This window comes from Capsella rubella, unplaced genomic scaffold (assembly GCF_000375325.1).
Source record: "Capsella rubella cultivar Monte Gargano unplaced genomic scaffold, Caprub1_0 scaffold_6, whole genome shotgun sequence".
NCBI lineage: Eukaryota > Viridiplantae > Streptophyta > Magnoliopsida > Brassicales > Brassicaceae > Capsella > Capsella rubella.
Window position 1 is genome coordinate 8,510,291 of NW_006238918.1, and position 67,587 is coordinate 8,577,877.

General features: G+C 35.9%; 10 protein-coding genes, 1 non-coding gene and 1 pseudogene across 12 annotated transcripts in view; 5 read left to right on the plus strand and 7 right to left on the minus strand.

The window, feature by feature from the left end:
* Window positions 1-1,751: 1,751 nt before the first annotated feature.
* Window positions 1,752-4,260, minus strand: LOC17884095 (annotated as a pseudogene).
* A 4,183-nt stretch (window positions 4,261-8,443) lies between these two features.
* Window positions 8,444-28,460, minus strand: LOC17882120. The gene is made up of 47 exons (XM_006286814.2): window positions 28,225-28,460; window positions 28,058-28,135; window positions 27,856-27,968; window positions 27,674-27,767; window positions 27,532-27,575; window positions 27,267-27,335; window positions 26,908-26,969; window positions 26,273-26,480; window positions 25,755-25,823; window positions 25,587-25,666; window positions 25,275-25,424; window positions 25,012-25,075; window positions 24,066-24,167; window positions 23,714-23,926; window positions 23,503-23,636; window positions 23,263-23,413; window positions 22,968-23,060; window positions 22,731-22,832; window positions 22,345-22,400; window positions 22,157-22,259; window positions 21,883-22,056; window positions 21,678-21,794; window positions 21,276-21,520; window positions 19,438-20,972; window positions 18,113-19,332; window positions 17,681-17,809; window positions 17,441-17,596; window positions 16,442-17,008; window positions 16,292-16,363; window positions 15,697-16,128; window positions 15,407-15,590; window positions 14,608-15,334; window positions 14,410-14,526; window positions 13,902-14,175; window positions 13,413-13,526; window positions 13,205-13,288; window positions 12,405-12,455; window positions 12,120-12,299; window positions 11,723-12,042; window positions 11,284-11,622; window positions 11,124-11,187; window positions 10,519-10,665; window positions 10,255-10,359; window positions 10,044-10,154; window positions 9,855-9,959; window positions 9,534-9,603; window positions 8,444-9,409 (listed from the first exon to the last, which is right to left on the minus strand). Exons 1-47 carry the CDS (start codon window positions 28,319-28,321, stop codon window positions 8,718-8,720), a joined length of 10,413 nt encoding a protein of 3,470 aa, XP_006286876.1. The 5' UTR covers window positions 28,322-28,460; the 3' UTR covers window positions 8,444-8,717.
* Window positions 28,461-28,653: 193 nt separating this feature from the next.
* On the minus strand, window positions 28,654-32,903 carry LOC17884240 (sterol 3-beta-glucosyltransferase UGT80A2). Of its 2 annotated transcripts, none has more exons than XM_006289076.2 (15): window positions 32,524-32,903; window positions 32,366-32,437; window positions 32,181-32,280; window positions 31,952-32,094; window positions 31,749-31,819; window positions 31,587-31,668; window positions 31,408-31,509; window positions 31,259-31,314; window positions 30,953-30,987; window positions 30,341-30,551; window positions 29,976-30,185; window positions 29,784-29,843; window positions 29,633-29,672; window positions 29,073-29,294; window positions 28,654-28,903 (listed from the first exon to the last, which is right to left on the minus strand). In XM_006289076.2, the coding sequence occupies exons 1-15, from the start codon at window positions 32,617-32,619 to the stop codon at window positions 28,838-28,840; spliced, it is 1,566 nt and encodes a 521-aa protein (XP_006289138.2). In that variant the 5' UTR covers window positions 32,620-32,903; the 3' UTR covers window positions 28,654-28,837. The 2 variants fall into 2 exon arrangements, with proteins under 2 accessions (XP_006289138.2, XP_023637380.1); XM_023781612.1 differs by having other exon boundaries at window positions 32,553-32,902.
* Window positions 32,904-33,643: 740 nt separating this feature from the next.
* LOC17883670 (alcohol dehydrogenase-like 6) lies at window positions 33,644-36,426 on the minus strand. The gene is made up of 10 exons (XM_023780743.1): window positions 36,007-36,426; window positions 35,795-35,931; window positions 35,660-35,697; window positions 34,976-35,298; window positions 34,812-34,894; window positions 34,658-34,733; window positions 34,522-34,583; window positions 34,311-34,406; window positions 34,052-34,213; window positions 33,644-33,969 (listed from the first exon to the last, which is right to left on the minus strand). Exons 1-10 carry the CDS (start codon window positions 36,059-36,061, stop codon window positions 33,853-33,855), a joined length of 1,149 nt encoding a protein of 382 aa, XP_023636511.1. The 5' UTR covers window positions 36,062-36,426; the 3' UTR covers window positions 33,644-33,852.
* A 1,326-nt stretch (window positions 36,427-37,752) lies between these two features.
* Window positions 37,753-38,984, minus strand: LOC17882865 (vegetative storage protein 1). Its single transcript, XM_006288397.2, has 3 exons — window positions 38,518-38,984; window positions 38,134-38,343; window positions 37,753-38,049 (listed from the first exon to the last, which is right to left on the minus strand). Exons 1-3 carry the CDS (start codon window positions 38,934-38,936, stop codon window positions 37,872-37,874), a joined length of 807 nt encoding a protein of 268 aa, XP_006288459.1. The 5' UTR covers window positions 38,937-38,984; the 3' UTR covers window positions 37,753-37,871.
* Window positions 38,985-41,448: 2,464 nt separating this feature from the next.
* LOC17884497 (vegetative storage protein 2) lies at window positions 41,449-42,759 on the minus strand. Its single transcript, XM_006288385.2, has 3 exons — window positions 42,310-42,759; window positions 41,863-42,075; window positions 41,449-41,769 (listed from the first exon to the last, which is right to left on the minus strand). Exons 1-3 carry the CDS (start codon window positions 42,732-42,734, stop codon window positions 41,595-41,597), a joined length of 813 nt encoding a protein of 270 aa, XP_006288447.1. The 5' UTR covers window positions 42,735-42,759; the 3' UTR covers window positions 41,449-41,594.
* Window positions 42,760-45,553: 2,794 nt separating this feature from the next.
* Window positions 45,554-45,695, plus strand: LOC111830255. The gene has a single exon (XR_002833639.1). It is a non-coding gene; the product is annotated as a small nucleolar RNA snoR77 (small nucleolar RNA).
* Window positions 45,696-48,103: 2,408 nt separating this feature from the next.
* On the plus strand, window positions 48,104-49,369 carry LOC17882779. The gene is made up of 2 exons (XM_006290053.2): window positions 48,104-48,339; window positions 48,564-49,369. The coding sequence occupies exons 1-2, from the start codon at window positions 48,172-48,174 to the stop codon at window positions 49,128-49,130; spliced, it is 735 nt and encodes a 244-aa protein (XP_006290115.1). The 5' UTR covers window positions 48,104-48,171; the 3' UTR covers window positions 49,131-49,369.
* Window positions 49,370-51,464: 2,095 nt separating this feature from the next.
* Window positions 51,465-53,176, plus strand: LOC17884118 (basic leucine zipper 9). The gene is made up of 6 exons (XM_006288169.2): window positions 51,465-51,867; window positions 51,986-52,076; window positions 52,185-52,356; window positions 52,470-52,545; window positions 52,621-52,746; window positions 52,821-53,176. Exons 1-6 carry the CDS (start codon window positions 51,625-51,627, stop codon window positions 53,073-53,075), a joined length of 963 nt encoding a protein of 320 aa, XP_006288231.1. The 5' UTR covers window positions 51,465-51,624; the 3' UTR covers window positions 53,076-53,176.
* Window positions 53,177-53,274: 98 nt separating this feature from the next.
* LOC17883795 lies at window positions 53,275-59,492 on the minus strand. Its single transcript, XM_006286707.2, has 19 exons — window positions 59,258-59,492; window positions 58,921-59,091; window positions 58,598-58,825; window positions 58,320-58,406; window positions 58,096-58,185; window positions 57,858-57,984; window positions 57,374-57,474; window positions 56,784-56,952; window positions 56,547-56,668; window positions 56,140-56,268; window positions 55,950-56,048; window positions 55,822-55,879; window positions 55,641-55,716; window positions 55,431-55,560; window positions 55,190-55,347; window positions 54,944-55,016; window positions 54,665-54,856; window positions 54,456-54,549; window positions 53,275-54,385 (listed from the first exon to the last, which is right to left on the minus strand). Exons 1-19 carry the CDS (start codon window positions 59,300-59,302, stop codon window positions 53,499-53,501), a joined length of 3,036 nt encoding a protein of 1,011 aa, XP_006286769.1. The 5' UTR covers window positions 59,303-59,492; the 3' UTR covers window positions 53,275-53,498.
* Window positions 59,493-60,029: 537 nt separating this feature from the next.
* On the plus strand, window positions 60,030-61,585 carry LOC17883526 (probable aspartic protease At2g35615). The gene is made up of 2 exons (XM_006289179.2): window positions 60,030-60,826; window positions 61,062-61,585. The coding sequence occupies exons 1-2, from the start codon at window positions 60,030-60,032 to the stop codon at window positions 61,486-61,488; spliced, it is 1,224 nt and encodes a 407-aa protein (XP_006289241.1). The 3' UTR covers window positions 61,489-61,585.
* A 4,852-nt stretch (window positions 61,586-66,437) lies between these two features.
* LOC17882237 (pentatricopeptide repeat-containing protein At5g24830) overlaps window positions 66,438-67,587 on the plus strand; it is a 2,822-nt gene continuing 1,672 nt past the window's right edge. The window contains exons 1-5 of the mRNA XM_006287299.2: window positions 66,438-66,527; window positions 66,623-66,781; window positions 66,883-67,007; window positions 67,094-67,279; window positions 67,370-67,587. The exon at window positions 67,370-67,587 is cut by the window's right edge and continues 1,406 nt beyond it. Coding sequence (XP_006287361.1) covers window positions 66,776-66,781; window positions 66,883-67,007; window positions 67,094-67,279; window positions 67,370-67,587 — 535 coding nt within the window. The 5' untranslated portion in view covers window positions 66,438-66,527; window positions 66,623-66,775. The remainder of the gene's footprint in view (window positions 66,528-66,622; window positions 66,782-66,882; window positions 67,008-67,093; window positions 67,280-67,369) is intronic.

The window sequence follows — 67,587 nt, forward strand, 5'->3', positions numbered from 1 at the left end:
AAAAAAAAATTTAAAAATCTATAAGTCTTGTATTAATATTTTCGTATGATTTCTATAAAATTCTAACAGGATGTAGAAACAAAGAAATCCAAAACGAAAACAAAATTGATTGGGCCACCGTCCATATTTTCTTATGTAATAAGTTTGCTGTCTTTACTTGATTAGTTGAATTGTTCTCACCGTCCTTATTTGGTTCCTTTTGTTCGTACACAAACATGGCATGGGGAAACACAGAAAACCAAAAACAAAAAAAACTAAATTGGTTGGATCATATGTACGACCATATAGGTCAGTTTGGTGTCTTATTCTCAGTTTCTCACCGTCCATATTTGTCTTAATTTGGATGTTGGTTTGTCGAGTAGGTTCACGGGTAACAGGTTGAGCTGAGATTTGGTTTGCCTTTTCTCATCGCTAGAGTCAGACACCAGAGAAGGCTGCTTTGGCAAGTCTTGCCAACGTTTCCCCTAGTCTGCCGCCAAGTCCGTGCCCGATCGATCTACTTTCTTTTCACATTTCTGAAGACTTTAACCCGGAAAAAAAAGAAGACATTTCTGCATGTAATTAAATGAGTTTTCCTGCCATGCAATGTTATTTCCACATAGATATGTTTTAACATGAGTCTTAATCCATGAAAGGACTGTTGGCAAATCTCAAAAAATATAAAATCTCTTAATAATTTATTCTTTTGAAAAATATTGGGCCCAATTAAAACCTTTAAAAAGTTTTAAAAATTATAAATGCGCCCATGGCATTTGTTTACCTTGCCTATAAGCTAAGACGGAGCTGTGTGCATGACTTATTTCAAGATTCCAAAAAATTATACAAGAATCCTTCCCTATCATTTAAAGAGATCCAAAAAATAGAATATTACTACCTACCAAAATTCACTTTAGCAACAAAGCTAGCCTCATGCGACTCCAACAAGAGTTTTGAGAATCTCAACAAGTTTTTATTTTTATTCTTAATTGCTGAAAACGTTTGTCGCCAGCTTTACTTAATTATATATTCCACTCGTGAAATTCCTTGTTACATCCTCGAGACAGTACTATTAATTCCCACAGTCCATATATGTCTTCTGGATTATCATATCAGATAATCATCATAATAATTTAAACATAATTGATCAAAAAATTCTTTTTCAGAAACAAATTAACAAATATAGAAGCGTAAACTTACAATTAAAGTATGGCTGATCTAAGATCGCCACACCGCCAAGCTTCGTTTACTTGCAAACTAGGGATGTGTGGGTGTACTACTTGTACCATAATGGGTTTACACTATTTTGTTGTGTTTGTTTATGCTGTTGGGTTTTAGGAGCATTTTTAATATGGGGATATCTTAATGATATCTTAGCTTAATTTGCATTTAAATTAAATGAATAAACTGTTAAAAATTGTCTTTCATAGGGTATATGTTTTAAAATTTTTTGAATTTACAGTAATTATTAAAGTTTCTAAAATTAAAATCATTCATTTGTAGTAACTTTTAGGGTGGACAAGAAAGGAACAGTATTGTTTGTATTGGGTAACAAGAAACATGAACACCATAGTGATATCTTCTTCATCACAAAAGAAAGAACTTAAAATACAAACTATGGAAATAATCATCATTTATTAAAAACTAGAAAACATCACATGATCCCAAAGCATGGACCTTATTTTACACATTAAGACAACAAAAGCTGAATAGCTTACACTCAAGACTTGGAGCGACACATGATCCAAAAGGATGGACCTTATTTAAGAGAAAAATAAAACTAAAGCGATAAGTCTTTTATTGGTGATAATAGAAAGACACGACATGGACTTATTAGATCTGATGAACCCAATCTTGTAACCTTCTTCCTCCGTTACCGCATCCCTCACCCGGAACCAGTTCCAAAGTAAACTCCAATGGCATCGATAGCTTGACCAGACCGTCCATGGAACCCAAGAAGCTTTCCTCCATTTTTACCCTCGAACATGAATTCTTCTCCAACTGGATTTCCAGGTGAACCAAATATTGGCGAGGTTCTTCCAGTAGAGGTTTTGAAGACTAGTGATTTGATCAGCACATCGTTATAGAGGTTAACCAGACCATAGCTTCCACCAAGCGATGTGATACTTTCAGTCGGATAATCCACAGCAAACTGGTATTCATTTGCCATTAGTAACACTCAATTTATAACCTTTTAAAGGCTTGATAACAATCGAATAAAGAAAAAAAAAATCACGATATTTTTATTATTACCTCATTCAGTTCCCCCCGAATCGTCCCATGCTCACGGGATTCAACTTTTCTCTCCTTTTCATATTCGATCTTGATATACGAAATACAGCCAAGATCTTTTCCAACAATTATTTTCCTCACACCCTCGAAAACACCATCGTCGAATGCAACTCCCATTTTCCCACCCACTGCCTCAATCTTTTGAGGTGCGGGAACTGACCAAAAATATGCACCAATGGAATCAATAGCCTGACCAGAGCGCCCGTGGAACCCAACAAGCTTTCCTCCATTTTTACCCTCGAGCAAAAATTCTTTTCCAGGTGAGTTCGGCTCGCCGAAAGTTGGAGAAGTTCTTCCATAAGAAGTTTTGAAGAATAGCGTTTTGATTAGAACTGCTTTGTAGAGATCAACATCACCATAGCTTCCACCAACAGATATGATAGATTCACTCGGATAGTTCACAACAAACTGGATTTCATTTGCCATGAGAAAAAACAAAAAAAATATTACAACTTTAAATTTTTAAAGAGTGTTGGTAAGAACCGAACAAGGAATAACAAACTCATGTTATATATATATATATATATATTACCTCTTTCACTTCTCCACGAATCGTCCCATGTTCACGGGTTTCAACTTTTCCATCCTTTTCGTATTCGATCTTGATATAAGACACACAATTAAGGTCTTTTCCAACAGTTAATTTCTTGACACCGTCAAAAACACCATCGTCAAACAGAACTCCCATGTCACCACCTACTGCATCAATCTTTTCTGGGGTGGGTGCGGGAGATGGCGAAAAATATGCACCAAGGGCATCAATAGCCTGGCCGGAACGCCCGTGGAACCCAAGAAGCTGTCCTCCATTTTTCCCCTCAAGCATGAATTCTTTCCCAGCCGGACTTGTCGCATCACCGAAAGTTGGAGAAATTCTTCCATAAGAAGTTTGGAAGAATATCGTTTTGATCAGAACTGCCTTATAGATATCAACATGGCCGTAACTTCCACCAACAGATGTGATACATTCATTCGGATAGTCCAGAGCGAACTAGATTTCAGTTTTCCATAAAAGAAAAAGCATTATATAAGAATAATAAAGGGTGTACAAGAACCGAATGAAAAAAAACTAAGATGATGTTAAAATTATTACCTCTTTGAGTTCCCCGCGAATCGTACCGTGTTCACGAGTTAAAAAGTTTCCATTCTTTTCGTATTCGATCTTGATATATGACACACATCCAAGATCTTTACCCACAGTTATTTTCTTCACACCATCAAAAACACCATCATCGAATGCAACTCCCATGTCCCCACCAACAGCAGGTATCTTTTCAGGTTGAGGAAGTAGAGAAAAGTAAGCACCAATGGCATCAAGAGCCTGACCAGAGCGTCCATGGAATCCGAGAAGGTTTCCTCCATTTTTACCCTCGAGCATGAATTGATCCCCAACTGGATTTCCAGATGGGTCGCCGAAAACTGGAGAAGTTCTTCCGTAAGAAGTTTTGAAGAATATCGATTTGATAAGAACATCATTGTAGAAATTAACATGGCCGTAGCTTCCACCAATGGATGTGATACATTCACTTGGATAATCCAGCAGAAACTATGAAAAGAAAAGAAAAAAAAAAAAAGTTATAATGAAGCTATTATAACCCCTAAGCCTTTGTAGATTTGATCGAAAGTCACCGTACGTACCTCATTGAGTTCCCCGCGAATCGTCCCGTGTTCACGGGTTTCAAACTTTACGTCCTTCTCGTACTCGATCTTGATGTAAGACACACACCCAAGGTCCTTTCCGATAGTTACTTCTTCACGCCGTCGAAAACATCATCAGTGAATGCAACTCCCCTGCTACCACCAACTGGTCCCATCTTCTCAGACGACATTGCTTCGATCTCTTAACTTGAACGATTAAAAACCTAAAAAATGAATATATCTTTTATATCATTAGTGAGAAAATAAGTTGACATATCTTATACATCCTCCATCTCCACTTCTATTACTGCATTATAGATATATCTCCATGCACCACTGACCACTGTATGTATACATGCATGGCAAAACTATATAAGGACGAAATTACATGAACATATTTGTATAACCAAAACTTAATATATGGGTACGTGCATAGCAAAACTAAGGACGAAATCACAATGTGTGAAAAGAAAATGATGACAAATAATGTGAATAGTGAATCGAGTAAACGAAAACTGAAGGCAAATTCTAAGAGAGAGAGAGAGAGAGAGAGAAGCCTCTTACGTTTGTGTTGTTTTAGTTTCCTTTAGAATAAGATTGGTGAAGAGCTGTGGGATGTTGAGTAATGCTACTTCCTATTTATTGACACTCTTTTTTACTTTTTACGTTTTTCACTTCTTACACTTTTCACATTTTTAACCCCTCTTGCTAAGTTACCCACCAAGACCAAAACCTAGAAGATTCCTAAGTCGGTGTGTGTCACAGTCGAAGGAACTTAGTTTTCATGATTTACTTCACGTGTCATAACAAAACAAATAAAAATATAACACAAAACCTATTTCAGATCTGATTTTTTTTAATTTGTTCATAAAGTCTCCTACTGGATTTTTCTCTTTTAATTTTTAACATATTCGAGTTGTATATAAAACGTGCTAAACTCTCTAGCTACTATTTTAAAATAGTGGACCATTAATGATCATCTTCTAATCAATTTAACATAGTTGATCAAGTTTGTATATAATACGACGACACATGCAGCTCACCATGTTTGTTAATCGTGCATTAATTTTGACTTGTATATATTTTAATATATACTTATCCATACTTTATGTGTCTTAACGATTAATTCAGGATTGATACATAGGTTTGAAAGCAGTTTATGTCTAATCTGTATCTCTTTGGTTAAGATCGTCGAGCAGTTTCATTAAAAACCTAGTTCTCAATTAAAATCACCAAACTCTCGAAATCCTAGAGATGTAGTGATGGTGATATACAGAGATGCATGTAATTGGTTGGACCATATGTACGATATGATTTAATAGTTGGGACCGTATAGGTCAGTTTGGTGTCTTTACTTGACGAAATATTCCACACGTGAAAATCATTATAACATCCTACGAGACTCTATTCTCGTCACCGGCCATCCATATTTGTCATATTCTGGATGTTGGATTGTGCGAGCATGGTTCATGGTCCACGGGAAAAAAGATCTCTTAACTTATTTAAAAATTCCAAAATCTATTTCAGGAATCCTTTCATAATAATCACTAAAAGAGATCCCAAAAATAGACAGGTTAATTAGATTAGATTAGTATGTATGTTCACAATCAATATATGTAATAGAAAATGACTACCTAGCAAAACTCACTTAATTATACAACAAAGTTAACCTCATGCATGCGATTCCCAACAGAGTTTTTAGAATCTCAATTAGTTTTTTTTTTCTTTACTTTCGATATGTTTTTATTTTTTTTAGTTTGTTTTCCTTATAAAGTTTGTCGTCTTTACTTGATTAAATATTCCACTCGTGAAATTCATTGTTACATCCCTCGAGACACTAACAGTCCATAGTTGTCTTGTTCTGGATTATTATATTAGCTGATCATCCTAATAATTTAAACATAATTGATCAAACTTATAAATACGACCCAACTCGATCTTATCACCATGTATGTTAATTGTACATTTTGATATATTGTGTTAACGATTAATATACAAAGAAACCATATGTACGTAGGCATGTCAATCGGGCTAGCCCGGCCCGAAACCCGTAAAACCCTCATATATGTGAGTCCAGTCCGGCCCGGTCCGAAAAATTTCCGAGCCTATATTTCAAAGTCCGGCCCGGCCCTAATAGGGTTATAGGGCTTTTCGGGCTTTTTTGGGCTTTATTTACCGATAAAAAATCAATTTCTAAGTTCATAATAGTTTTTTAAAAACTATATTTAAAGGTCTACTATAAAAATAATGCATCAAATTTTAAATAACTTATCAATATTCAATAAAACTAACTTAATTTAAGAGAAAAAAATAAAAGCCAAATAAACTATTTACACTTTAACCCAATAAAACATGGAACTAAAATACTTTAAAGTATAAGATAGAGTCAAAATTTAATAGATATTTTGATGATTTCAAAATCATGATACTTATATATATTTAGTTTTAGCTTTGTATAAAGATTTTAAAAGTAATAAGTAAGACTAGTAAATAAATATGAAAACTATAAGATTAATCAAATCTTTTAATCAAACTAAAATATTCAAAAAATTCAAAATATATTTGTATAACGGCTTTTCGGGCCGGCCCGAGCCCGACCGGGATAAGCCCAAAAAACCCTTTAGCCCAAATGGGCTTAGTTTAAAAGGCCCAGTTTTTTCTGGACATATATATTTAAGCCCGAGTCCTATGTTTTTCAGGGCCGGGCCAAACTAGCCCGCGGGCTTTAGCCCTAATTGACATGCCTATATGTACGATGCATGACTCAACAGTTGGACCATATATTTAGGCCAGTTCGGTGTCTTTGCTTGATTAAATATTCCACACGTGAAAATCATTATAACATCCTACGAGACACTATTCACACCGTCCATATTTGTCTTATTCTGGATGTTGGTTTGTGCGATCGAGCAGGTTCACGGGTTGAGCTGAGATTTGGTTTGCCATAGAATAACAAAAAGTTCAAACATGTAAAAATGGCTTGCCATGTCCACAAAGATCTCTTAACTTATTTCAAGATCCCAAAAGACAAAAAAAAACTCAGGTTAATTAGATTATATGTATTAAAGTATATTCACAATCCATGTACATGTAAAAGAAAATGACTACCTATAGCAAAACTCACTTAATTTAACAACAAAGTTAAACTTCATGCGATTCCGAAAAGGGATTTGAGAATTTCAATGAATTTTTTACTTTCAATTTATTTTATCTTTTTTTTTGCTGAAAGAGTTTGTCGTCTTTACTTGATTAAATACTCCACTCGTGGGATTCATTGTTACATCCCTCGAGACACTACCAATTCCCACAGTCCCATATTTGTCTTGTTCTGGATTATTATATTAGCTGCTCAACTTAATAATTTAAACATTATTGATCAAACTTATAATAAGACACAGCTCTCACCATGTATGTTAATTGTGTATTTTGATTTTGGGCATAATTGATTGTGTCTATATACAACTCTCACCAGTTGCCTGTAGACGTAATTTTAGATTTTTTTGTTTATAAATTTTGAGCTGTGAAAGTTTTGGTTGTAACTGTAAATTTTAGAGCTATAGTATTTTTGTTGTAAATATTAAAATTTTTCAAAAGCTTGAACTTATTGCCTTTAGAAATAAATGCATTTTACAGCCAAAAATACTGAATAAGAAAATATTTTAGCTTTAAGAAAAAGAAAAAATCCAAAGCATTTAAAGTTTGATTAGATCCGTTTTATCTGAATTAACGCACTGATATGATTGAGTTTCTTGGTGGTGTTATATATACGCTATTGTAATTGCAAGTTTTAATATTAAACCTCATATTTAGTTATACTAATCTTGTAATACGAGAAAATCAATTCAAGAGTCTCCTCAATCATGTTTGTGTATTGTTGCTGTGAGTGAAGTATTTTCACTTTAAATTGTCCAAGCTGTTTTGTAAGGGCGGATGTCCTTACGTAGGCAAATGAAGCAGCTAGACATTAGAATATGTTTTGCAGGTTTGTTGGTGATTTAGAGAAATGTGATGGAGTCTAGTGCTTATAAGTTGCGTGAAAAGCACTTATTTAAGGAAAATAGCCAAAATCAACTTTGACTGTTCTCTAGCAACATTTTCATACTCAAAGTTTAATACCATGCGAAAACCAACCTTAATCTAGAAAATTTTCAAAATTTATTAACATAGACCAAAACGACCTCGTTTTATGATTGGAGAAAATTTGAAATTAGGGTTTTTCTTTCCTTTGTGTCGAGACGTGATATATATAGAGATAGAGTGTGTAGTACTAACTAAGAATCGAGAGAATGAGTGCTCGAGATTGATGGGCGTTTGCTTTGACGAGTCTTACCTGAAGAAGAACCCTAATTTCTTACCCTAAAGCAAACGCCCATCGATCTCAATCACTCATTCTCTAGTTTCTCAGTCCACACCACGAAACAACGTTGTTTTAAGCTTTTGTAATGCCGTTGTCGGCTAAGTCATCATCAACAGGAACTAACATATAAAGTGTCCACAGGTCTTGAAGAACTGCCTAAGTGGGAGTAGATGGAATCCCAAGTCAACCACAAGATAAAATTATAGAGGCTGCTGTAAACAGCTCAATCTGAAACGATATAAAAAGACTTACATTGTACGAGACAACAGTTTGTTTCTCGTTTCTTTTCTTACACCAAGAGATGGAACCCAACTTTTATAGTATAAATAATTATCGTCAAAACAGTATCTCACCACATACAATCTAAAACTAGTTTCACAAAAGCCCTCATTAGTACACTGCCTAAGAAAAGTAAAGAATTTTGAATCCTGTAATCTCTATACACATCTCTCTGGGTTCAACTAATGTTACTTCGACTTAAAACAAATCGACTGTGCCAGCTTCGGCTTTTCCCAGTTTCAATAGTCGATAGCAACACAGTTAATAAGTCCTCTGCTTCTTCCTCCGATGGAAGCTCTATATTGGTCTGTAGAAGCGGCTGAGCTGAAGGATTGTTCCATCGCTTTCTTGGCGGACTGCTCTTTTTTTGCAGGTCCTGTCTCCACTTTGATACACCATCTGAATTGCTTCCAATGATGCGAACAACTCCGCCGCTGCAATCTGTATGTATTACACTCTCCAATCCGATTTCTCTTTCGATAATCCATACTAAATCAATTGGAACTCCGAGAAATCCCGGTTTTCTAAAATCTATCAAGCTGGGGCTGCTTAGAACCAATACCAGTCTCCCTGTGATTACAACGAACGCTCCTTCCTGCTTCAGAGCTTTGCACTTCACCAGCTTCTCTCCCTTGAACTTCAGGGAATCTCCAACCTCCATAAGTACTGCTGTCCCAACTGCTTCTTCCCATGAGTAAGGCCTGAGAGGTTGTTCTCTGCTCAGTGGCCTGGGAAGGCGAAGCCTATGTCTTTGGGATCTTATGTTATGAATCCTGCTTCGGTTTCTGATACTTTGTGCGGTTTTTCCGGTTACCTCAAGAATACTAGCCGTTGGTCTGGCCACAAGTCCAGTAATCCCCATGGCCATTCCTGCACCATATACAGGCACACATGCATAAAATTACAAAGCCAGAACCAAATGACAGCGTGTACGCTAACATGAAATGTCTTGAATATCAATAAATTACTTGACTGATGGTTCTCGCCTAATTACCTGAGATAACGCCTGGAAGACCATGTTTCTCAGCTCCTCGTATTGGTGATTGAAGAAGACCAGTAAGACCCTGTAAGCAAAGTAGAAACCGACAATGATGACGAGAAATTTTCATCTTATCTATAACCATTCAAAGATAATTACAAGAAACAGTGCAATATTCACTTTTTAGCTGTTTTTTTTTCTCAGACTAGCACAAGCAAACTTAATTCTTCTTGCAAGTTTAAACTTCAAAGACATGGCGAGATATCTGACATAAGTAACTTTCAAGACTAAGTGAACAACAAATCAATATATAAGACATACTTCCAATTAATATACCTCAAACACTTCACCTATAACTCCTTTGCTATGTGATCCTTCACCCAATTGCTGCTTCTCCATCCTTGCAACATCATTGTCATTGAATGTAAATGCAACAATACCCTGCAACAAATTGGGAATTCTGTGAATATTTTCTTGAAGGTGGCGTCTGCACCATATATTTTTAAGCAAACAAAGGCATCGTACCTTGTGTGCAGCTTTACTAAATTGGGTGGCAGCATCACTTAAAGCATAAACAGTGCTACTCAAGAGACTAGTGGTTCCATGAGCCATTCCTTGAATAATTCCTGCAGGGCTCTGTTAAAAGTAATCCGGTTTAGCATATACGCATAAAGTAAGTAAACCAGACACATTAGAAGAAAGAAAATTAGCAACAAGAAAAGGTTTTAATCATAACCTTTGAGATACTCCTGCCGGGAGCTGACAGAAAATCTTTAATTCCAAATGCAACATTCCTCGCAAATCCCATGGGATTTCCAATAACACCAGCAGAGCCGAACACCTGTGTGTTATAATCAAGGGAAACTGGTATAGTAGTTTGCAGAAATACGTCCAGCAGGTAAATAGGAATCTTTTAGAGTAGGATGATACTCTAGTGAATAGTATGACTGCTATCGGAAATGAAAACAGTAAGTGAAAATGACTTTTTCTCAGTTCTTACCTTGTAAATCTCATGAAGAATTTGACGGGTATAGTGCCCAACTAGGATTTCCTGAAATGATTCCCAACTAGTAATCTGATGAGCAATTGTCAATTGCTTGAGATGTATTCGAGCACCCTCCACATCGGCAAGAGCCATAAGACCTCTCTGAGATCAAATCATAATTATTCAGTTAACCATGATATATACAACATCCGTCAATATAGAATTAAGGCGCTGTAAGATGCAATAATGAATCAAAATTCTGTCGTAATCCTTACAACCAGGTTCAAGTAGAGAAGAAATTACGATAAGATTTAAGATAAAAACTCTCTTCATTTTTCAAGAAATGAAGAACGCGAAAAATAGCACTTGAGTATAATAACCAAAGCAAAACCAAAAACGGTTTGCTTTGATTCCCAAATCACTCCGAAAGTTATAGTAAAATATGGCAATTTTAAACAAAGAAAATATGGCACAAAACTGCCAAAATGGGTATTTGGCCAAGGAAAGGAAGGAAGACAAATCTAAACCTTGCGTCACAAATCACTTATGCCTTGAATTAAACTAATAAAAAATTATGCAATATACCTAAGGAATGTTGCAAGGAAAGCGAAGGTACATACATGGATAAGGGACTCTCCTGAAGTAAGAGTGCCATTCCTAAGCATCCAGGGAGCACTGCAGAAGCTGTCAATATTGTGACACAAGAAGGACCCATGTAAATCTACATGTATATAGGTTACCAAAAATATATTTATCCTGAGAGGACAAGTTCTAGGTCACCTTAACGTAAACTGAATAGGGGCCAAGTCGAATGTTTCAACATAAATTTTCCTGTGTCTTCGAGCCAACAAGTGAATATGCTGCCAAGGAGCTCCTATTGGAACCACTACAGGTAGAGCTACAATTCTTCTCTGGATTTTGTTAAATACAGGAATGTTTCTTGCATGTGGAGTATCGTCCAAACTTATATCCTTCAAACCAGTGTCATAAATCAGAGGACGTAGTGTAGGATCTGAGAGCGGCAAGAGTCTAGCCTGAGAATTAGGAAGCACTGCTTTTACGAACTCCAACAAGGATAATAATGTTTGTAGCTCGAGTTCAAGTACAAATTCACAAATCCTGCATTTGATTAAAGAATACTGAGAAGTTGGGGAAAATGTATATAATTATAACACAATGCTGTGTGGATAATAAGGAGAATGTTGACCATTAACTATACCTGATATTTATGTATTCAAAAGAAACTAATGAAACATCTTTCTTCCGCCACTTTGATAGGCCAACGTAGACTACAGCATCACGGATGTTACCCTTATCCTGCTGGACAGTTTCACTTAAAAGTATTGTTTTATTATTCTTAATGGCCCAATCAGGAGGAATGCCTCTGTGGTCATGATTGAATGACAATATGACAGGATATGAAGAATTGTGAAGTGGATTGTCTATCTGTACTGAAGAGATCTGAAAGGAAAGCTTCTGCTGATCGACACTCTGACTTAAATCTAACACAACATTTGACGCACAAGCATAAACCAATTCCTGTGAGGAAGATTAAAGTGTTATAAAATTATTGGGATGTAATATAGACATACTTTATATTTTCAGGGGATGGTTACCTGTGGATGAGAATTAACCAAAGATATACCAACGCTTGGTAGGACAAGCAAGAGTTTTTCCGTGTAACGGATGATATTATCATTTTGAAGCTTTTGCTTTCCCTTCTCATGGAATCTGGAGTCAAACGTTTCCTTTATATCTTTCATGGTGTGATAACCTGAATCTACAACACTGAAAACCTGGAAAGGGGAAAGATAAAAATGAACAAGTCGCATTAGCAACATAGAGAAAAGTAGCTGTCCTCAGATAGTTAGCTAAGTTAAGTGGTATCGGAGAAATTATACCTTTGTAGCTCCTTCAGCACAGATAGATAGCAACAGTGTCCTTTCAGGTTTCTGAGGCAGGTGAATTAAAACAATTAAGCAGACAGGAATACCTGAGACTCACTTATACAGTGGCTACAGACAACTGATAGGGATAAATCTCTTCCTCTAAGCGCATCTTAGCATTTATTATGTGGAACTCAAAAGAGAGTATAAAAAGAAGGGAAAATTGGATGAAATTGGTTGGTCTTGTCATGCTTTATTTTCATGCAATTAGCTAACATCTGTTTTTTCTTTTTTTGAGTCATTAGTTCAGTATATGTGCAACTTTCAGTCTCACCACTCGTTCATTTGCCTGATCCAATTTTACAAGGTCTAGCAACAAATAATATTTACTAAGCCAGGACAATGAGACTGACTTGAATTTCTCATACATAAAAAGAGACAAAGCATGCATTCGTATCATCTAGAGCTGCATGTAAATGGATATTATATAGATCAATCTACTCCACCTTATCAATCCCACAAAGCCTATGCTGATCGATTCCAGACTTAAATTGCAAAGGAAATTTTGGAGATACTCAACCTTAGGCTACAAACGTCATCGATCTGACTATCTCAAATAAATAAAAAATATCTTTCGCAATTTAAACTAACGAGACATTGGCTGGTATATATTTCGCTCATAACTAATGCTCAAGAAAGCAAGCTGAAAAAAAATTCCAAAATAATGTATAGATGCGTCTAGCATGCAGGAACCACTCAACAAAAGCCGTAATAACCAAAAATATATACATAACACAGTTGTTTTTGATAAATACCTCAGAGGTGGAGCGTAAGTGCACTGCAATAGGTTGTTTTGTTATCTCAAATGCATAAGAGCCTATAACACGATCTCCAGGCACCTACATTCCTCAATTAGAGCTAAAACCGTAAGAAAGGAAAAAGAAGAGAACAGCAGCAAAGAGATACATCAACAGAGATATAATGGGCTGATTTGTTATTAAGCAGAAAATATAATCACCATACCTCGATGGTCAAACGATGTGGATAACAGGGTTCATCCCAAGCATACGGGCAAGATGTGTAAGGATGAACAATGGTATCAAAAGTTTCACATTTTTGTTGGTAAACCCTCAGTCTCTATCACCCACAGAAAAGAAAAAATTTAAAAAACCATATTCAGTTCCTTGTAGGAGTGAGTCAGTTCAAAAACAAGATTTTCAGTAAGAGAACTGTTTTCGTCAAGGGATAATTCTGCCATTTAGCCATGGTACCCCTACCCTGGAAATCTTTTCTTTTTCATTGGGTCCCAAATTTATACGCTACAGTAAAGACACAGCTAGTATAGGTCACACAATGGATGCCAAGGAAAATTAAGTACAATTTAGTCTGATATTGATTACTCAATTTAATGTTCTAAAAGCTATCAAGTGTTCAGACAATGCTACTAAAATTGTAGAGTTAACTAAAAGTCTTTACTGGATTTACAGAATCATCAATGATAACATAACTGACCTCATTCGAGAAATTATCAATCCTGTAAGGCATATAGCCCATGTCGTCATCTGATAATAGAATAAAGTTTGTCCCAACATTTCCATGAACACTCCCTACAATCTTTTCATCTCCGCTTGACATATTGGCATTCTGAACTTCCACCCGCACCATGTTAAAAGCTTTATTAACATAGTTCCAAATCTTCAGTTGAGTATCACCTAACTCATCTGGCAAGAAGCTGCCTGACCATTGCCATCCAGGCTCATTTAAACGGATAGAAACTAGCAACTCCCTGTTTATATGGAATAGTAAGTGGCATACTAGTATAAATTTTTTAATTGTAACTTTCTCAGTAAGAAGGAAAGATAAATGTAATAACAGTGGTGGTTCGAAATAAGAAGTGAATTTTTTAAACGGGACTAATCAAAGGAACAAGGGAAATAAGTTTCATTTTCAGACAAGTTAACAGCGAAGAAGGGCCAAAACAAAGTAGAAAACTGTAGGAAATCAACAGTAATGAACGAACCTCGTAGTATCTGTCCATTGAAGCTGAGAATGCTGTCCAACAGCAAGATGAGAAACTAAAGTAGTTCCCTTCTGCTTGTAACACAGGTTATGGCTGCATGAATTACAGATGATATATCTGCAGCATCGGAATTTGTTAAGCGGATACATAGGGATAATGGTTAGCGAATATAGAGCATTTGGTGAAACTATCTATCACCTAGGTTGGAATGTAATTGCTTGCGTTCTCCCTGCTAATGCACCACCAAGAATAGAATATGTAACAGATATTAAAGATGATTCACCAGGAGATGGTTGTGGGACAACTACATTTGTTGAACCACTTGGTGGAACAAGAGGAAATGGAGCAGACCACAGAGGGTATGGGCTACTTGAATTATCTAACCCTGGCAGGTCCCTTTTGACTCGGATCATGGTGTCATTGGCCCTGGAAATAGGGCAAGGTGAATAAATGCATGCCTTTACTTTGCCAGACTCATTACCTTGGAAGCACACCTCTCTTAAACTTTTTGAAGAAAGACTCCTCTTGCGAGTAATTGCTGAGTCTTTTGGATGTGACACAAACGGGACTTGCCCAGTTGATTGAGTAGCATGCTTATCCAAAAATCTCTCAGTGCTAGAAGCAGTAATGCTGCACTCCGATGAGGAAGGACTAGAAGGATTATCCGCCATTGGAATTTTATCTAGCAAATCTTTCTCAGAGGTCAAAATGCTAAGACCAACTTTTCGAGTTTGAACAAAATGCTGCTCAATCAGGTTGTAGCAGGATGGAATTATGCTGTAAGTCCCTTTAGGTTCGTTGGTGCAGTCAGAAACAATCAGAGGAGTTCCAGTGCAGTTATACAACAGAAATGGGACAAAGATGAATACTTCCCGAGCCCCACAAGTAACATCCATTGTTTTCTCACATGATACATGAACAGAACCTATAAGATAATCAATATTAAAATTTTCTCAACATGAATAGCCAATTTTATACAGAAAAGGATAAACCTTACCACCACTGAGGTGTGAATCAAAGGAAATGGTTTCAATCTGAGAGAACTTCCCTCCGCTAAACTTAGCCACTGTACTAAAACTTTCTGAGCGTGGAAACTTTAATGATGATGATCTATAGCCATCTAGTTTGAACTCAAGGACCAGGTCATGTGAAGGATCAATATGATGGAACGGCGTCTCCCCCTAAAATGATAAAAAAAAATCACATAGATAACGCCATATCAACCATACTATTACATGATTCAACTCTATCTTCCAGAAAGAAATTGTATGGAAATATCTCTCAGACCTCATAAAGGGATGCAGTCTGAGAGATGCCACCACTTTCGATAGAAAGTGTTATTGGTTCTGGAAGACAATTGCTCACAACAAATGGAGTGCTTAAAGTCACTTGATGAATAAACCGCTCTCTTGATTGGTCAAGATCGTGCAACTGCTGACCAAAATTTCCATCTGGCGAATCATTCAGATAAAATGATGCCGGCAAGCTAGTGCTCTGAACAGATATGCAACACCGAAATGGTTCATGGCTTGGGTGACATGGATAACAAGCAAAAGATCGGCGAAATCCTATTCTGCTATCTTGAGAAAGAACTTTGGCGATGCTATGGGCTTCACTCCACAAATAAGAATCTCCGAGGGGACGCCACCGTAGCCGGCCAGACTTAGCCAAGTGTAGAGGCAGTGGAAATTCTTGACCAGGAAAAATAGGATCTAGGATCTGATTTAGAATGACATAAGAATAATTAAGATGATGTTTAGATCGACCAGGTAAGGAAACTAGAAAAGCAAAGAAACAAAGCTTATTTTTCTTAAGAAGCACAGAAACAGTGTCTGGTATGGACAGAATCATAGAACAAACTAGCATATCAGAATTCAATAACCTTTGGGGAGATACCAAACGGAATATCAAAGCGAAGTTCCAATGGCATGGATGTTGAGTTCAAAATTAGAACCTGAAAAGGAAAAGGTTAAACGTAGACTCAACATTTATAAGAATTAACACATATACATTGTAAGGGAATCATACATACAGTTGAGTATACTCGTATTAACTTGCTCTGCTGCTGCAGTGAAACCTCGTACACAACAGGAACAATAAAACTGCTTCCAGAACCAGATTTACTTGCTTTCTCAACATTATCACTGGAGTTTGACGTTTTGGAAAAGTCAACCTCAAAATAGGAAAGGCCAATTCGATCCATTGAATGAGGAGGAGAAGCAAAAGATGTTCCATCAAGTTGAATCTTCATATAATGATGTGTGGCATCACTAGGTTCGCTGTTGAAACAACCAAATTGACTTCGGCGTCTATCAGGAATAAATAGTGTGTCATTATTATCGACATAGATGGGAACAGAGGAACCAGGTTGCACAAAGTCCTGAGCCACTGGAGCTGACATATTTAGTACGCTTGAATCATGTCCTTGGAAAACTTGGTACCCCAAAGGAAGAGATGTTAAATTTTGAAGTAAATATGGGGAATATCGTTCTGTCGTGGTACTTTTGGCGCAGTAAACTGACAATCCCTTATCATCAGGAATGGCATCTGTGTCCATCAATTCCAAAGTGTTCAACATCTCAATTATCCTGAAAATACACTTCAACAGGGAAAGGACAAAAATGAACATACATGGGACTGAGGGTTTACAGACAGTGAGTTAGAAAGCATTTTTGGATGATGATTGATAAGGAGTGAGCCAAACCAAGCCCAAAAAGACCATTGGGTAGAACTTACCACAAAAGTTAGTTTTAGGGTTTGGTGCCCTGAGGATTCTTAAAGTTTTGACAAAGTTCCCTCCCATCAAATGTGGGCTTATTTGAATACCCAGAGTCTTATCAATCATACAACTAGACAGAAAGTTGGAAGCTACTCATCTTATCTAAGGACTAGCGATAAATTTGATTATAGGATTTCGCACCACATCCACAACTGAGGGTCGGGGGTAATAAACAAGCTGAGTGAAACTAACCAGTCCTCCCAGTATAAATACAGAAGATTTTAAGAGGGAAGAAATTATATATCATCTTACCTCAAAAAGAGATTCAGTTAAATTCACATTGAGCTGATTTGATGATGCAACAATTACTTCAGTGAGCCCAGCATTGTTCAGCAAAGAATTTGCCTCAAATTTTCGGGATAATTTGAGATCAAAATTCCAGGGCTCAATAAAAGGCTCCCACAAGACCTTCAACACATATCCACTGGTGGTTATCAGCATACTACCAAAACAAAGAAAAAATGACAGCAGGATTATGTTTCTGTGTCGTACCTTGTGCATATTATTATAATTCACTTCAAGATCACATGAGGTCAAACTCTCCATATTCTTTCCGGTTAGATTAGCTTGCAAGAGAAAGTTTCTCATACAAATCTCAAGAAGCAGACCACTACATCCCCACTGCATGAGAATCAAGAGACAAGAGAAGTCATTAGCAACGTAGCTCCAAAATCTCAAGCTGACACGTGGCATATACAGTGCAAAAGCTAAGGATAGGTAACGAGCTCACAGACAATCATGGACCAAAACATGTACTAGACAACAGAATGTAGACCAATTGGTAACGGTATTCCTTTTCTACCTTCGTTATATATTTAAAGCAACTACAAACAACTCACTCATCAAATGAAGCTTGTCAGTGAAGAAAAATTAAACTCGCCATCTCAAACTAATTACAAAGAAGTGCCATAAGCACAAGCATACCTTTCCATCTGATATTAGAAGAGACACATCTCCTATCTGGACTTTTATACTCATGTTTCCTTGCAAATTTCGTGAAGATGGTGTCTCAGGTGAATCAAACGTAATTCCATGCCAGAAAGATAATACCTGATGAGATGCATGCATCTCCACATTGTCAGACAATATCCCTACGTCTATGTTCATGATATTGTTCTGATCCACCTGAATATTAGTTTCTACAAGTAATTGTGACGCCGCAAATAGAGAGCAAGACCTGACTATATTAACCCCAGATAGTGCAAGAATCCCATTGAGCTTTTCAATCTTATAGCTCACTTTGATGTCTCTCCCAAGAATAGAGAGTTCGCCACTCCTACTACTTGCTGTAACCGTAACATATTTACAGTATTTCCCTTTAAAATATTTTGAGTGCTCTTCCTCTGATGTCTCATGAATATCAGTGGCCATGAACCCTAGAAATTCTGTGTGGCTTGTGCAAAGAGGAAGATGGATTGTCACACCAATAATCTCTGATCTTGCGGTAAATGCCATAATACTAGAGTTCTCTGATACCCCGGTTTGCAGAACACTCATAGCCCGATCAGTATTGTCACAAATATTCCTTACCACTTCAATAGGTTCATCCATATCCAAGTTTGAACCTTTTGACAAAAAAGGGTCTTGACTACAGTCTTCCAGTTGCTGGGAATAAGATTTCAGAAGTTCAATAACTTCTATCCAATCAAAAGAGTGTAACCAGATGTCCAGGGATGGAAGAGAAAAACAGACACTGTATTCATTTTCAGCATGTCCCGTAAATCTAACTTTCAGTGCAGAAGGATCCCCGTATGTATTGATGCATCTAGCTAACATGACTGAGCTCAGCAATGAATATAGCCCAATTTCGAAAAATTGAACATCGAAGCTCATAGGGAAATTATTTTTAAGTTCTCCAGAGCAAACAAATTTCATATCAGCTTGGAGCACTGGTTCGGATAGCAGCGTTCCAGGATCTATCCTCAACCGATGCAGTTTTGTCGTCAATAGATTGACAAAAAATCTGAATTGTATTAAGCTTGTGGAAGATTCAAGGGGTGCAACTGGCAGATCTTGCTTTAGATGCATCTTCGTATGAAGGAACTGAGGAACATCAGATACGAAAAGTTTTGATTCCTCAGCAACTAAAGAAAGCTGATCAACCACATCAAGAAATGCCTTAAACCCATCCAAAGCATCTGAATCTGCAAAGAAAAAGAGAAAAGATAATACATGTAAGCATCACTTGAAATAAATAAAGAGATGAGCTCTAAGGAGCAGAAGTTAATATGAAGGGTAACACCACCTACCATTCACAACAATTTCACAAACTTCAACCCTTGACATAACACATGCCAAATCACTTAACGGATTGAGATCACAAGGTAATCTAATCCAAGCATCAGCGATAATGTTAGCAACCAGCGTGATACTCCTGCAAACAGAGTCCTTGTATGTTGATATGCCCTTTTCAGAAAGCAGCAATGATAGAGATAAGTCCCGCCCAAATATGTTTAAACAGTCGGCTCGCCCTACCACTAAATTAAGTGGAAGAGCACATTCCTGTGGTATGTGCTGCACCACATTGCTCAAATCACACTCTAGAATAAAGCTAATATATAACTGCCGAATGTCAGCTTTCAGTTGCCGGCGGTCATCATTCTCCACAGGGAGAATTAAACAGGAGTCCAGTATCTCAATTTTATAAGTAATGGCAAACTCAGAATGAACCTTGGTCAACTCAGTACCTTGTGGTAGCGACTGCAGGCCAGACTTCGAAGTCCAATCAGGAAGAGAGAAGTACCCAATTATAATGGCAAGATATTCCGGCAGCATAATGCAGCATGTGTGTTGTATACCTATGCTCACTTCAAGTTCAGAAATAGAAGGCTCCAAATCCCTCTTCCTTACGCGTAGGTTCAAGATCGGTGGGACATCTGTTAATGAATGTTTCCAAAGAAACCCGCCAGGATAGTTGGTGAACAAAGATGACTCCAGCATCAAGTCTTCAGCAGAGGCAACCAAATCAACATGATCGTCTAAAATGGTAAACAAGTATCTGGATACCGGTAGTATAATAGTTCCAAAAATACTTGAAGAATCATGAAAATGCACATTGGTGTTGAAGACATGCACATCAACTGTAAAGTGATTGGTCTGACCAAGACCCCTGGAGGACGCAAGCTCATTCAGAGGACAATCATGTTTCGGTTGACAAGTACAGCTATTATATTCGCAGTTTAAACCTATTTCATCCCCATCATTTCTATTCCTTACAATAAATAACTTTCTCCAGTCAGAAGGCGGATAACAAAGAGAACTTTCTAGACTACCAAGAGATCCCGAATTATTAATGGTTACAAATGGATATTTGTCCAGAGGAATGCAGCCACAAGATCCACTTTCAATGAAGTTTGAGAACCCAAACCTCTCAAAATCAAACTGAGGACCTTCTGTTGGAGCACTGGTATCTGTAGCAAGGCTAGTTGTATCGGTGGACAAGATCTCATAGGAGGCTATCTTATCGACAAAATTTGTCAGCAAACCAAATATGTATGGGTAGCAATGGAGTTCAGCGCCCCTCCAATAGATAGTATATTTGTGAAAAACAAATTGTTTACTTTGAGAAACCTTGCAATTTAAGCTGATAGCAGTTCCGCTATCAATAATGTTGGTTTGATCGCTTCTATGAGCATCCATCCCATGTCTATGGGAAGCAGAAGATTTGAGTAGATGCCCTGATGAACATAAAAGATGACTGTCAGCTGCATCTTTAGAGGAGCAAGCTGTCATTTCCAATTTTTTGGCACAGACTGACCACTCTTCAAATTTGGTACATGAATACCTGAAAATGACAGTTGTACAAGGGAACTTGTAAGGAACCCCCCAGTGATACAATATTTAACAAATTGAGAACCGAGAGTAAAATAATTGGATGGGCATTTTTTGGCATCAGGAGATGAGTTATAGGCAGTTAGGTAAGACCAAATACGTGTTATAAAAAGCATGTGAACATTTTAACTGCTTGGAAAGACAAGCAGACATCAATGTGGTAGATAGAAATATACAACAACAAAAACGCTGCATTCATGCTTGAGCAATAACTGAAGGTTAACATTTTATTTTTACCATTGCAACAATTACCTACCAGAGATCCAGCTGCTGTATAGAAAGGACAAGCACTGTGCTATTTTCTCCTTCATTTTCAAGATTAACGTGCAACCTGAAAAGTGCCAAGTTGGTTTTTGTGGTGAAGCGAAAGATGGGAGCAGGGGGAGGTGGGGCATTTCGAGCTCCATGATCCTGAATATCAAGATATTCAATCACAGACATGACTCCTTTAAATATTGACGGAGAGAAATGGACATTGAACATAGGCAGAGTAGCTTCAACCTGAAAATAAATGGAATGGCAAAAAAGATCAATTCCAATGTGTGGTGGATGCCTATATAAAAATTACAAGCATTGGTACCAAGGAACAGGAGAGCTATTCATTTGTTCAGCTAAACTAGACACAGCTACTTCGGAACCTGAGATTAAATTTTGATACCTCCAACTGCTTCAAAATTGACTCCTCCGGAATTATACAAGACGCAAACTTGATAATTAAAGATGATTTCTCCACAAGGGGAAGTTCTTGGAAAGGATGAATCTTCATGAGCTTCATCTGCAAGATGCAAATGTAAGAACATCTGAACATATATGATCGCTTAAACAACTTCAATCCAAAAAGGAAACATATAAACATATTTTACCTCAATATCAGAGATATTGATATCAAAATGGTCATAGAGATCATTGACTTGGAAAGCATCTAAGGCTGCAACTGAACTTTGTAAACCATCCACCACATCAGACTGCATTTTTGGACTTGGGCTAAGAGAATCTGTGCTACTGGATGTGATAGAAAGAGATTCCAATACCAAAACCTGTACAAGGGAATGTATAGGAAGATAAGATAAATACTGAGAAAGATAAAAATAACTGATAGGAAATACAGACAACCAACTCTAGATATAAGTAAAATACCAGATCATAGCTTTCTGATTCACCCAATCGTCCAGGGAAACTTAAGGTAAGATCTTTTACGTCCAGATCCCACTTAACTTTATTTCGGTTAGATAAGAGATATCTACGAAACAAACCACGACACAGATAAGCATCACAATTAATTAGCTTATAAATCTGTCTAACATTACGATAATGGAAACACTTACTCAGCTTTCGCTGCCAATCGTGTTTCACTTTCTAGGCCATTGAGTGATGATAAAACCTGAGCCACAAAAGAGAATTGTTATATGTTCTCCCGTGTGAAGTGAAAGAAAAATATTCTTGAACCTTCTTTCACTAAATATATCTTGAAGCCATTTATTATATAAAAATGCCAAAAAATCAAATATGTTGTCATTGTACAAGCAAATAAACAATGATTGCAGTGGTTTAGAGAAATCTAAATCCCAGCAATGGATAGCATAATTGGATAGACAAACATTAGACACCAAGAAGTATAAGCAAAAAAATTAGACATTTTAATATTCCGGTATTTTACTCGAGATCCACAAGAATCTAAAATTGTTAGCAGTGTAGTGACATAAGAGCTCACCCTTTCGTGTTGGAGTTTGAAGTATCTTGAAGCCGAGAAAAAATTACTGACAGCTAGAAAGAAGTCTACATCATAAGCAGCTGTAAGTGGTTGAAGGGTGACCTACAGAAACAAGATGCAAAAATCTATAACAAAGTCAATCCTAATATTTAGCTACAAACAAAAGACCAAGACTCCTGAGAGGAACAACCATTGGGTTGGTCCAAAAACTGCTGATGCAAGATGCAGTTAGTTCACCTTTAATGACAATTCGACATCATAATCCTTAGACAACTCCAACCGTGCTCCACATGAAGGTTTCATTTCTTGTGTATCACTCTGAGAACAGACCTGCATGAAACAATTATATCATTTTTTCCTGAAAACAAATGGAGACGCGCTAAAATTGATTTTTATAACAGAGACTATTGAGGATAAGTTACAACTAGATGGTTCAATCAACTTATTAAACAAGATTAGTCTGATAATGTTTATGATTTCAGATATATATTAACAATATGGCATAGGCGTAACAGCATATTGAGACACGAACCCCTTTCATGGTTAGAATTTCTTTCCCATTGTGAGGATAGACCAGCCTTCCAGAACTAACAGATACAATCATGGCTGTAGAATTTTTCCAAGACTTGCATTCAACAATCACCCCCAAAATGTCCAACTCCGTAATAGCTTGAAAAGAACTCCTGAGGAATTAATAAGGCAATAAAGAATGAATAGATAAACTAGTTAGGGGAGAAGCCATGGTGAAGTAACTGAGAAATTTTTTACTTACCCCCTTATATGTTGCAAAGTAGCAGAAATTTTATGTACGTTGAGTCGAACGGAGCATGTACAGATCTTACCAGTAGCACTTGTATTTTTAGAAGACAAAGAAAGAGGGTGAAACTTTGTTGCCTTGTGTATATCCTGCAGTGGATGAACAGTTATTAGGATGTTTCAACAAATTTTCAAACTGCATTTCTATGAAATGGTACTTAAAATACCTTGACAACTTCATCAGAAACAACACCAGAAAACTGACTAGAATCCTCTGTGCCTCCGGCACCAAGCATTCCCCGTGACAACCAGTTCAGCCATCCACGCGACTTATTTGATATAGGATCATCACTCTGTTCCTTTTCAGATGCACTCTGTTCTTTAACAGAGCCAGTGGCACCAGTTGCTCCCGTATTCACTATCACATCTGAACAAGCTTCCTGCATAATAAGATCCAAGGTAAAAGGACAGATAAAAAAATTGCCCTTGCTAGGACATCAACTTATGGTAGATATCTGAACAGCATTTGGTATCTCAGCCAAAAGTAAAATGCTACATTAGCAACCTAATTTTCCATACCTGCATATCACCTTCCGCTACAGACCTATAACTTAAGATATCATCAATATCAGACTTCTTCTCCACTTCTTCCAAACCCAAAAGGATAGTCTCATCAATTGACTGTAGCAAGAGGCATAAAGTACATCCATATTAGTAGAGGAGCAACTTGGTTTGAAAATGTTACAGAAGAAACAGGCAAATTACTGCAACTCATCTTCAAGTTATAAAGGTTACGCGTTAGTTGGACAAATATGTCCAGCGTAAAGCATCTTAGCAACATATGATGGAGACTAAGGCAAGACAACAAAAAGTTTAGGGAAGAGAACAAATGTATTTCTTTCAATCAGCTATTTTAGAACAACTACATTGTTAAGATGATAAGCTCGTATAGAGTATTTTCTTGATATTAGAAGAAAAGAAATGTTTCTTCAATTTCTTTCTTTGAAATGTATGATGAGGCTTAGACCAAATCGTCTGCAATTTTTACCTCTGGTTCCAACATTCCAACAAGTTTAAAGGTTCCCTACACTGCTACAGCTACCTATGCAATAAACTGGAATAACCCATTTGTAAGCAAACACGTGTCAAGATATAAGATTTTAAAAAAATGGCAGGACTTATGAAATATATGTTTCTAAACCACCTTCTCTTTATCACTACGCATTCTTGGAGCACAACCAGATGATGAATCACATATAATAGTGAAATGCGAAATGTGCTGCTAAAAGTCACCCTACCACTACACTTTTATACACATGTTGCAGTTATTAGAGGACAAAACACATCGAAATGAAAAACCACCTCAAGAGATGCTCCCTAACAGATAATGAGGCTTTCTATGTCTACACAATCCAATAGGCTGGGTTAGGCAAATTCATGCAGTCAAACAAATAGGAGGACGAAGCAACATAATGAACAAATTCTGACACTTCTAATCAGATAAGGAGGAACATAAAATCCTTGCCTGTTCTCTGCGAAGAAAATCTAGCTTTATCTTGTAAAAGTTGATATATCTCCTGCGCATTCTCCTGTATTTTTTCCCGAAACAAAAAAGTAAGCACCGCTGGAATATATTCTGGGAGTATTTGTCTACTTATGCCATGAAAGCGCAAGTTGTATGCATGAAAGTAAAGTATGCAGAAATTTTAAGAGAATCAAAACTGTAACAGCTATGTAATTATGTCAGAAATAAAAATAAAAGAAATGATATCAGAAAAGTAAACTTACATTCGCTGTTCAAGAAATCTCCATGAAGTTTTCCACAGTTTCTTCCGTACATCAGATAAAACTGATTTTTGGGCATAGTGCCACCAAAGTTTCTGCCATCCTGGTGGTTTTCTCAACAAGGAAGTGGAGCAAGGACGATACCGCCCATACCTAAACCATTTAAGATACTCTTAAAATCAGTAGTTCTTTGAAATTTTCCGTAGTGTCAAATAATGGAGCTAAATCTCAGGAGTCAAACAATGGAGCTAAATCTCAGGGGGAAAAAAGGTTTGAATGGAGGAAAAACTATTACTACTATAATGAAAGGCTTACCTCTCACGCAATTGGCTGGTTTGCAAGTAATCTAACAGAATAAGAATCTGCCTCAACTGAAATTCATTCAGAGTCATGACCTGAAATATTAAGTGGAAGCTAGACTGAGTCATGAAATGGAAAATAATTGTAGCTCTGAACCTAGTTTAGCAATTTCTGAGAACTAACCACATCAGTCAACTCACAGCTGATAGAATACTGAGGTAGATCGTCAAAAATCTCTCCAGATCGATTGACCTATGCAAAGAAGTGTATCAGGAAAAATGGAGAATGCCTATTTACAGACAGCACAAAAATACACCCAAACAATATCTGAGGTATACACCAATGTGCTTTCTGCATATACGGTGTACTACTGATCAGATAGCTGTTTCAATCTTTCACCAAATACAATGTCCTTACGGAGCTGATGGTCCCAAGTAAAGGGATTCGCAAAAATTGCAATGCAACATTATTTCTTGTAACACTGATTGATAAAATGTCACCAAAATTTGGTCGGCCATCCGGGTAAAATAAGAAATAAAATAAGTATATCAGATATAAGATACTAATGTGTAATTCTCATTTTTAACATTACCCTAAAGCTAGAGCAAGTATGCAGTGCCTTGAAGCAGCAATAAAGACTAGATGATATGAAAGATGTTAAACAACAGCAAACCAATATGGCGGTGTTTTAGATCCATTACCAATAGCGTAGCGCAAACACGGACTGGCTTCAGTAAATAACCAAATCGATTACTTTGCAATCTCGATTGGCACCAGTTATCAAACACTCTTTTTTCGTTAACACTTGGAAAGTCCATGTTTCCCTCATACATGTCGCAATATATTTCCAAACCTTCAATCTCCACAAGTTTATTCACTTGCCCCCCTCTCACCCTACCAACTGATGGCCTGGAATTCAACAAAGACATCATGTCAAAAGATTTGAGGTCCACATATATCCACCAGAAATCTCGTCTTAGCAACAATAATTTTGCTTATGGAAGAAATAGGTATTAACGAAATTTTCCAGTAAGAAGAGACGAAGTTGGGAGAAAGTTAGAGTCAGGTATACTCTTTCTTGTCTCACACTGGAATTTAAAACACATCAGCTTACCATAGAGTGAAGCATAGCTACAAGGAATCAAATACAAAAGTAGAGTAGAATACATGTTTAAGTGACAGAGAAGAAACAAGGCAACTGGGAAATGGGGTATGCTCTCTGTTGTCTAATGAACTAATTCAAAACACATATCCCTACCATAAATTTAAGCAAAGCTAGGAATCATACACGTGGAAAACATTTTTCAATGCCAGAGAAGGTGCATAAAGAGATTACCCAACTGAGTTTTGATTAGTAACTGTCAAGCTTGAAAACCGCAATCCTAATACAACTTGAACCTGCGACAGCAGTTTAGAGTAAAACATATGAAAGTGGGAAAGTAGGCAACACCAAATGATTATTCATATTGTACTCTAGCGAAGCGTAAGAAAGACAGATAGTAATTTAGCATCACCATGCTCAAATACTTGAATTCATCTAGATTCATATCCTTCATGAAAAATATGCTCTTACAAACAAACAATTACTACAGTAAGATTATCAATATATAAGTTTCCACAATTGCAATGGGGCAATAACAAAATACAAGCCTATATTCTAGAAAACTAATTAAACAAAACAAGCAGGAAACTTACTGATTCAGGTTGTGCATCGGAGTATAAGATGTGAAAGTTTCTGATGGACACTTGAATGCTATCAAGAATCTACGCCAATAAAGACGGAAAGTTAACATAGTAGAAGAAAAAAAGGTCAATATTGATAACCTCATCCACAACCACAACCAAGGAGATATACATCCTCAGAAATTATAATACAGCATCAGACCAAACGTAATATGAAAAAAATATAAGATGCTAAGACTAAAGGTAATAAAAGGAGGCCTTTGGAACGTAATTTCACCTTGGCAGCAATGTACGACACAAAAGGATTCCCTGCTGGACTGTCTGGAAATATTAAAAAAAAAATTGAAGGGGCTGAACAAATGTTGTGTAGGAACAATCTTAAAAGCTAAACTATGTAGGACAGGAAGTATTTTGCTCACCAAAGACGCGCCTAGACAACTTTGCCAGTTCTGCAGCAGCAAGCTTAGCTTTCTTACCAGCAAACTCTCTTCTCTCAACCACATCTGAACTCCACTGCAATGACCATGCCATACATATATATATTTAGAGGTAAACACTTGTCCTGTATATAAAGAAAAGGGCTGCTAGACAAGGAAATCACCTCCTGATCATTCCGTTGTGATGCACATACGAAGACATCTTCAAGCATAATAATAATAGGATCCCTACCAAGCTTCTTCCATGGAATTTTAATGCTCAATTTCCCAACACGGCCTATGTACACAGTAAACGATTTGATCCAGAGAAAACGAAGTAAAAACAAACAAAAAAATCAGAACTTTAATCCACTACTGTATAATCACCTTGCTTGAGAGCAATTGGAAGCTGCAAATACTCAAACGCCTCAAGAATCAGTTCCACGTTCTCCAATAAGACTTCCTCTGCATTTAGCGATCATCCAATACAGTGAGATTGTGGTGTTCGTTGAAACGGAAACTAGAAAAAAAGGATAGAAAGAGTGAAAATTTACCATTCCAGACTGTGATCTTGAGCTGGTCTTTCTGAATGTCTTTGATGTAGCGACCTAAGTACCCTAACAAAAGCTTTTGCACAAGTCCTTCAAACATCTTTCAATCGCTATTTCATTATCGAATAATTTCAAAACGAATTTTGATTTCTCCGCCGGGAGATGAAGAGAAAGAGACGGTGGTCGGAGAAGTGTTAAAGGAGTCGCTCCGGAAATCGTAGGGTTTTTGTCTCTTCCGTCGAAACAGAGACTTGTCTTCTCCAATTCCCAAATTAACGAATTCTTTATTTCGGTTTCGTCCTCTTCGTACCGAACTAGACCAGACCGAATCTGACTTAAATGGTTTAATCATTTCCTTACGTTAACCGGCTAATATGTTGATTTGGTTTATTTTTCAACTTTTTTGTCAAATTATTGGCAATAGCATTAATATAGCAGTAAGAAAACTTGGGCAGCCATGTATGATACAAAGACCATTGATGAGTACATGTTATTAAATACAAATGGAAATAACGTGTAGTACTATCAAAAGAATGCACAAGTAATAGAAATAAGAAAGTATGCATTGATCAACCATTCACTTTGACGTAGAAGAGATGCTCATCCAAATATATATTCAGTTGCTGGCCGAAACTTCACACACCTCTTCTCTAAGCACTCTCACAGCTTCTGTGACTCCATCCTGAAGTTATTATTTTTGGATTAGTTGCCAAAATTACTCAAACTATAAAAGAGAAGACTACGCTACATAGAACAGAAATCGAAAAAGAAAAACCTCCATGGGAGGAAAGGATTCCTTGATTTTGAGACATGAATCAGTAGGAGAAAATCATTTGATCGTAACTAGTTACCTCAAGAGATAACACTTCCGCGATTTCCATGGCACGAGTCCTAGTTTTTTCAGACAGTGCATTGTATATGGCATTTGCTACCACTTGTGCAGCTTCCGTGATGTTCTCATCATCTGTTTCCTCCTGAAACAGCTGGTTTCTTTTTAATGGTTGAGGAGCAACCCCAAGCCAAGACATTTTTTCTGCCCAATAGAACTGATCCAGCATAAACGGGCATATGATCTGTGGAAAGACATATACACATATTATGTGGTCACTTTTTGGCATTACAACTTCAGACTGATTCAAAGAAAATACCAATAGTAGTCTGTCAACTAAGGCAGTACAAGATAAAGCTTTATGAACGTTAGTCATTTCAGTGCACAAGACTTTGTATTATGGCCAAGTACCAGTAACGAGTACAGCAGAGTAACCAAAGAGATGATTGAACAATCATCAAATGTTCTTCTGATATATCAAAAGTAAAGTCATCAACTGTAGTTTTACCATTTATATCGAAGATCTAAAGTCACATTCAAACACGTCCAAAGACTACATATGATTGTGGAGCAGAAACAAACCTGCGGGAGACCAGCCTGTAATGCCGCGGCAACAGAACCACTGATTTCCACAGTGCACATAATTCATATAACAAGACAACAAAAGAAATCAGTTCACGTCTATTTATCTGTCCATATTCACCAGGAAAGGGCATCCAGCTGGGATTTTCACCTGCCACCATGATGAATTGCAGCAGCACATCTTTGAAACAGCCAATTGTATGGCACCATACTAATTCAGGAAGACAAAAATATAAGAAGGCTATCCACAGGGTAATTTAGGTTTTGCCATGTCCATATATCAAGATCTTTTATTTTTCACGTAGATAATCGCCAGTTGAATACTGGATAAACTTGTGCTCACCCAGAGAAGCAGAAAAGCTTGCCATCGAAAATAGAGATTCCCGCATGTAATGATTGTTTCTCACTTGAATCTGATCTGTTAGCAATAGTCCAAATTGCTGCGTCCAAAGGTCCATATCCCGCTGTGAAAATAATAAATCTATAACCTGTAATCTCGATAACAGATTGAAGAACTCGAAGAAAGGCTAAGGGATCCCTCACAAAACCCATGCTGCAAAAGCAAAAAGAACAATCACTGCCTTACACCAATTTAGCATGGGTTAAATATCTGACAAATGAGTCTCAGTGTTCTTCTGACACAAAGTATTGAAAACGTAAAAGCATAAAAGTCAGAAATGATTCAGAGGGATCAACTTTAATTTAGACCTTCCAATAGAACTCAACCCTACAAAGATAGGTAGAGCTGGCTCAAAAGACGATATAAAAGTATACAACTCAGTGTGGTTTGAGCATGTTTGGGAATCGTCTATACCCAGGCGCCCTGCAGAAGGATTGTCTCCACACTTGTTGCATGAAAACTGCCATTCGTTGGGCAGAAACCAAAAACCACAAACTCGAATGCTCAACGGCCAGTAATCTGTCATAGAACAAAATGATTGCAGTAAATCCAGAGAAATAAGCTTTTCCAAGTCAATGACGATTGCTCTGAGATTTTATACTGTGATTTCAGGGCAGAATAACAACTAGATGTCAAACAAGAGTCTATTATGAATCTCTTACACTCAATTAGATTCAAACTGTCTTTCAGATGGAAAATAGTCATCCTTTTATATCTGGGTCTGTCTAACCTATTTCTTCTCGAATATAATGTTACCATCCCAGCTTTTCTCAAGAATTCGTAAATAGTAAGACTATAGCGGCAGAACGTACCCAAAAAAAAACAAGAATAGAAACTACTACCCCCATAACTTTATTATTACGGAGATGCTAGCAATACGCATGAAATTATTCGTTAAAAACAGCAAACATCCTACATACCAGGACATTCGACGATTTCTTTGCTGAAACCATACCTGTCACAAGGAAAATAAGTAACAGGTCATGGACAGGCTTAAGCAATCTTATTTGGTTTGATTCAAATCGGTAATATTATAACTAAATTACTAATAGTTTTCGACGTTCAAAACATTTAACTAGAGATCCAGTGTTGCATCTATAAAGTGAGAAAAGTACATTAAATAGGCCAAGTAAGCAGAAAATATTTAGTATATGAAGATAAAACCGGGATGGCAAAATATTTTGCACAATGATCAAATGTTACCACCAAGAGAATTCACAACTCACAAGACCAAGGGCGATTGCGGCCGGCTATGCCATATTGGAAGGTCTGTTACTGGATCCTACACCAATGAGTAAATCGGGTGACAGTTCACAATCTAATTTTTAACAATCAAATGTATCCTTCTAGGTATCTATGTTTCAAAGACACCTACTGCAAAAGGATAACAACTTAGGTTGAGTTTATCGTATCGCCATGATCCCCATTCTTCGGTAAAAAGAGGCCACATCCAATGAGTTACATCACTCCAGCTAACCTGGAAATGCATATAAATTAGTAAAGTTCAGGAAAAAAACACCAATGACATGTTTGTACCACAATCATATGGATTACCTTGCCAGTAGGGGCTTCTTTCAAGTACTTGTACAAATCCGGGAGTTCCTTTCTAAACTGTCTTTCAAAGCCTGATGGTGGACTGTACAAAAGAAGAATTGCAAGTGATCATCTTCCATTTCCAGGATGTCACACTCATACTTCCAAGCTACAAAGAAATACCTATACGGAACAACGTAAGGAGCAGCCACCACACAACGGATCTGGAAAAGTTCTGCTAGGCTCCATCCTTCCTAAATGTACAATCAGAACAACCACAGTTAGTCTTTCTTATCACATGACTGTAACCATCATTCATTGTCATTGATAGAGATAAAGCAGACACAACCAATCCTCTAACAAAGGAGAGTATTAAGCAGATGTACCAAAGCAAAGAAATTTATGACAACGAAGTCACCCTCCATGCAAGGACCCTTTCCGAAAATGCTTCCGAATGCAGAAAGACACTCTTGTCTGTGTTCCCTTTTTATCCTTTCTTTCTCCTCCAAGAATATTGTCCTCAGCGAGTCTGATTAAAACCAGAAATGATGAATGGTCATAGCCAAGTCAGAAGAAAACCAGAATTGAAGAAGAAATTAACAATAAAGTATTGACCTTTGTCGTTTTGAGTACCCTGAGCTTCAGTAGACAGAGCAGGAGGGGAAGTGATAGGAAAAAATGAAACTTTCGCTTTGATCAGGTGAGAGCTTAGGTTCTGCAACAAAGCAACCTCTTTTAACTTAGATTCTAGAGTTTCTGCAATTCGAGAACTTGAGAAGTAAAAGAAGAAAAGAACCAACCTCATGAGCCGAATGTGACATCAAAACCACAGAGTAATGTTGCTGATTACGAGCGAAAGCTGCGGCAATGGCCTGCAGACAAAAAAAAAAAAAAAAACACACCTTTTTGGTTTCGTTAACTAAGAGAAACCCAAAATCCGAATCGGGAGAGAGATTACAGCGAGAGGGTAGACATCTCCTTTGGTACCGAAAGCCATGAAAAGAGCGATGGCTTTTCTGCTCATTGACTCTTCTTCCTCCATGGTGGTGCTCATGCTCCGATGAAGTGTTCACTGTTCACTGCAGCTATCGAGTCTAATACACAGCGATTACCAAGGAAACGCGTTTGCAAATCGCGTTATTTAGACATTGGGCGACTCACCATTTCTTAAAAGCGTTTCAAATGGTTTGAACAAAACAGAGTCACCTTAAGAATCGTGGGTCCAAATTTGTGACTTAGGCCATATTCGTTTCATAATCGTTACAAAAAGCGGTAAGAGTTATCTAGCGTGAAAAGATAATGGTAAGAAATAGCGGTACAAAAAATATGAGCGGTCGAGGTGACCGATCAAACCCTGTAAACTATTAGCGAAAATAGGATAAACCTCAAACTTTGAAAGTTTTATAGAAACAATTTTGAATACTATTAGTAATGTGGCCTAACTAATCCCAAAAGGTAGCTCAAGGGAGAAGGATTGCCACATCCTATATATATTGCCCAAAGATCTTAATCCCAAGCAATGTGGGATATTGGACTCTAATAGCCCCTCTCGAGATGTGGGTGGGAAACGGTCCAACACGGAAACTGCCCGAACCCAACATCTCGGAAATACCACAACAAGACATGCCACTTATATGGGGCCACATAAGTGGGAAATCCATTTTGTGGGAATTTGCTTGTTGGGCTTTACCATGGGCTCTGATACCATATTAGTAATGTGGCCTAACTAATCCCAAAAGGTAGCTCAAGGGAGAAGGATTGCCACATCCTATATATATTGCCCAAAGATCTTAATCCCAAGCAATGTGGGATATTGGACTCTAATAGCCCCTCTCGAGATGTGGGTGGGAAACGGTCCAACACGGAAACTGCCCGAACCCAACATCTCGGAAATACCACAACAAGACATGCCACTTATATGGGGCCACATAAGTGGGAAATTCATTTTGTGGGAATTTGCTTGTTGGGCTTTACCATGGGCTCTGATACCATATTAGTAATGTGGCCTAACTAATCCCAAAAGCTAGTTCAAGGGAGAAGGATTATATAAATGGCAATCCTTCTTGAAAACCAATCTCTTTCATGTTTCTAGACACACTTGTTTCAGTTGTTTGATTCATCATGGAGGCAAATCCGAACCAATGTTGCAATAGTGAATTGCTTTCTAATGTATCAAACCATCACTTCACAACAAAGCCAAAGTAAAACTAAGTCTCATAGCTTTATGAAAAACTGATTCTTTTTTTCTTCATCTTTTTTGGTTCTGTACACAGTGTTTTCAAAGCCATTACTTTGGCATGTGAAGAACACAACGCAGACACTTTCCATCTCTCATAAGATCAAAAGCTTCATTAATATCATCAAAAGCCAGGTTATGAGTGACCAATTCATCGATCATGATCTCCTGCACCGCAGAAGAGTGAAAACATAAACAAAGTGTTCTTCGACTAAAACTAATATTCCTAATAATAGCTGCACTTATATACCTTGTTCATATACTTCTCAATGAGTGAAGGAATATCAGATTTAGGCTTCCAACCACCAAAAAGAGTGCCTTTTAAAGATTTCCCAGAAAGGAAAAGTCCGTAATGAACTGAAACTTCAGGCTTCACTTTCGGTACACCTAAAGTCACGGTCATGCCCCATCCCTGAGATATCCACATTGAAAAGAATTTAAAGGTATTCGTACACAAGATAGTGAGCCAAATTGAAACAAGGTGAGAGCAAATAGAAGAGAAATATTACATCCGAGCACGATTGTAAAGCAGTTGTAGCTATTCCCGTATCACCAACACATTCAAATGAGAAATCCGCACCTCCTTCTGTCATTCGTTTGATTACCTGAATTCCCAAGACATTGGTTCAAACTTTTACACCAATATGGGAACAAAGTTTTATCTAAATCATGGGCTTTAGTTTTGCTATTCTGAGCACAATCTAAAGATACTGGAATTACCTGAGATATATGTTCAGAGTAATCATTTGAATTGATGAAATCCGTGACACCAAACGTCTTTGCTGCAACAAATAAGAGACATTCAAAACAAGTCTAGAAACGGTAAGTTGTAAAATATCATAAAGCTATAATATACCTTGTTCTGCCTTAGCAGGATTTATATCAACCCCAATTATTTGGGCTGCTCCTCTTAGTTTGGCACCTTGAGCAACCTGCTCAAATGAGATTAAATCCCATATCAAACTCCACTAACACAGAAGCATCAAAATTTCTGTTGTCTCGATACTTACCGAAAGACCAACAGTTCCAAGACCAAATATCACAACACTTGAACCTTTTTGTACATCAGCCACATTCCATGCTGCACCAAGACCTAAAATTCCACCGTAGATTCTCAGTACTGACTATGAATAACTGTTTGAATTTTATCATTTACAAAATTATTTTTATCTACCTGCAGCTACTCCACAGCTCAGAAGACAAATTTTGTGTAGAGGTGCCACAGGATCAACTTTGACAGCACAACCAGAGTGAACCACAGTGTACTCGCTGAAACTTGAAACCGCACAGTAATGGTAAACAGGCTTTCCTTTGATGGAGAAGCGTGACTTCTGATCACTATGCATCAAACCTTTCCTCTCCATTCCAAGAACCTGACACATGTTACTTTTCCCAGAGATACAATGCCGACATGACCCGCATTCACCAGTGAATACAGCAAGCACATGATCTCCTTTCTCAAACTCCCTTACGCCTTCCCCTATGCTCTCCACTATACTGCAGAAACAACCATGGACACAATACTAGTATTCAAACCAATTAACTATTTCTTAACTCAATTCACAAATAACTAGTCGACAAATAAATTCTCCAAAAATGCCCCCAACGCATTCTCCCCACTCTCCTTTAAACCTTCACCTCTCAACTAACTGAGGCAAGGTCTGATCCTGAGCTGGCAAATCTAGTTATACTAATCTTATGCTAATTGCTAAAAACTGGAACAATGTTGCTAAATCACATTAAGAACGACAATAGAACACTCAATACCACATCACATTTTATGTATTCGAAACTTTTAAGGTTGTTCCTATGCTTGCATTATATATGACAAATAAGGTTGTAGACAGAAGTAACTTACCCTGCAGCTTCATGGCCAAATATTCGTGGCAAAAGAGACTGTACCAAAAAAAAATTGTAGACTTCATCAGAGACTCTTACAAGTTACAAGCCAAATTCAAAACAAGGTTTATCGTAAAAAAGAGGAAATGTAAACCTGAGATTCCCAAGCAGAGAGATCACTACGACAGAGAGATGTACAAACAACTTTAATTCTGATCTCAAGAGGTTGAGGTGGACTCACTTCAACTTCCTCCATAACCAATGGCTCACCAGCACGCCATGCCACAGCCGCTGCACAGTTTCTCAATCAAAAAACCTAATCTTTCATAAACGGAAACAAAAACAAAAACCCTTTCTTTTGTATACCTTTACAGGTTATGACTTGAGGTTGTTCGAAGGAGGAAGAAGAAGAAGACGACATTGTTATCCCAGATTTTCTAGCTTCAAGCACAAAATGAACTAACCCCTTAAGAAGAAGAAGAGGAAGAAACAGAGCTTCTTGATTCACCTAACACCGAAATCACCAACCACCATTGAGCTTAAGTGATCCAACGAAATTAAAAATGCTGACTTTACAGCTTTTAGAGGTCCCACGTTTGATGCAAGTGATTCTCGCTACCAACCCTTTTCGTTTTCGTCAACTAATCCGAAATTTCATATTAAATTCGAAACACAGTGTCGAATCGATTAATGTTCGAATCTCAGAAGCAGATTTACTGGTCTTGGTTTCTTCAGCGCTCGACATTTCTAGTGGAGTTTGTCACACGACTCGCACCGTAATTACAAGAATAAGCAAATCTCCAAAATCTCTTGTTGTTGTGATAAACAACAAACAAGTAAGGACTTGAAGACTGCTGCTATGGGGAGCGATAGAGTGGGCTTAAAATGGGCTCGATTGGGCTTATCGTACTCAATAATGTTCAATGACAATTATCGTAAAAGAGTGACGAATAGTATTTTCAAATATAATTTAAAACTTTTCCTAAATAATGTAAAAAGATTAATGGTTAGATCTTGCAAGCCACAAATTTTATGATCTTCTAGGCTCCTAGCTACTTAAACAAAATTGTATCGTTATTCAAATTTCTCAAAAATAATCATCGATTTCGCATTATCATTACATCAGACGTTAATGATATGATGAATTGTAAGGCATCAACCCGTTTAACAAAAAAAAAATGAATTGTAAGGCATCTCACTTTTATTACGAAGAAAATAGAAACTGATCAACAGAAAAAAATAGAGAAACATGCAGACATAGTCACGTCCTCACGTGGATTATAAATAGTCACGTCTTGTTTTTGGTCCTATCTTGCCATCTTGGTTAAATGTACATGGCCACAATAGTATGGATAGTAATAACGAAAAAAATGAAATTAAGTAACATTGGATTTTAGCAAGTATTAGTAAACCACTAAACTAAACGATCGAATATGACTTTGGCAAAAAAAAATTAATTTTTTAAATCAAGAATTTTCATAACACATGACATAGATTGAATATTTTGTATTAATTAAAGTACTTACCAATAACCCTCTAAAATTAAAACGATATTTCAAAATGAAGTTAAACGAAGAAAATTTCTCTTTCGTGTATTATATATGTAGAACTGACAAATTTACATACAATATATAAACTTTGTACTGGTGCATGGCTCTTATTTTTAGTAATTTTTTTTAGATATTTGTTATAGCAAATTAGCAATACTTGAAAAAAAACTTGAAAAAGACAAATATCATTGTATAAAAAAAATTTCATAAGTAGTAAAACTTTATAAATCATGTTTCTCTTTTAATGGAGAAAAGGGGTTCAAAGAACAAATGCATTATATTTTAATAAAATTGACCAAAACAAAAAAAACATAACAAATGCATTATATGATTTTTTTCTTTTTTGTTATTTCTTTTTTCTTTTTCGGCAACCTCATTTATCTTTGTGATGATACGACGGGGCCAATAAATAATGTGTCCATGTTCAGCTATATCTAAAAGAAAACTAAAGTAGTGATATTTTAACTTTTTCCAGTATTTCACTAAATTTACAATTTCATTTTGTTAAATTTACATGGTTCAATCATTATATTGCTACTTGATTGATTATCTATTAAAGCCATAAAAAAAAAAAATAATAATAATTAGTACGAAGCTGTTTTTATTTATTGAGTTGTGATAGGATGGACATTATAAGCAGCTACATGGTTACAAAACTACAAAGACATGAAGATAAATTGCTTAAGAAGAGTATACGTAGTAGAGTGGATTAGGGAGCTTGAAAGTCCTCCCTGGTGTGTCCTCTACCAAATCAGCCCACTGGTCTCCAATATTACCAACGATGTTGTATCCACTCTTCACTAAGTTCTTCCTCACCTTTGACTTGTACTTCACTTCCCTCTCTTTCGATTCCTTTGGCCTGTAACCGCGTTTCCCATATATTAATTGATACTTAAATTATTGTATATGAATATATGATTAAGCTAGTATACTTGTTTCTTACTTGAAAAAAATATGCTTCCAGTAGGTGAAGCCAGCAGCTTTGAGATTCTTTATGGTAGCTTCCCTAGCCGGTTCCCATCTTTCAGTGACTATGATGGGTTCAATACCGAGTTCTATGAGGTTTTCGTATAGATGCAATGTCTCCGGGAGCACAGTAGCTTCTCCGAGAAATACCCATTTCCGGTATGCTCCTATGGGTGACTTCTCTGTCCTAAGAATCAGGAAAGAAAGAAACACTTACTTTTAAGTACAAGACATAACTATTAAGAGTTGTAAAAGATAAATAAAACCAAACCACAATGTCTCTTTTTCATATATTGACATCTAAATAGTTTCAAAATCATGACAATATTGTGAAATATGCATTGTAATATTTAATAAATACCCGTATCCATATTTGGAGAAAAAGGGAACACTAGAGAGGAGGGTGTCATCAAGGTCAAAGATCCAAACATTGACGGTATCGTTCTTTAGTGAAAGTCCTTTGGCGTAGAAGTAAGCCTCTTTGCAAATCGTTTTGGAGTCGTATTGGTACTGTTTTGAAGTGGTAAAGTAGTCTTTAACGTAGTCTTTGCAATTCGCGGGTACCGTGTAGAAGTCTATGATGTTAGAAGTCTCAACACCAAGGTGCCAGCTTCTACAGTTTTGGTAATTGATTGAAAGTGATCGCTCTTCCTCTAAGAGTACTTCTGCTTCGTTCTTGTTTGATGTGAGGAGTTCGATGAGCCTAGGCTCGGACATGGAAGGCCGGCCGAGGGAGACCGTGGCGGCTAGAAAGAGAAGTGAGAGTGAGAGGATCTTCATTTTTTTTTTAATGGGTACGGATTATTTTTTAATTTGTAATGATATTTATGTGATGCAAAGGGTCGTATTGTTGTTTACTGTATGAGGAGATAAGTGTGTACGTGTATGGCTTCAGTGCATGCTGCAAATGCTTGTTTGTCCCATTATGGTTTTATATCCAACGAGATATCACACTTGAAACCACTCGTTTTTATGCTAAATTAGAATATGGCATTTTCTTGATTTAGTTTATTATTGTAGTAGCTTTTATGCTTGTGAACAAGATACTAATAATTGGACATGATTGCTTTAAATATAGAGATATGTACCAAAACATGGTTGTAAAAAGATTTCAAAAGCGCAATCAATCACGTCCAATTCTGAAGTTGTTACACATTAGTAGAAAATTATGTATGTGTGATGACGACTTTTGTTTGCGGAAATTTCTTGTGTAATTGGTAAACATAACAATGAAAAAGAAAAAGAAAACACTCAAGAGTGAAGTAATTTTTATACTTTTAAGCGAGTTTACCTTTCATTAAATTTTCATTAAATCAATCATTTTCCTCGTAGCATGTTATCTTTTCTGTGAAATTTTAATAATAAAGATTTGGTTTAGTTTTTTTTGGTAAATGAACAGATTATTTTTGTTAGTTGTCATTTTGTAAATAGACAGATTTGAGTTTAGTATATCATGAGAGAACTTTGTAATAAAAATAGAAAAAAGAAAAAAATAAAATCGGTCTTTATATAAAAAAGAGATTATTATCAATAATGCCAGTTTTGGACCCAATATAATCGAAAATGTCAGTTTCTTATTGGACTTCTAAGGAGTGCCACATACAGTAAAAACATGTGGCTGAATGGACGAAGATACCCTCAGCCAAAAGGAGAGGACTTTGCAGGATTTTCAAAAAATGAAGGAGATGAGACATTTTTTGCGTCAGCTACAGAAACATTAATTGGTGACAAGGTAAACTATTACCTAAAGGACAATTGATGACAATTGGGTTTAGAAAGCAAATTTGTCTATTATCTATTGATGTTATCCATTGATGTTGTCTATTGTTGTTGTCCATTGCGATTTAAAAAAAATGAAGGAGATGGGACAGTGTTTTTTTGTCTATACATCTAACATATGTATTATAGACAAGTTCATTTATGAAAAATTGGACTCAGTTTGCTATATACGTAGGATGGACAACAAATTAGGAAACAAAAAAGGATATATTACAGACATCGGATCTCGTCCACCAGATCTAGTCTACTGGATCTCGTCCACCAGATCTAGTCTACTGGATCTAGTCTACCGAATTTAGTCCACCAGATCTAGTCCACTGGATCTAGTCTACCGGATCTAGTCCATCTATACACAAATGTGAGATCCAAAGTGTAAACCTCGATGGATCGTAATGATATCTTCCATAGATGCACTACTTGTTTCATACTCTTGTCAATCACTTGTGGTTTCAAAAGATTTGTAGGATGGACAAGTTTGGTCCATCGGTTTCAGTTCACCAGATCTGGTCCATTGAAAGACAAAAATAAAACATGGCTGGAAAATTGATTTGGTCACCACGTGAACCACATAACTATCTAGAGTGAAAGCATCGTTGTTCATTGTTGTGGTCAAAACAGTTTCTTCCTCCAAGCCTTTGGTCTTCCTCCAAGCCTTTGGTCTTCCATTAGATGTATATTGAGAGAAAAAATAAATTGTTGAAATGAAGAAAAAGTTTGGAGAGAGAACAAATGTATGCTTGGAGAGAGAGAGGAGAGAGAGAGAGAAAGCTGAAGATATGAAGAAAGAGAAACAAAAATTTGAACATTTATTTTATTGATTTTTTATGTGTGAGTTGAATAATGGTACAATAGTCTGTTTAGAAAAGGTTGTGGCAGACGGGAAAAGAGATCAAAGAAAGTGGTATTAGCCAAAAAGATGAACATTGTTCATGGCAATGCTCATAATTTTCTCTATAAAAAATCTATGTTTAGAGATACGGTTCTGTAAACAAAATTGAACAGCTGTCATTTTGTTAAAATTTACAATAAATAAAAACAAGAATTATAATTTTCTTTTAAAAAAAAATCTTTTCTTCAGAACCTTTCACAAATTTTGCCGTTGAGGTTGGTTGAAGTACAAATTTATTTTGGCTACCTTTATTAATTACATCAATCACTTTATTTATATTTTTACCATATTATTTATTTGTTCGTGTGCTGATAAGCAAATGTTAGTAGTTAGTACGACACAGCATGACACTTTCCAAATGTATAATTTACGAGATTATTGTTCGTGTGCTGATAAGCAAATGTTAGTAGTTAGATATGTTTAATTTTTTACTAGACTTTTAACACGCACGTGTCAGATAATTATAATATATATCAAAAATATATTTTACATCTCAGAATATAAAGCTATATATAGCAATATTTTAATTCCAATACTTTTTCACACTTTCACTTAATTTATTATTTTCTGGTTCAAATTGATTTTTTTTTTTTCATTTTGTAACAAATTGTCTATCATCCTTAATTATAAAGAAAAAAAAAACGAAAATTTATTCATGAGTTGTGATAGGATGGTGACATATTATTTTACCAGTGCATGGCAAGCGCCAAGCCGGCTACAAAGATTAACGAAAAGACACATAGATACGAAGTAGGTGCAGAGAGAGATGCTTAAGAAGGTACGTAGTAGAGTGGGTTAGGTAGCTTGAAAGTCCTCCCAGGGGTGTCCTCAACCAAATCAGCCCATTGGTCTCCAATATTGCCAACAATGTTGTATCCTTTCTTCATTAAGCTATTCCTCACCTTTGACTTGTACACCACTTGCCTCAACTTCGAGTTGTTTGGCCTGCGTTTCCATATATATATATATACTCGTACCAATCACATATGTGATACACTTACTTAGTTACTGTATATAACAAAGCTACTTGATTCTTACTTGAATATGAGATGCTTCCAGTTGCTCACACCAGCAGCCTTGAGATTCTCGACAGTGACGTTTGACCACATCCTCCATCGGTCACTGAGGATGATTGGTTCAATCCCGAGTTCTAAGATGTTTTGGTAAAGATGCAACGTCTCCGGGAGTCCCGGTGTTGATGCTCCGGTGCCTATCCACGTCCAGTACGCCCCCGCATCTAGATTCTCAGTCCTAAGAATTGAAAAAAAAAGGTACTTTAAAATGAAATTACAAAATAGATATGGACTAAAAAGAAACATTTAGGTCGTTCAAACCTAAATGTGTCTTTCCATATATATAGTATGGTCATCTAAAGTCTAAACATTTTTAAAAAAAAATATGAAGATAAGATTGTTAATGCAATGGAGGTGGTGTATATAGGTAGGTTAAGAACTAATGATAACAATTATTACAATATATGTATACCCGTATCCATGTTGAGCGTAGTAGGGAAGACTAGAGAGGAGGGTGTCGTCTAGGTCAAAGATCCAAACATTGACAGTGTCGTTCTTTAGGGCAAGTCCCTTGGCGTAGAAGTAAGCCTCTTTGCACACAGTTTTGGAGTCGTATTGGTACTGTTTGGAAGTGGTTAAGTAGTCTTTAACGTAGTCTTTGCAGTTTGCGGGGACCGTGTCGAAGTCTCTGATGTTAGAGGTCTCAACACCAAGCTGCCAGCTTCTGCAGTTGGGGTAGCTGATGGAAAGCTGCTCTTTCTCTAAGATCTCGGCTTCGTTCGCCAAGATGTTGTCCGACTTAAGGAGCTCGATGAGCCCTGGAACGGATGCTGAAGACCGGACGTGGGAGACCGTAGCGGCCAAGAGCAAGAGAAGTGAAAGTGAGAGGATCTTCATGTTTTTTGTTGTATGGTTTAGTGTTTGGTTTGTGATGTTATTTGTGTGATACAAAAGGACGTATTTATAATGAAGGTGGGGATACTTTACGGTAAGGTTAATTATGAATTTATGACGACGGATGGGAAATCAAGAAATGATAAATGAACGTGTACGTTATCGATTGGTGCAACAAATGCTTCTGGCCCATGCAATGTTTCTTATCGACGAGATGTTTCATCCATACCACTCGTTTTTAGAGCACGTTTTGAGTGTGCAAAAGTATAATTTGACGTTTTGTTGTTTTAATCATAGTTTTTCTTATTGTGTCGGCTTTCAATACTTGTAAAAGTTGGTATCAAGTGTACTCTTACTACACAGTTACACTTTATTAAAACACTAGTTATTAGAGAAGTTGTTCCACATTGCTAGAAAACTGTATATGAATTTGATAGGTTGAGTATAAGTTACGTTGTGTCTTTGCAGGAATAGTTTATAGAGTAAGTGGCTCAAGCAATAATGAAAAGACATTATATCCGAGAAAAAGAGTATTAAGAGTGACTTACATTGTGAATGGTTTTTAATTTTCAGTTTTTATTAATGCTGCTACAGTAAAGAAGCTTTAGTGGAGCTTCAAATAATGTTGTACTAAAATCATTTGGTAAATTATCACTAATTAATTACACAGCATTAGTTTCTTTATCAACTTTTTTTTTGTCAACTAAGCTTTTTTATATTTCGATATATATATGTACAGGGGCGGACCTAGGTGATGGATGGTGGTGACACTTGCCTTCAGTAACGTATAAATTAAAGAAATTTTAGTAGTGAACAATAATGTTGTAATGGCAAAGTGGTTAATACTGTATTCATTAATAGATTGAAATTGCTGGTTCGATTCCCTATATCTACATTTTGCACCCACTAAAATATTATGCTGGATCCGCCCCTGTATATGTATATATATTATTAACATGTGTATATATTCATATACGTGTATATAATAGAATTGGTAAGGACTCTGGAATGTCCTGGTTTATTAAACTAATTATGTTGTAATTAGCTGGTTATTTCCGGTTATGCTTAGTGAGTAGAGCATAAGAACTTGTAACAAACGATTCAGTTCATTAATGTGAAATCTGAGTTTTCCAGATCGTCCTTACCAATTCTATTATATACACGTATATGAATATATACACATGTTAATATATATATATATATATATATATTATTTTGAATCGCAGGCCAGAAAAAAATTTGCAACAAAGCTAATATATATATAGATACCATTATCTTTCAATGAGGGAAGAAAGATGGACATGAGCTGAATAATAAGTGATAAAACAAGATGATAAGATAAAAAGGAATAAGAGGTCAGAAATTGCATGTTTAATAAATAATTCGTAAAAATATATGAAAATAGCTATAGTAACAATTTTACTGGACCCGACATTAGGAACATTATCTTTGTCATCGAGATTTTCTACAGAAAATTGCATCATGGTGATAGGTATGGTTGATAATGCTGCCGTTGGTTAAACAATAGTATGATTTTTCTCTTACGTTAAATTTTGTAAAAAGTGGCTTTTCTCTTATGTTGTTTCTAAAAAAATTTAGATCATGATAAAGTTCTTATGCCCAATTTAATAATTCAGTTAAGCACAGCCCAGATCCAAACCATAAATTTAGCATGGGTTTATTATGTTTAAAATGTACAATCAAAATGGACAAATCGAACCTATACAATTTGAAAACCAACTGAACTATATTTTAAAAAATTTTAATATGGTTTTCAATGGAATATTTGTTTAAACCTTAACCAAAAAAAGAGTTGATCTAAAATAATATATATATATATATATATATACACGTATATAAACAAAAGAAAATCAAAAATCTAAATAATTACTTCGCTCATATTTATTGAGTTATTATAAAATGGACGTTTTATTTTAGAAGTGGCACTGGAGCAAGTTTTGACCGCTTATTAGGCTTTCAATCTTGCTTGCTTGTGACGTTTTAAATCAACGGACTTTATATCTATTTATAGCAAACTCATTATTGTAAAATGATGACTTTAAGTATAACTTGTGTTCGGATGATATATATCAATATTAAAGAAAACACTATACATTAATCGAATGATGATCCAGCACGTGATTATTATACATCATGCGTTGATAAACAAATTTCACAGCAACACCGAGTGTGGAACTCCGGTGTATGATGATACAATTAACATACATGTATTCATATTTCAGTACTTAGAGTAAACAATAACTTTTGTGTAGACTATACTAATTAATAATTTAGAAATTAAGTCCTACTAAATGAAAAAAAAAAAAAAACACAAAAGCCTTGATATAAGAGCTAATGCCAATACTATAGATGAAGATAATCAATCGATGGCGATGGTGATGTATACATACACTTGTGAGGAGAAAACGTTACAAGCTATCCACGTTGCAAGTTCATAGATTAGGATTTGGGTGCATGTTTCATAAATCATATGGATTAGTAGGAAATCAAGCCCATATTTAGCCCACTAATAAGCTTTAAGGCTTTAATATTAATTTTAGACTAATAATGATTTTACTTTTGACCCAAGATTTCCTTTATAAATAAGAAGCCCTAATGTTTACAAATGCATTATAGTCGCCGTCACTGTCGTAATCAGAAGACAGCGAAGCCACTTAGGTTAGACTCAGGGTTTAATTTGTTTCGTTTTGGTTCTATATTTGTCTGAAGTAGTGTGTTCTGAGATCAATCTCATAGCTAGTCTTGTTTCCTTAAGTTAGTTGCGTATTTTGTTTTCTGACTGATTACGGGAGTAGTGATTCAGGCAGCCTCCTTGTCAAAAGTTAAAACAATGACATGTAAGAGGTGTTTAATTACTCCTACAATGAACTCTTGTTTCTGCTCTTCAGACTTGCTGAGATATTTTTATGTCTTTGAAGCTGGTCTAGTAGTCTTGAGCACATTCTTTCTCTAGATTTGTTAGAATTAATCATAAAATCTTCAATCATTCTGCTGCAATAACAGAGTGTTATGTTGTTTTTTTCACCCCCAAAACTTTATGGTACAGTATTCATGTTAGGGTGGATTTAGAAGAGATAATTCAATTAATAAATCTCTGCTAACTAACCATTAATATTATTGTGGAATACTAGCTAATTGATCATTTTACAAGAATTTTAATTGATAAAGAGTGAAAAATAAAATTCTATTACAACTTCATATATGAGCATGAATACATTATCATAAGAATCAATAGCTCTAGGCATCTCTGGTTAATTTATCTAGTTTTGTGTTTTTTGGCTATCTAAAATTCTGTCGAATAAAACTTTGGTTTGGTTTGGAACTCATTTCTTTCGGTTTGGTTAAAGGGTTTGGAAAAAAAATTCTATTTTTTTTTTCTATTTCGAACTTCGAGGAGAAGTGAGTTCCAATTTCCAAACCAAAATGTTTTGTTAAATTAGGGTTTGTTATGGGCTTCCAACTCAAAACCAATTGGCAATGAGTGGATTGGCCCTAACCCTTTATATATTACTTAAGTCCCATCACATCTTCTTATGTGGGATCTTTTCTCCACACGCCCCCTCGAGATAATGGCTCTTTTAGCCATTAATCTCGACAGAATCCATCACGCCCCCTCGAGATAATGCTCTTCTTTTAGCTATCTCGATGGAATTGGGCCTCTTTTGGGCCATCAATTAATGGGGTGATCGGGCCTCTATCCGGGCCGGATTAATTAATGGGTCAGCGTGTGTTCGGGCTCTGATACCATGTTAAATTAGGGTTTGTTATGGGCTTCCAACTCAAAACCAATTGGCAATGAGTGGATTGGCTCTAATCCCTCCCTTATATATTACTAATGTCCCCTCACATCTTCCGATATGGGATCTTTTCTCCACACGCCCCCTCGAGATAATGGCTCTTTTAGCCATTAATCTCGACAGAATCCATCACGCCCCCTTTGGAGTAAACGATCATATGACTCAAAAGTATCCACAAGGGGAAAAAGATTGTCTATGCACAGTTTTGCAACATTAAACAAGTCGATGGTTATTCTTATTTAATTTTTTGGCTTTGCATAGAGCCAGTTTCATACATTCCAACGGTATCACTCAATGTACACACATGAATTGTTTTATGCAAGACACATCACACATGCTATTATCCACGTTAAGCTAGTGTATACGTACCACACACAACACAATCAATTTTTACCGAACTCTAGTCCCATCATGCTAGACTTGCAGAAAACTTGTTGTAAGAGAATTCGTCTCTAGCTAATATTAAATGAGTGGAACATCGAAGTCAATCTTTACACGATGACACACGTAGATGATTTGGTCGCCATGTCAAACGTGTAAATCAGAAATGACAAAATGTTATTGGTAGTACTCTATCCGATTGAATAGTTCAAATACTGATGATAGTCGAATGAAGAGCTCATGGCGGAAACATTTTAAAATGTATAAAGCTTTCGTAAACTCATCATAAAGCATTACAAAGTTTGTCTTTAGTACATTAATTGATTTTTTTGTTACTTTTACTTGTATATAAGTAATTGACGTATAACGTACATTTATATAGCGAAATCGTTTTATTTTAGATAGTTATAAATATGTGAAAACGTGAAAAATTGGTATACTACATATTATATATTTATCACTAAGCGAATATTAAGTTGCGTAAGTAGTCAATAATTATATATACAGCTACACACACACGATTCAAGTGACCCAAAAGAAAGATGTGTGCATATTGCATGTCGCCTTCCAAAGTTAATGGTGTTACCATAATAACACACATTGCTTCATCACACGTCTTATTCTGTTCTTTAACTAATTATAGCTTACTAATTAGTGCGCCCTCCCTAATTACTTTTGTTTTAGGTTCCAATGTTTACTTGATAGGTTGATATCTATTGGTACTAATGAATTGTATTAACTTGCTATAAATTTAATAAATATATATATATATATATACAGTATATGTATACTTCATGTAACGTAGTTTGTATAGATCGTATTGGATATGATACCATATATTACCATGTAAAAGGTTGAAATGTTGAATAATATATATATATATATATATGTTGTTGACTACACAACCTTTAAAATTTTGAACAAATATTTTTCCTTCTACATGACTACATCAATTTTGAATAGTGTATTTTCCGATTTATCTGATAACATATGTGTAGATATGATATTAATTATGATGATTAAGTTTCCATTTAAATTTTTTAGGGGAAATAATCTACATTAATTAATTGATATGCATGGGAAAAATCATTTTATATTTAAAATTTTGTTAAATCAAGATTATTTTCCCATTATTTTTTTCATCTAATAAATATATGGAGACATAAAGAAACCATTAAAGTTGAAGAGGTTAGGAAATATAAAAGTTAAAGAAAGAAAAGAGAGTGAGAGGGAGAGCACAAATGGAGTGGAAGAGATGGTACTTGGACGTGATTCTTGTGCCTTTGGCTCTTGTGATGATGCTTTGTTACCACATCTACTTGTCCTTCATGGTTCGAACCCATCCCTTCTCCACCCTCCTCGGCATCAACTCTCGCGGTCGTCGGATCTGGATTTGTTCTATGATCAAGGTTTTATATACATCCATCTCCATTTTCACATACCAAAAAGATATAGTTTTATGAAAATTTTATGGTATATAAATTAGGCATTATCATCGTATTGATTAGAGCTTTGGTACGAGGACATAAGCCTTGGTTCTGGTCTGAAATCTTATGATAAAAGTATGTAATAAGCTCTAAAAGTTGGGAAAATATATAAGATTTATTGTTGTTTTATTTGTTTAACTTTTCAGGAGAATCAGAAGATGAACATATTGGCGGTACAAACACTGCGTAACATAGTAATGGGTGCGACACTAATGGCTACGACATGTGTGCTCCTCTGCGCAGGTCTAGCCGCAGTGTTAAGCAGCACTTACAGCATCAAGAAGCCTCTAAACGACGCCGTTTTTGGCGCTCATGGAGATTTCGCGATAACCATCAAATACCTAACGATTCTCACGATTTTCATCTTCTCCTTCTTCTTCCACTCTCTCTCCATACGTTTCCTAAACCAAGTCGCCATTCTTGTTAACATACCTAATTTAGACACTAACCCTTCTTCTGGTTGCTTCTCCCTTACGTCTGAGCATGTCAGTGAGATGTTCGAAAAGGGTATCTTTCTCAACACGGTAGGTAACAGGTTGTTCTACACAGGCTTTTCTTTGATGCTATGGATCTTTGGTCCCATCCTCGTGTTCTTTTGCGTTATGGTGATGGTTCTTGTTCTTTATAACCTCGATTTCGTGACAAGCAACAACAATAAAGAGAAGCAACGTGTTGTTGATTGCCGTCGAGCCAGCTCTGATCTTAATTCTTAATGATGGTGATGAATGATGATGCTGATGATGATGATGATGCCACATATATGATTTTTTTTTCTTTTTTAAGGACGATAATGATGTTATATTATCCTCCGGATTGTTAATAAGTGCACTTGGAGAGTTTCGTTTCTCTTGTTGTGATATACGTTTCACAAACTTTTATTTATATCCTTAATTACCAAATTCATGTCATACGTTTTGGAAATATATTATATATTACATTTTGTAAACAGAAAGAAAGATCCTATATAAAATATTTTATACTAAATATTAGAATATTGAAATTGTTTTCTTTTTTTGCTTTTTAAAGAACATTCATTTGGTCCCTTTAAAACTAAAACGAAAGATACTTGTGTTATTTCTATGTCATTTCATCTGAATTTGTTAAAAAGTTTTATTGGTCACGAGAAATCTTGTTTTCGTCTAGAGTTTCAAATGAAAAACTTTGTCCTATAATATATAACAATTCTATTTTTCAAAATGATATAAATGTTAATATAAAGTATAGTCCATTCACGTGGTACCACCCGAATTAGAAATCATACTCTTATGATCAGAGTTTACAACCCTAACGTGAAAAATGTTGGAACTCATTTTGGAAATTTTTTTGCTCCGACTACTATACATTTCTTTGATGAAAAGATCGTATTACAATATCGAGCCATGAATGTTTCGTTTATAACGTTTTGTACTCATATGAAAATTTGGAGATAAATTATTTAAATAAAAAACAAAAATATCTAACATTGGATGTTTGAGAACTACAAATTAGCTAGACAATATAATTTTTTTATTCATCAACGTGAAGCTTAAAAAAACTTAGATCACTAATAGTATATAATTAGTTATAATGGATTACAAAGTTCAAAACCTTGGATACACTATATATGGTTTAGCCTATTCTTTCTATCCCAATTTTTTTCTTCTAATTTTGCATTTGTATAATGGATTCGAATCAAATGAGCTAGAACTAAAGTTCTTCAATCTCCATGATCATTGTCTCCGCCATAGTGTAGTCCTCATGAGGGTTTTGCTTTTGCGTTTCCATTTAGAGAGAATACGATATGCATGGTTCCATGTCCATCTTATGCGTAATGCAAAGGGTTAACAAATTTTTGAATTCTAGCTTTTGTTATTATCTAATATAGACGTATAGTAGTCGGTCGATCGTAAACTTTTGTAGCCCACTAAGTTAGAATGTTCTAGTTAATGAAAAAAAATATATATATGGATTCTATTTCGGATTTGAATAACTTTTTAATTTTTAAAGATACATTTCATAGTTTGTTGCTTTTGATTGTTTTGTTGTGAAAATATTATAACTTTTAAAAGGAAGTGCAGATCAAAAGAAAGCAAAAGTTGGTTTAGACCCAAAAGTTATATAAAACATTAGAGAAAATGAAAAAAAAATGAAAGAAAAAAAAGCATTACTGGTGCTGGAGAAAAGAAACGTCTTTAGATCTGCTTTCCAAAAGCATATGACGATAAAGTAAGAGAAAACAAATGGAGAAGCATATTGTGTTGTTAGTGTGACCAAAAAAATTCATCAAACTTTTGGTTTGGTATTTAAAGCTAAATTATTTTTACCTTTTTACTACTAAATCATTTTTTCACATTTCGTGTTCTTCGTAATATTAATCAAGCTTTTTTTGTATGTTATTTTTTAAAAATGGTTATGAGCACATATATCACGCACATATGATATATATGTTTGAATAACTAAAAAGTTCTAGACCTAGACACCCACATTCGTAAAATATATATAAAAGAATAGTTTATTTATTTAAATTTTTTTTATAATATTGTGAAAATATTCGATAATTCATTTTTTTAAACAGCATTACAAATTATAAGCCTTTCACTAAGAGAAACCTGTTTCCAACCCGGATTTTGTAGTTCATTTCCAATATTTAATTTATATTGTTATATTATCCGACTATGCCACTAATATGTCATATTACATAATTTTTGGTTAATTTTTAGATCTAATTTATACAGTATACTAATCTTAAGTTAGTCGTTTTAAAATTCATATACTAATCTAAAGTATGTAGTCTAATACTTGTTGTTTATCATTCTTTTCATATTTAAAGGCAATTTTGTAACTATTCTATGATCCTTTTATGAATAAAATCAGTTTATATGCCTATAAAATTATAAAACACGTACAAGGTCCAATATATTAAATGAGTCTCTTACGTACCTTAGACAGTCTCCTCTAGTTAAAGGATTAAGGTTATCATTACCATATAATTAGCATAACCTTCAATAAAACTATAAGACATATCACATATGTATGCCAAGGAAAAAATAATACAGAGCCTAATCTCTCTGTCTTTGCTTTTCAGTTCTCATTGTTATTCGTTGTCATTAAAGAAAAAAAGTTTGAAGTGAGGACGTTGCATTGACAAAGCAATTTCAATTTTGCTTAGCCATTAAGAAGCTTTTTACAACTTTTAGTAAAGAAGAGAGGCTTATATAAAGAAGATGTATGTCACAACTTACTCTTCCCCTCCCCTCTTTTCCCACCAATTTTTCTTCTTCTTGTGTGTTCATATACCAAAAAAAGATGGATGGTCACACAGCCAAAGACATGGGTATGAAGAGAAGTGCTTCTGAGTTGGCTCTACAAGAGTATGTCACTAAGTTCTTGTCTTCTTCTGCTTTATCAAGACAAGAATCTATCCTTCTTGACACAATCCCTCTAGACCCTTCTTTCGATCTTATCAACCGGGTTAGTCTTTGGTTTCTTCCTTCTGTTGTCTCTCTTGTTCCTGTTGTTGTTGTTGTGTCTATACCAAGATCCAGAGTTTGTAGTAGGAGTCTTGAATTTTTTTTTCCTTTGGTTGTAGGATTACACCAGTGAATTAAGAGATAGTCTTTTGTGGTCTGACTGCTTGATTCCGACTGGAAATTTTCGCGATGCACAGTCCTCAATCTGCGGTATGTGCAGGTCTCTTTGATTTGAATTTATGTAATAAGTCTTGTTGTAGACACTTGTAGAGTTGTAGTTAATATTAATGTTCACTTGTATTGCTCTTATCTGCAAAGAGAATCTGTCAGCTGATAGTCCAGTGTCAGCCAATAAACCTGAGGCAAGAGGAGGAGCTAGGAGAACCACGAGTGGATCTTCTCATGATCACTCTGACGAAGAAGATGCAGAGACAGAAGCTGGACAATCTGAAATGACTAATGATCCTAATGATTTAAAACGTATTAGAAGGTGTGTTGGTTGTTGGATACTGTTAAAAAGTTAGATGTAAAACACTGAGAGAGAGAGAAAGACACATAGAAGGTGATCACCGTTTTTTACCCATTTTTGTGATGTGAACTCAGGATGTATTCAAACAGGGAATCAGCAAGGCGATCGAGGAGAAGGAAGCAAGAGTACCTGGTAGATCTTGAATCTCAGGTAAGGTTAACACATATAGCTGGTTTGATGATTTGATTCGTAATGTTTTGATGATGACCTTGTGATTTCTTCAAGGTTGATTCTTTGAAAGGCGAGAACTCGACACTGTACAAGCAGCTCATAGACGCAACACAACAGTTTCGTAGCGCTGGAACAAATAACAGAGTTCTCAAATCAGATGTTGAAACTCTGAGAGTCAAGGTATCATCAATCACATGCTCTCTCAATTTGTGAAAGTCAGAACTGGAAAATGCTAAGTTAAAAATAACTTACAGGTGAAACTAGCAGAAGATTTGGTAGCTAGAGGTTCCCTCACTAGCAGCTTGAATCAACTTCTACAAACTCATCTAAGTCCACCATCACACTCCATCAACAGCCTGCACTACACAGGAAATACCTCACCTGCCGTTAGAGTCCACAGTGACCAATCTTTGTTCCCTGGAATGACACTTTCTGGACAGACCTCAAGCCCTGGACTTGGTAATGTATCCAGTGAAGCTGTTAGCTGTGTCTCAGACATCTGGCCATGACTCTCTTTCTTCACAGCATGTAATGATCACTCAGCTAAATTCCTGTATGTGTTTCACTGTAGAACTAGAAACATAATTAAAGCCGACGTGTTCGTTAATTACTCTAGTTTCGTTAACAAAATTCACAGTCCCAAGAACCCTCTTTTGCCCCCTTGACACATGTTAAACTTGGAAGAATTACAAAATCAACAAATTCAGGTTTGTGTCATATATACTTTATTGCTCGAAATCCTGCAAATAGTATAGGACAATACATTATATTCTCACAAGGGAATTGCTCGATACAGTTCCTTGAGTATACAGACAGACAAACAAAAACATTGATGATTACACTTTACTTTCCAGTAATGTCTATAGGCTATTTAAGGAGACCACTATGTAAGTTGTAACATGAGCAGGCAAAACTTATGTAGAAAACCAACCTCAGTTGATTAGAGGCGTACCCATCTCCGAATCTGGACCTATAGCATTTGAAAGGGAGAAGTCCTTAGGCAAGGGGATATTTAATTCTGAGCAAACCAACTTCATAATGTTAGCAGTAACACCTCCCATAGACATCTTGTTTAGTGTTACTGCAATGGAAAATCTGTTTTTGATATCACAGAAGCCCGTTGATCCTCCCATCCCTGAATGTCCAAAGCCAACCAGAGACCCATCTTGTGAAATGACGCGCTTAAAACCAAGTCCAAACTTCCCATCAGGCACTACTAAGTCACTGTAATCTCCAGCACCCATGAAAGCATCATGGATCCTCGGGTTGTTAAACATATTGTGAATATCATCTTGGTGATCATCACTACTGATCTCAGTTTTACCAGCAGAACTGCTACTATCAACTAGCCTGGCTAAACTTTCTGTATTTGACTCTCTGCTACTACTAGCACTCATAACGTGCTTTTCATCATAAAGCCTCTTTTTTTGATGATCTTTTGGTTTAAGCTTTTCTGTAGCTGCCATCTCTTTACCCTTTCTCTTTTTTGTTGAGTCTTTCAACGATGTGAATTTCGGAACATGGGTGTGGCTACCTAGTGGTGGCTGGGATAGAGAGGAATGTGGAGGTGGCACTAGGCCACCATCAGCTAGGGTTGCATAGTACCGTGCAAGTGCACGAGCAGAGCAATGTCCATTAGCCGCAGGGATTATGGCTCTGCGCACATTCAATGTATTAAATAAGACTGGCAAGTTGGTTGCCAGTTGTAAGATCTTGTCAGGCTGAAATGCGGAAGGAAGTTCAGGCTGACTGGCAAGGGACGAAAGTTTGCTCAGTTCATCCGTGTCCAACGTCAATGTGGCAAGCCTAGATTCAACACCTGTAATAAGATGTTAGATAATTCTTAACAAAGCTTGGAGCCTAATTTACAAATGTCTGTTACTATTTACCTGGAGGGATTCCAATGTACAGTTCCCCATCAATCTTTAGGGGCTTAAGAATGGACTCTTCAAGGATCTCCTGGAATTTCTTTCCAGAAGCATACTGTTCAAGATTATTTAAAGCAAGATTGACATCAACATAGTAGAATTAAGAGAAAATTTATAACTTGACTTGCATCAGTTTTATGCTTAAACCATGAATGATCTGCTTAGTTTACCTCAAGGATTCCACCACATAGCCATCCATACGTGAGATAGTGATAAAACTGCTGACTGCCAGGCTCTGTTTCAGGTGATGAATTAGCAATACGTTTCAAACATTCATCCCAGTCACAGATAAGCAGAGGATTTTCTCCTACAGGGTCAAAGGCACTATGCAGCCCAGATGTATGGTTAAGCACATGATGGACCTGAAACAAAAAAACGAGGTATTAAAATTGAAGGCAATATTTCACACTAGATTTCAAAATGGTTAAGTGACAGTGTAGCTCCCTTACCTTAATAGTATCTTTTCCATTTGATCCAAATCCTGGCCATATATTTGCCACAGTCTGGTCGAGCTGGAGTTTTCTGTATCAATAAATACTATCATTACTAAAGTATGACTAAGACCATGAGTTCTGCAAACGAGATCATGGAATTAACAATGAGACCAATATGTAAGACTTGAAGCCCATTTGGAATGTCAGGGTGTCTGAAATGAATACATGACAAAATTGAAAGCTTATAATGTTGTTACTCACCTTTTGTCGACAAGCCAATGTATCATTCCAGCAGTGACACCCTTTGTCACAGAGAAAACAGGAAATAAAGTATCAGGTTGAACTGGACGTGGGTCATATCTTCCAAGCACTCCAGCGGAAGTGTCAATAATGACTTTCCCATCTTTATATGCACATACCTAAACAAACATGGCTGAGTTAAACCAAAGGTAAAATGAAAAGAAATCATCTTGCAAGCCAGCAGTAAAAGAGCGTAGCTCACCTGAATTCCAAGAATTTTCTGAATACTCCCAAGTTCAGTGAGCAGCTTCCTCAGTTTGGACTCTACATCAGAATGGATTGGCGAGTCATGTATCCAGTGAGCATCTACAGTTGGTCCTCGACTGATACTCCTACAAAATCACATTATCATTGTACGAGATATCTTACATGGAAATGATAAAATGAACAGCAAAATTCTAAGGGGGCTTACCCCAACAGAACAGATTCGGCAAATGGTCTCATGATGTCCAGATAAACAATCCGAACATTCATAGTGGATGAAAGTCCTAAATAGTCGACAAAATTAATAAGTAAAAAATACTAGCAAAGTAATATAATTGATCCAATCCTTTGACGTAATGAGGTAAAGTAGTATGATTCACACATCATACCTCTGAGTAGATTAATGACCCTTGCAAAAATAACAATATCACCAGGAAATGCATCTATCTGCATCAAATGTTTTCATTTAGATATTGATGATCACCAAGGCATATACTTGAAAGAAATTAATGCTTACTGGATTAAAGCGTTTAACTTCTTTCTGGCTGAGTTGCATCTTCTCTTGTATAACTTTCATGTTTTGCACTCTTTGATCGTTTAGGGTTTTTAGCGTTTTCTATTAAGAGAGGAATCTATAAGGGCGGATCCACTATAGTTACCCCAATAGAGAAAGCAAGGCTATGGAAGAAAGAAGTAATTTTACTTACCACAGCTTCGTTTGACGGAGTTGAAGATCGGAAGAAGAGACCTGCCACGCTCATTGCTTGATCTGGCAGGTCTAGGCGCAGTTTCAGTCCCATTTCTGCAAAGGCAGACAAAAGCGCCACTTGATCTCCCTGTGAAATAAATCAATTAAAAATCCAACCTATGGCCTATAGTTCAACAAACAAATAATATTCACAGAACTGGAGTGCAGTTGGCTCACAGCTTTTTTCTTTCTTTTTTTTTAATCTTTTTTACAGTTTGTTCTTTTTTACAGTTTGTTTAAATTTTAAATATTTAAACTCTGTTAACGAACAAACTCATCACTCTAACATCCTAAACAAAATGATCAACTAATGGGCTGGGTAAGACAAGTAGAAAAGAGAGATGTATTGCATAATCTTTCACAAACCTCTGCCGATGCTAGAAACATCTTGGCTAGGGCTTGTTTCAAGGAGTGTGAGATTTTCTTTGTAAGCCCGAAATCAAGTAATATAGGACGGTGTGGTGGTTCCTTACTGACAAGAAAATTTCCTACAAAACAGAGTATAGACTCAATTCTATCAGATGAACACCATAAGTCTAAGAAATGGTGTTTACAACACAGAAAACAACTGGCGAACTCCAAAAACAATCATGAGGACTATACCTGGATGAGGGTCGCCATTGAAAAATCCATCTACATATATCTGATGGGCATATGCACGAGTGATCTCTTCAACGATCTTTTGTTTGTCCACACCAAAAGCATCTAGAGATTCCACATCATTCAAACGAATTCCATCCATGTACTCAAGTATAAGTACACTCTCAGAAGACTGTCATTTAGAGCAACAGAGAAGGTCTAAGACATAAGTAGCAGGAAACGAAAAAAGGAAGGAACAGCTTTCAGCTAAATTCATTATAATTAATGCTCAATTTAAGTCTACACTGATTATCTGGGACAATCTATGTTACACTTTAGCTACATTGGTCCACTACTTACCCTAGCTCATTTTATAGGCAAGACCCAATATAGACAACATGCAGCATCAGGGATACCATGATTTAATTATACAGAATTACCATCCGTAAAGATGACCAATACATCTATATACATAATTCTTTTAGTATTTGGATGTCTTTTGTGATTTTCACTAAGGGATTGATGTTTCCATCCTAAACTTAAAAACTGTACATAACAATTCGTACAAATGTATGTATGCTTCAGAGTAGGACGAGAACACAAAATATAAGAACCTGAATTATATCTGGAATTAGGACATCAACACGATTGTCACTTCTAACTTCATCATTTGTCTTCTTGCACCCGAGATTCATAGATACGGCTCGAGTATTTTCTACATATTGAGAAACAAAACAAATATGGGGAAAACTCAGGAAATGCAAATTCAGAGTGACGTGTAAGCATGAACCTGAAAAATGCTTAATCTAGGAAAGGAATTCAAAGACACAGATGCATATTTTTACCATGTTATTATAATCATAGCCATGGTTCAAGATTAAAAGAACATGTGACTAGAGTGGTAAGAAATGCATAATCTAAACTCCAAATTTGCCAACACGTGACAGAGATGAATATTAATCCAGCAAGTCTAATTCAGAACCACAAGCACATCCCAAGAACTTGATTATAGAAAGCAATCACAAGCTTTGGTGCAATTATAGTTTTCTCATAGGATGAAATTTAAGACTGTTCATTATTTATGCAAGTGAAACATACCAGCTTCAATATTGAAGTCTAGTTCTCTTGGAGCTTCTTTGCACCATTCATCTATCATGGGGTTAAAATCGTACTGTGGTTCCGCCCACGCAATCCAGTCAACAATGGACTTTGCATTCTTTAAGTCCTATTAAGTAATGAAAAGATCAGAGAAGTTAAAAGGAGTGTCAACAGTCATATAACAGCAATAGCTCCTACTGTTCATCTTGAAGGCTTCAAAACGAAACTAAGACCATACCTCCAAAATAATAGCTCTAATGCCATCATGCTGAACTTTAACAACCACATCCTGGCCATTAGCTAGAGTTGCACGATGAACCTGTGCTATCTACAAAACAGAGAGCTCACTATAAAAAAAAAAGCATACAAGTTTCTAGCCATTCAATAGCTTATAAGCACTTTGCTTTTATTTGCTAGAAGGTATGTGAACATTCCAGGCTCAAACAGGTCTCAGAATCTTACCGAAGCAGTAGCCAAAGGCTCGTTAACAAAATCGGTGAACAGAACATTCATGGAATGCCCTAGTTCTCTTTCAATGGTTCGACAAACCTGAGAAAAAGAAGGTACATATAATATAGAGCTTAGAGCTTAGTATATCAACAAGGACACAGTATTATAAAGAACGAGCAGTCACATATAAGAGAACGTCAAAATCATACTACATTGACATACTATCAAAAAAAAAACTTTTCTTTTTCTCTGTATATCCTCTAATGTTAACATTCAAGTAGAAACACAACCTCCTGCACCGGACGAGGAGGTAGCGAGTCCTGCAACTGCTTGAGAAGAGATATATACGCCTGAGGTAAAACATCAGCACGAGTAGAAAGATACTGGCCAAGTTTCACCCATAGTCCTTCCAATTCCACAATCAAATTCAAAACCCGCTTAGCATTACGTTCATGAGCTTTTTCCCATAAAGCAGGAACTTTGGACTTCTTAATCCACTTCTCCTTTTGCTGAACACCCTTCACTCACAAATACAAAAAAAAAAAATTGTAACTTTAACCAAAAAAAAGCACTACAACACAAAACAGAATAAGATAAGATAGAAACAGATTACCTTATAATCAAGGTAAATAAGTATAGCTACTGAGAAGACTTTCATACGTCTTTTATAAATGTTTCCCCAACCCATTGATGCAAATTTACGAAAGAGTCTCTTAAAATTTGCTGAGAGTCTAACGAAAAACGAAACGATACAATCCAACACTACTGACCACCACCGCTTATTCTACACACACAAAAAAATCAGATTTTTTCAGTATCCAAGTCCTAATCAAGAGAAGAACCCAGATCGTAAAATGAGAAATTGGAAAAATTAGAATTCAGAATTCAAAAAACAGAGAACCCAGATCGTTAAAAATCTCATTTTTATGAAAGCAAAAAAAAAGTTTCACCTGGAATGAGCCAGAATTGATTCCACGAAATCGCGAATTCCGCATAAATTAATAAAAAAAGCTTAGAATTTGAAAATTCTACGTTTTGAATAATCTTTAGGAATAAAAGCTCAAAACTTTTTGTGTTAGGTGTGAGAGCTTAACGTAATATACTACTTCATCTACCAAAAAAGATATTGAAGAAGACAAAGGAAAGATCTACACGAAGAAGAAAAAACGCGTCATGCGTTTTGTGTAATGAAACGAAAAGTCTAAAGAAAAAACAAAACCCCCGCGAAGCAATGAATCTATACCGCAGATTCTTGTGAGACCCACGTATCTCTTTTCCTCTGATTCTATTGGGCTTTTGGGCCTATAAGCCCAATATTATATGATCCTAAATGGGCCATGTCACCTATGCCTATCACGGTAGATGCGTTTAGTAACCAACCCACCTACTCTTAAACCACACATGCTACATGAATTATGATTTTGGGGAGATTTGATTTTTGTACAAAAAAATTAACAAAACAAAATCTCAATTAACTAACATGTAAAAGTTTATTTCAATTTCATGCAATGTGAAACACTGCTTAAAAAATGATTAATTCACTTTATGTAATGTCTTAAAATAATAAAATTACAATATATAGGTTGCATGAAAACTCTTAGCGAAAATCACGAAATAATTCACAAATAATACTATAGTACCGATATCATATAAAATGTGGTTACTAATTTAGAATGTTTAGGAGAGTACTAAACTATACAAAAGCTCTTGTTCCAAATAAATATGGTTTCATCAAATGCTCTCCTCTTTCTTCTTCTTCTTGCTCTCTTCATTGTACTAACTCATAACTCAAGCCTTGATGATAATGATCACTCTAATGATCAACCAAATGGCTTCTTCTTACCTTTCGAATCCAATCTTTACGTTGGGATCACAATTGGAACCCCGACGCGAACGTTTAACCTTAAACTAGACTCTTCTACACATCTCACATGTCTAGACAATGATGAAGACCACCAATGCTCACTCTCAGACAAATCTTCCAACACTTTCTCTACTATCTCATGCAATAACACTTCTCTTTGTCCTCATGTCTCAACCAATAATTCAACTAACCATTTCAATGCAACAACGACAAAAACAACTTCTCTCTCTCTTCTATGCACTCCTTCAGATTTCTGTCGTTACGAAGCCTCTCCATCTAGCTCCGGCTACCTTGTTTCCGACACACTTCAGTTAACTTCCTCAATCACCGACCAAGAAAACTCTCTCTCTATAGTTCGAGGGTTTGTATTTGGCTGCGGGACTAGTAATAATGCGTCGCCGGAAGAAGACGGAGGTGGCGTCGATGGGAGAGTGAGTCTAACAACTCATCGTTTCTCCCTCCTCTCTCAGCTTCGCCTCACAAGATTCTCACACTGTCTATGGCCTTCCACGTCCGGGTCACGTAATTACATCCGCCTCGGATCAGCGGCCGCTTACGGCGGCGATATGATGTTGGTTCCGATGTTAAACACGACGGGGACTGAAGCTTACTCGTATCACGTTGCTCTCTTCGGAATCAGTCTTGGCCAACAAAGGTATATAAATATATATCTTTTACTAATATTTTGATTATGTTTTTGAATTAGTCCATTAAACCTAGCAAACATGGTTACATAAAATGAAACATTTTATATAATATATAGTTTATTTACATTAAATTTTAATATTTATTCAGTCATTTCATTTCATTCAGTAATTTTTTTTCTTTGTTCAAATGTTAATTCATTATATTTGTTTCTCAAATGTTAATTTTTTTTTTTGTTTATTTAGAATGAGAAGCAATGAGAGTAGTGGACTAGCAATAGATATTGGGGCATACTATACAAGTCTAGAGCCATCACTCTACGAGGACGTAAAGGAAGAGCTAATGACGCAGATTGGACCAACGGTCGCATACGAAGTGAACGAACTAATGTGTTTCACAACCGAGGTTGGCTTAGAGATAGAGTCATTGCCCAAACTCACTCTCCATTTCCAAGGATTCGATTACACAATTTCAAACAAAGGACTCTATCTCCGAGACAGCTCATCTTCTCTATGCACGGCTTTGGTAAGATCGTCTATGAAAGATGAGGAAAGGATTAATGTGCTTGGAGCATCAGCTCTTGTTGATCATGCAGTTGGGTATGACACTTCAGAGAGGATGCTTGCCTTTCAACAAAGGGATTGTTTGGCCGATTTCGTAGATGGCACGTAGGTGGTGACTTTGAATTACTTAGTCTTTTTATAACCTAAGTTTTTGTAGGCATGAGCATCACAAAGACAATGTTTGTGATTATTTTTAATAACACACAACTTCCGACTTAGAGCATTTCACATGACTTATAAATTGGCACAAAATTATCGCTAGCAGATTTTCATAAATTTCAAAAAAAAATAAAAAAATTGTTGCTTCGGTTAAGGTGAATAAATTCGTTAGTGAATTAATTATTTTTATTTATTATTCATAATTTTAATTTTACAGTGGTGAAGCAGACTGCTTTTACATAAATATATGTTCGGTCCATGATGGATTCTTCTTTCCTAACAATCATGAAGTGGTTTAATCTTATAACGGTTTAGTCCACTTCATCCACAACATTTATTTGTATAACTAAATTGAAAATATATACATATTTACCAAAAACACTAAACAAACAATAGACTCATATATACTAATTTAGGAATTTCGAGTCGAAGCTCAAAATGATCTTAGAAATATGTGGTAACCGTAACTAACTTCGCTATATTGTTTTTCACATTAGAAGAAAAGCTTATCAATTAGCTTATAGTAAGTAAATAACATTTCTAGAATGTATTGATCAGGGAGATGCATGCCATTAAGATAACAAATGCTACTAATGAAAAAAAAATTATAAATCAAAACAACAAATCATTTCACCTACAAATGATGAAAAAGGTTGATTCAAAAACATCATCTTAGCTTTTGAGGCCTAGATACTTACATGTACCGTACCGACCAACATATATGCGAGGAGATAAGGGACGGTGCAATTGTTGGCGGCCGCCACACCTTTTTAATTAGCTTTCATTCTCGTTTTCTTCATTTGCTTAAAAATTAAGTTATATCAGTATGATCCATTTATGTCGTCTGTGATATCGATCAATAGAAGGGCAAAAGGAGTTCTAATTAGTACTTTATTGTTACCTAGCTAGACATGTTTATATTTAGGTATGATCGAATCTTATTAAATAAACTTGAAACTAATTTTGAGATCTAACTAGAACTATTGCATTATTTATGATTATACATCGTGGACTAGTTAACCAAATCGAATCCACTACTTAATATTCTTTGAGCAATAAGTAAGGTCACTAGACAGACTCATGCTTGTGACACTCTTAAGCCTTGTTACTGTTTACACAAATCTATGTAAAATCAAAAAGTGTGTATCGCACATATCTATTAATGTTTCTTTTTGTTAATATTCTCCTTTTCGTTGTTTTTTCTTGATTCTTATTTAGCATCGAGGCCAATCACCACTAATGCAAATAATTCTTTGACTTACATCAATATATTTCTAAACAAGTGAAAACATATATTTGGTTCAAAGTAGTGGACCAATGCGCGCACCACCTTATACTATATTCTTCGATCCCTTTCCATGCGGTTCCTTTCGGGAACATTAACATTAATTATATCGAATAATTATTTATGTTTTGATATAAATATGTTTACAAATTTCACATTTGAGATTATCAAATACACTTATGCACGGATGTACCAACCATTATATGTAATTTGTATTAAAGAAAGACTTACAAAATATAGGTTATCATTGATGTTATATTGAACAAGGCATTTAAGTTGGTATTTTCTCTAAAATATGATGACTTCTCCGAACTAATGCTTAATATATACCGATCGTATATGTTCGACTGAGAGAATCAATTGAAGTAAAGATTTAGAGAAGTGTACAAGATTTTATGAGTGGATGATGGAAAGGCCGTGCCGTGAGAAAGGCCGAGTCTTTTGACATTATAACATAATTGATAATTGCCTTTATGTTGAGCACTAGAGCCACTTGATATAGGAATCTCCAGCTGATTATCGAATATATTATATCACCAAATATGAAAATGTATATAATATTGGAACGGAGACGTTGTATAGTTATATGTCTCTCTCTCTCTTATAAATACTCCCTCTCTTTCACTCCCTAAACCCACCACACACACTCATATTGATGTACTTGTAAGCTTGATGGACATGTGAGCCCAACGGAGTAGAATTGCATGAAGTGGAGTAGAGTATAATGCAGCCAAGGATGACTTGCCGGAACGTTGCTAATTATCATGCATGCATACATGGTGATGAACATATTTCTGGCAAGTTGTCCTTCGGCTACATTTTACTCTCTTCTTCTCATGTAAACTCTCCTTGGGATATGCTACTTTTTCATTCTTTCAAATCGACGATGTCAAAAGGTATCAACAAGAGAACTCGTATTGATCAGAACTCCATCGACGACGGTACGATAGTGTATACATATTTTTTGATTAAATGGTTAACATTATGTATACATGCACTGCATCATGGTGAAGTATATTATACTGATATTAGAACTATTACAAAGGATGATTCTAACCTCTAAGGGAACGAGCCGGCTTGCATAATTGCATTGACGGTCTAATATAAACATAACTTCCCACGGGTTACTACACACTTACCGGAGCGGATGAAACATACACAAAAAAAATGTAGTTTCAAAACTGCAATGTCGTTTTTAGAATGATCTACCTATCAAGTATCAAGCACTCGCAAGTTGTGTTTTCTTGGTGATTATCTCAAATGTAATTTTTTACGTAACAATCAAGGAAATGTATGAAAGAGAAAAAAAGAAGCCGAAATTTGTGGAATATGTTGAAATGTGCGTTGTCGGTTTTGGGAATCTAAGGAACTGTGAGCCGACAAAAGTAGAGATGTAATAAAGAGATTTTTGGTCAGGCAATCATAAATCCAAATCTTTGTGCATTTTAACAATGACACTATATATCATCATCATCACTTTCCTCTTTTAATATGTCTCAGCTTTTTGGTTACGTGCGTTATCATCATGTTCCTAGCTATATCGTATCCTCTTATCTTTTTTTTTGTTTGTTTCTTTATACAATCTGCGGAGAATGTGATAAAACCGGATAGGACAAGAACAAAACGTTGTGGGAAAGCAAAGCCACTCAGTTTTTATTGTTTTTATGCATGAAATGAATTATGAATGGTATGGTCACAAAGTAACATCTATTTATTTCATTCACACTTTAGATTTTAGTTCGTAAGCTAATTAAGGAATTTAAAGTTAAGATTGCCTTGGCCACTTTTGGCTCCACAATTTTATTTATGTTAGGTACTTACATTGGAACCAATATCAAAATGAAAATAAAAATCATAGTTAACAAGAGAAAAAAATATGATGTCAACAAAATGAAAAAAAAAAAACAATTCCACATATACTGAAGATATATCGAACTATACATATATATATGATCTAACTAATTAAAAAAATCTACATAATTAATTTACTTCTAAATAGAAAATTTAATTCATCTTGTACATCAAAGAAACCAAGCTAGCAAGATATTTTTTCCTACTCCTATAATAAGTAAGATCCTATTTTTTTTTTCCACTCCTAGTACATCTTGAATTGAAGTACTAACCTAGAAATTAACTTCTAAAACTAATATGGTAATTTCTTAACCTGAAAGTATTAACTCTAGCTAGAAGTTACAAAACTTGTTATAAAAGTTAATAAAAGAGAAGAGCAGGAAATATGCATTTCACATATTGATATGTACATGTACGTAGTAGTGTGCTTTCGTCTACTATGGGTTCACTTATACTGACTCATCCATATAGTACGTAAGATACCACACTCTTCATTCATTTCGGTCGACAGCTTTTTGTTTGCGTGTGAACTGAGTTTCCACACCAAATTTTGACACTTGAGATTCAAGTTGATCGAGAGACTTAGCTAGGAATGTACAAAGAGATGCAATTGGCACTCAAATATTATCTTAGTACTGCTGTATTTGTCGGAAAAAATCATGGTCTCCATTAAGTAAGAATATAATATACTAGTATATATCATTTTAATATTCATGATGATGATAGTGGTCATTATATAATCCAAAGATTTGGATTAGGAAAGTGACAAATTGAGGAAAGATATGAGAACGAGAATGTGGCGGTCATACCCAAAATGGATAAGGAGGCCACTAATAAAAAGATTCGAGCCTGTGAACGATATGTACATGAACATGTGTAGTGTAAGTCTATATGTACATATGTATAAGCAATTATACTTTAATAGCATAAGAAAAGTTGTGAGCCTGTGATTGATGATTCCCCCATCTTGCGTTACCTTTTGTTTTTGCAAGTTGACATTACACACTGACCACCCCATGAGTAAATATATCTGTAAGAATATACAACACAATAATGTTAGGTCGGTCATATAATGTATAATGTACAAATATATATATTATCATTATCGTCTAACATAACCTTTTACTCATAGATAATAGATGTTCTTGGACTCTTGGTTAGATTTCAACATCTCGGGTTTATTATGAGTTGATTTCATATTTTGTGAGTTATAAGTTTGTAAACTTTAAATTCTCGACTTCAAATGGGCAGTTCTGAGTCTATTCTTGTTTTTCTTTTGGAATATTAGAATTTTTACTACTTGCTTCATGTATTTGACGTTGCCTAGCCTAACACTTAGAAGTTTATATAGGCTAAAGCATTATTCCTCATGGTTAACTCAAGATTTTGGTGTTTTATATCAAGTTAAAAGTTTGGAACGAGACTATATAATATGCTTTGATCTCAGATATTAATGGATGTATGAGTTTCGGCTCAGAACCTCTTTGATTATTCGATAAATAAATAAAAGTTTGATTTTAGAAAATGTGAATTGTTGCTAATCAATAGAGCCAACCTAAAAGATTTAACACTCACCAGCCGATATAATAGTTTTTTTTTTTGTTTTTTTTTTAAACTTCAAGTTTTATAACGATTCCGAAGTTGTAACATTATCTTCTGATCATCCAATTTTTGGGTTGTTAAATTAATAAAAAAAAAGAACGATGAAACTAAAGGCCGTGTTAAGATTGTTATGGGCTACGGCCCATTAAAAGCAAGAACCCTAATTTTCGAAATCTTCGTCAAACGTGCCCAGAACCAAGAGCTTACCACAGAATCTGATGCCATTTTTCGTAATCGCCAATCTGGATCAGGTATGCAAATTCTGATGATTCAATCTTCACAATCGCCAATTTCGTTTTCTCAGGCTTACGTTGTGATATCTCTAAGACCATTATCTTTGTTTCAGCTTAAGATCATAAGCCATTTTTCGTATGACTCGTCTCTGTTCACCAAATCAAGGCATGTTATTAAGAGTATAGACGAATGTATCTACTCTAATTCCACCGGAGAGCTTCGTTTCCCGTTTTTGATGTTGTTGCATCGCTTATCTGATTAATTCATGGCTGTAAGTTTGCAGCTTTGTTTGGTACTCTGGTTGATTAATATCGAAAGTGTTGATTTTTATGCTCTAGCTCACTTCTTTTTGTGTTTTAAAATCCATTGCAGCTTTTCATTTCTTGTGGGGAAGTTTCATCTTCCCAGGTCACTGTACTTCGCTTACTCAACCAAAGCCTTGATTTTGTTAGTGACAATGTTGCTAGGATCTTTGCTCCTATTTTCACCAACTTGAGGTAGGTCTGATTTGATTCGTTTTATTTGTTTCCAGGACCATCTTAAATGAATCTGTTTGCTGAGTCTCTTGTTTACGGATGTGCAGGGACTTTGAAATGCGTCTTTCCTGTATTGAACGTCCTCAATCCACTCCTGTCAATCATACTCACTCTTGCGCCGAGAACTGGTTTTCTGATAGAAAAGATTATGACCAGAAAGGAGACCCGGAAGCTATTTTTAATGTATTGGATTCAATTTTGAAAAGCAGTTTGGATCGTCTAGCTTCTTTGAGGTTTGTATTTTCACAAGTAACTTGTGGTTTTGTATCTCTAGCAGTTTATATATGTGAACTGTTTCTGATAGAGCCTTGCTTCTGTTGTAGGGAGAGTGTATGTCGGACAAAGAACTTTGATTATGATGATTCTTTATCTATTCACTCGTCTATAATGAGGGATCTCTGTTTACAAGGGAAGTTGGATGCTGCTCTCTGGCTACGGAGAAAAATGATACTGAGTGGATTTATTCCAGGTTTGTTCACGCACAATCATCTTATAAATGGGTTGTGTAAATTAGGTCATATCGAGAAGGCAGACGGGCTTG

Bases quoted from the DNA above. Each gene is read 5' to 3' on its own strand.
- LOC17882120 (XM_006286814.2), bottom strand. From the start codon at position 28,321: ATGTTTGAAGGACTTGTGCAAAAGCTTTTGTTAGGGTACTTAGGTCGC. The intron at 27,969-28,057 runs GTGATTATACAG...CTGTGTACATAG, and splicing joins TCCAATTGCTCTCAAGCAAG to GCCGTGTTGGGAAATTGAGC. The intron at 24,168-25,011 runs GCAAGGATTTTA...CTCTTGCTACAG, and splicing joins ATTTTCTTCGCAGAGAACAG to TCAATTGATGAGACTATCCT.
- LOC17884240 (XM_006289076.2), bottom strand. From the start codon at position 32,619: ATGAGCACCACCATGGAGGAAGAAGAGTCAATGAGCAGAAAAGCCATC. The intron at 31,820-31,951 runs GTACATCTGCTT...TTGTACATTTAG, and splicing joins TCATAAATTTCTTTGCTTTG to GAAGGATGGAGCCTAGCAGA. The intron at 28,904-29,072 runs GTAACTAGTTAC...TAATAACTTCAG, and splicing joins CGGAAGTGTTATCTCTTGAG to GATGGAGTCACAGAAGCTGT.
- LOC17883670 (XM_023780743.1), bottom strand. From the start codon at position 36,061: ATGTCGTCTTCTTCTTCTTCCTCCTTCGAACAACCTCAAGTCATAACC. The intron at 35,932-36,006 runs GTATACAAAAGA...GAAACTGTGCAG, and splicing joins TCAAGTCATAACCTGTAAAG to CGGCTGTGGCATGGCGTGCT. The intron at 34,895-34,975 runs GTAGATAAAAAT...GTGGAATTTTAG, and splicing joins GAGCTGTGGAGTAGCTGCAG to GTCTTGGTGCAGCATGGAAT.
- LOC17882865 (XM_006288397.2), bottom strand. From the start codon at position 38,936: ATGAAGATCCTCTCACTCTCACTTCTCTTTCTAGCCGCCACGGTCTCC. The intron at 38,344-38,517 runs GTATTTATTAAA...CCTGATTCTTAG, and splicing joins TTCTCCAAATATGGATACGG to GACAGAGAAGTCACCCATAG. The intron at 38,050-38,133 runs GTAAGAAACAAG...ACGCGGTTACAG, and splicing joins TGGAAGCATATTTTTTTCAA to GCCAAAGGAATCGAAAGAGA.
- LOC17884497 (XM_006288385.2), bottom strand. From the start codon at position 42,734: ATGAAGATCCTCTCACTTTCACTTCTCTTGCTCTTGGCCGCTACGGTC. The intron at 42,076-42,309 runs GTATACATATAT...TTCAATTCTTAG, and splicing joins TACGCTCAACATGGATACGG to GACTGAGAATCTAGATGCGG. The intron at 41,770-41,862 runs GTAAGAATCAAG...ATGGAAACGCAG, and splicing joins TGGAAGCATCTCATATTCAA to GCCAAACAACTCGAAGTTGA.
- LOC17882779 (XM_006290053.2), top strand. From the start codon at position 48,172: ATGGAGTGGAAGAGATGGTACTTGGACGTGATTCTTGTGCCTTTGGCT. The intron at 48,340-48,563 runs GTTTTATATACA...TTAACTTTTCAG, and splicing joins GGATTTGTTCTATGATCAAG to GAGAATCAGAAGATGAACAT.
- LOC17884118 (XM_006288169.2), top strand. From the start codon at position 51,625: ATGTCACAACTTACTCTTCCCCTCCCCTCTTTTCCCACCAATTTTTCT. The intron at 52,077-52,184 runs GTATGTGCAGGT...TTATCTGCAAAG, and splicing joins TGCACAGTCCTCAATCTGCG to AGAATCTGTCAGCTGATAGT. The intron at 52,747-52,820 runs GTATCATCAATC...AATAACTTACAG, and splicing joins TTGAAACTCTGAGAGTCAAG to GTGAAACTAGCAGAAGATTT.
- LOC17883795 (XM_006286707.2), bottom strand. From the start codon at position 59,302: ATGCGGAATTCGCGATTTCGTGGAATCAATTCTGGCTCATTCCAG. The intron at 56,669-56,783 runs GTATAGTCCTCA...TCTGTTTTGTAG, and splicing joins CAATGGCGACCCTCATCCAG to GAAATTTTCTTGTCAGTAAG. The intron at 54,550-54,664 runs GTAAACTAAGCA...AATCTTGAACAG, and splicing joins TATGTGGTGGAATCCTTGAG to TATGCTTCTGGAAAGAAATT.
- LOC17883526 (XM_006289179.2), top strand. From the start codon at position 60,030: ATGGTTTCATCAAATGCTCTCCTCTTTCTTCTTCTTCTTGCTCTCTTC. The intron at 60,827-61,061 runs GTATATAAATAT...TTGTTTATTTAG, and splicing joins ATCAGTCTTGGCCAACAAAG to AATGAGAAGCAATGAGAGTA.